Here is a 72,089-nt window from a genome sequence, read left to right as displayed (position 1 = left end):
TTTAGAACACACTCACCGGTAATCACTTTTCCATAAGCCCATGACAGCACCCGGGATTTATTCCCACCCTATATGGATAATATTAATTTCTTAAAAAATAAATAAAAAAAAAGACAAAAAATATGTATATATACATGTGTTTATATGGTCATACATAAAAATAGTGTATTCTAGGACAAGTTCTTGCGGTTAACTGGTGGTCTTGGGGCCATGCTCCTCCTTATGAGCTCTCCACGAAAGTTCCTGTTTCCTGTCCTGGATGGAGGTGGTCTCTCTCAAGGGTGCTGTCATGGGCTTATGGAAAAGTGATTACCGGTGAGTGTAATCTTAAATTTCTCCTCCTGTTTCTGTGAGGGCACACTCCACAAGGGCGGTGTCGACTTCCTGGGCGGAAAGAGCCAGCGTATCCATAGAACAGATTTGTCGGGCAGCTACCTGGTCCTCTCCGTCCACTTTTTTTTTTAAAACACTTTTATTTCGGGAAACATCAATATGCATTATACAGAGACAATATTGACACTCAATATACAAGGATATAATTTCAACCATGTTTACAGTAAGGTGTCATATCAGATATAATACAAGCGAATTTCCCTTTTTTCAAATTTTCTCCCCCCCCCTCCCACAAACCATTTATTACCCCAACTTATTGCCAAACCGTCGGTCAAGAAAAGAAATCTCCATAAAGGATGTCTACACCAAAGACATCACAATGTTTAATTTCACCGCCTCTAATCAGAAAGTATTCAACCTTAACCTGATCTAAATACCTACAAGCGCATTACTCCCCCAGCTTACCTAATGTCCCCTTTATCTGCTCTTCCAGGTACCATTTAGTATAACGGAAAGGTTTCATTACTTCTTGAATTTCAATAGGAGTCAGAATATGACTAATGTATTTCCTCCACTTTCCAAAGAAAAGTTTCGCAGATTTTTCTTTATTGTTCTCTGCTTCCAACTTCTCCATGTAAAGAATACGACTCATAATTCCTATAGCTTCGTCAAGTGTGGGGATAGAAGGAAATATCCAATGTCTCAGTATTGTTTTTTTTACAGCCAATAAAAATAAGTGGATACCTTTAACAGACGTGGAATGAGTTATTTCTCCTCTAGAATCCCAAGGAATGTAATAAAATACACAGTGTAGAGGATTTAGTTGTACCTCAACTCCCCAGACCTGCTTAATGAGTTCTAATGCTCCCTTCCATAGGGGGATTAGAGAGGGGCACTCCAGCAGCCCATGTAATAGATTAGCTTTTTGTAATTTTCACTTTGGGCACCATCTAAGATAATGTGCTGGGGCATCTCTGTATGATAAATCAAATGCATATGTTGCTTTGTGCAAAATCCTAAAGTGCATCTCCCTCCATATCTCGTTACCGGTCGCCTGCCTCACACGCTCCATTCCCTCTCTTAGCTTTGGAGCTACTGTCACATCATCAAGTTCACTTTCCCATTTCTGGAATACTTTTGCTTCTGAAGGAATCGAGTGAGTATTCTGGATTTTGCGATACAGGTCTGACAGAGCGCAGTTTTGACTTCCCATCAGAGAATCAAACCAAACTCTTCTTTCCTGATCTCCCATATTTAATGATTGAGATTGACAAAATGATCTTAATTGATTATAGGGGAGAAAGTGCGAGGGAGGCAACCGGAACTGAGACTGGATAGTTGACCATGGTAGTAATTCACTTCCTGCGGGATTAAGTAGCTGCTTCAGGAAGACAATACCTTTCTCTTTCCATAATGTAAACATTACTGACTGTCTCCCTGCTGAAAAAGCCGGAAGGGTCCATAATGGCATATATGGCGAGAGATACATAGGTAATCTGTATAATTTACGTACCCCTTTCCACGTTGCTAGAGTATCTTTTAGCAGTGTATATTTTTTCAGCGTGAGAGGAATATCTCGAAGTTTAGTGTGTAATATAGCCCCCAAATCCCATGGAGCTGATAATTCCTTCTCCAACGGGGTATTGGAGAAATTTGAGGTATCCTTCAGCCAGTCTTTAATATGTCTCCAGAGGGATGCCAAATTATAGTTCCTAATATTGGGCATTTGTAAGCCACCCTCCCATTTCAGCAGGCATAATTTCGCATAAGCAATCCTTGGTCTCCTACCACGCCAAAGAAAGCGCGAGAAGGCTTTTTGGATCCTAGCAATGTCTACATGTTTTAAGAGTAGGGGAATGGTCTGCATAGGATATAGTAACCTGGCAAAGCTAACCATTTTCAATAGGTGAGCTCTCCCAAATAGTGACAACGGCAAATTCAGCCACTTTTCTAGTTCTTCCACTATTTTTTTAATCAACGGCTCGTAGTTTAATTTGTATAGAGATAATGGACTCCTACCTACTTTAATACCCAGGTATGTCAGATATTGAGGGACCACCTCCACATCCTGAAGCTCAATTGGCGCATTACGATCTCTGGTATAACCTTTTAAAAATAGCAATTGGCTCTTATTTACGTTAACTCGGTATCCTGTCATATCCCCAAAGTACTGCAAGGAGTTTAGAACGATTCTTAATTCTGTCTCCGGGGATTTAAGAAAGAGTAGTATGTCATCTGCAAAACAGGTGAGTTTAACTTCTCTAGTCCCTACTTTAATCCCCTGAAACAAGTCTGATTGTATCAGGAATCTAACTAGGGGTTCAAGGGCCAAATTAAAAAGGGGCGGAGATAGAGGGCATCCCTGTCTCGTACCTCTGTGGAGGCGGAAAGGCGTCGACAAAAAACCAGGCAAATGGATCTGTGCCATTGGACTAGCGTATAAGGTATTAAGAAACGTCCGGAAAGGCCCTACAAAACCAAAAGCCTCCAAGGATTTTCCCAACCAATTCCAATTCACATTGTCGAAAGCCTTTTCCGCATCCACAGACAGCAGAGCAGGGCAACCAGATGGGTCTTGATTATAGAACAAATAATCCTGTATTGTTAGAACCGTTCTAATGTTTGTGACCGCCGCCCTTCCCTTAACAAACCCTACCTGATGGGGGCCTATCAAAGTTGGCATGAGTTCGGCTAACCTATTTGTCATTAGCTTTGTCATAATTTTTAAGTCCTGATTTATCAATGAGATTGGGCGATACGAGCCCATCTGAGCAATATCCTTGCCCGGCTTGGGGATAAGTTTAATGTGCGCTAGTTTTCCTGTTGACATAATGTCACCTCCTTGAAGACAGGAGTTGAATAAGTCCTGAAGGACCGGGGAGACTTCTGCAATAAGAGCTTTAAAAAACTCCGCTGGGAACCCATCTGGACCCGGTGCCTTCCCATTACTAAGAGATTTAATGGTAAATTGGACCTCTTCAATTGAGATTGGTTTATTAAGGCTATTCAAATTATCTTCCGTGAGTTTGGGGAGAGAGACTTTAGCTAACAGTTCTTCAGCTTTCGCTTGGTTGTAATCATCTTTGGAGTAAAGCACCTCAAAATATTTCCGGAAGCACTCCACAATATCCTTCGGATTTGTGTGCTTCTTTTCCACGTCATCTAATATAGATCTAATGGCAGGACTATAGCGTTGTGTGTTAATCAAATTGGCCAACATTTTACCCGCTTTATTGCCATACTTAAACAACTTAGCTGAATGATAATTCATATGCAGCTTAATTTGCTGTTCTAGCTTATGATCATAGTTGTGCTTTGCTGTTACCCATCTAACCCTGTTAATATCCGTAGGGCTCATTAGATAGGAGGTGTATGCAGTACGGACCTCGTCTGTGGCTTGTTGGAGTTTAAGCCATACCTTCTTCTTCCTAGCTGTTGCATAAGATATAATATTCCCACGAATTACTGCTTTTGCTGTATCCCAAAGTAGAGAATAATTGTCCCTATGACTAGAATTATTATCTAAAAACTCCCACCACCAGCCTTTTAATTTATCTAGAAAATCATCATCTGTCATGAGGTAGCTAGGTAGGCGCCATACCCTATCAGTACCTCTGGGAGTGGCTTCAGCAATAGTGATGCACACCGGGGCGTGGTCAGACACCACCATATCAATGATCTCCGCTATTAGAACCTTTTTTGAAAGCTGCGATGAGGTCAGGGCATAATCAATCCTAGACCACGACCGGTGTACATGAGAAAAGTGTGTGAACTCCCTTTCCACTGGATTCAGAAACCTCCATATATCTACCATGTCTGTGGATTTAATAAAAGATTCCAGGGAATATCCCCCCCCCCTCTAGTAGGCTGCGCGGGCTGATGAGTGGGCTGAGTTTGCTTTCGATCTTCCACTGGATTATGTACCGCGTTAAGGTCTCCCATGACTAATATCTGATTCCCAGCCTCTTGAGAAATCCTGCTCTCCAGATTCCTAAAAAAGGAGGCCTGACCAGCATTAGGGCCATATACATTGAATATGTCCATAGGACCTGCAGCAGTGGATATTTTGAGATGTATAATCCTACCTTCTGCATCACATTCGGTCAATACCATATCATGGCTTAGTCGTTTGTGAATTAGAACAATTACCGCTGCTTTCCTATTTCTTGATGGTGAACCCAAGACACTACCCACCCAGAGACGTTTCATACGCCAAAAGTCAGTCTCCTCCAGGTGCGTCTCCTGAAGCAGTGCAATATCTGCATTCAATTTCCTGAGGTGTTTAAGAACCATTAATCTTTTTTGCGGGGCTCTAAGGCCTTTTACATTCCAGGATACTATTTTCATAAAATGAGTAGTAACATGGATATATAGAGAGCGGCACCCGGAGGAGGCCTCCCCCAGACATGAACATCAAATGCAGCCTGTGTAAAACATCCATGGAGCATGACCGTATAAATGGCAAAAAACATTTCCCCCAACCTAATAACAATAACATATTGCTTTACATATAAAGGCTTCAACAATCCGTCAAAGGACACTTTAGACTTCTCTTTTTTCGCACTGAACTGGCGAGTACATACGGACTCTGTCTCGCCAGATTCCCACCAACATATACGCATCTTGTTAATCTCTCCATCTCTCCATTACCCATAAACATTTAGCACAGGTTTCTCTCCACTTCTGTTTATCTACCCTTCCTCATCCTGTTAAAGAACTATCACTGAGCTTCCCCACAGTGTCACTATAGGGTTAAACATCATACTACCATCAATAAGATTGGCATCAGATAAGTTCCATGAACGCAGCTTCCAATTTTTTGCCATTTTACGCTGTAGAGATCAGTCCCAGTCCTGATTAGATACTCGACTGGCAACTTCTCCGGACCCACGTGGGTAAGTATCACAAGGCCTGGGATCCAAATGGCCGCTTGAATGGCCTCCTCTGGGTGAAGAACGTCCTCTAGACGCTGAGCCTGATCTCGGACTTTCAGAAGAGTCGCCACATTCTAAGGCCTCTGTCGCTTCCCTAGGTGATAAAAACGTGTCTGTCTCTCCATTCTGCTTGAAAACACGCAGGACAGCCGGATAAACTAGTGCAAAGCGGATTTTCTTCTGCACTAGCTGTGTGCAAATCTGAGAAAAGGCTGTCCTTCTTTTAGCAACCTCCATCGAATAGTCGCCAAACAATAAAAGCTTGCTTTCCCTTACCCTGAGGGGTTGATTCAGGCGTCGGTATTTCAGCAAAATAGCTTCCTTATCTGCATAGTTAAGAAACTTGGCTATAACTGGTCTCGACCTGGACGCTTGGCCCTCAAGGCGCGGTTCTCTGGGGGGGCCTATTCTATGAGCTCTTTCAACCGTGAGTGGCATTTCAAAACCAATCGCCCTAGGAAGTTCTGAGGAGCAGAATCGCGCCAATTGATGTGCTGGAATGTCCTCAGGGAGACCTATTACTCCTCCTAGAACGGTTCTCCAGGTCCTCTACTTTGTCTTGCAGAGCCTGGTTAATGCGTACTATTTCTCTAACTTGTGTCTGGGTTCTACTCAATTCATCTTCCAGGACTCCTGTTCTTTGCTCCAGTTCCCGTATATGGGATGAATTCTGCGCAATGTCTTGCTACAGTTGCTTCATTGTCCCCGCAATAGTAGATTCTAGCGTGGCCTTAATATCAGGAGCCAGTATCTGCGCTACCGCCATCGCTATTTCTTTACTGGGGAGCTCTAATGTCACGAGGGTATCGAGAACCACGCCTGACTCTGTTATACCCGGGGTCAGGATTTAAGATAGGGCTGTTTTCCTTATGGTAGCTTTCTGGGTTTGCTTAGCAAACCCTTTTGGCTCACTCAGGGATCCGTAGCTCCTTCTCCTCAGCTGTTCCTTGTCCAGCACTCCCAGACCTCCTTATATTCCTCTCTCACACTTCTCTGGTTGCCAGAGATAGAGCTTCCTGCCTGGACATCTATTCTGACCTTCTGGAGCTGTGTTGCTGCGTTCGCTGGTAGTTAGTCCAGAACGCTACCCTCCGGATCCCTGTTGGACCTTTTTGGTTTATTGTAGTCGCCCACCTGGGTGTATGTGTTTGTCTGTTTTGTCTGTCCTCTCCCTGGTGTTTCCCTCTTAGTGATAGTGGTGTGGACTAGCGATCCCACCGGCCTGTTCACTATCCAGGGCTCATATTAGGGAAAGCCAGGGTTTAGGCACGTGATCGCCGCACGGGTGAGGAACCCATCTAGGGACGTCAGGGCAGTCAGGTGCCAGCCGCAAGGTGAGTTAGGGGTCACCACCTTTCCCTCTCCCTTGGGCAGGGCTTTCCCTGTTTTCCTCCCTGTGCGTGACGTCGGTCATTACATCTAATTCCTGAAGCTGCAGCATCTGCTGCGAGTGAGGAGGTGTTTCTCCCCCAGAATTGTCTGCCTCGGATAGCAAGGGGGGCTGTGAGGAGGAGCGGGTATTTCTCCGCTTACCTTCCGCCATCTTGTCCAGTCGCGGCTGTGCTGAATGCCGCTTCGGTAGTGGAGAGATCGTCTGCGGGGGGCCGGTACGTATTAGGTATTTGTCCATGTGTCTCCCGACTCACATTTGGAGACACCGATCCTGCTTCTGACCCCGGTACACCCCCGATATGTGGCAGGGTATGCGGAGCTCCTCCACCTCGCGTCCTCACATGTGCGTGCCGGAACCGGAAGTCTCCGTCCACTTTCTATGAACACTATAGGCTTCAGCTCAATTCTATTTCTGACCTACTCTTTGGCACAAAGGTCTTGGGCACTGTCACCCACCCTGAGGATGATCTCTGAAATCTCTCTCTAAGGTGCTGTCGTGGGGAGGGGAAAAATGATGATTACACTTACCGGTAATCTGATTTTCCTGACCCCCACAACAGCACGATTCCCTCCCTTTTGGTGTGGGGCTGTGTGTTCATGGGTGTCGCAAAAAAAAAAGTGTATACACTCACCTAAAGAATTATTAGAAACACCATACTAATACGGTGTTGGACACTCTTTTGCCTTCAGAACTGCCTTAATTCTACGTGGCATTGATTCAACAAGGTGCTGATAGCATTCTTTAGAAATGTTGGCCCATATTGATAGGATAGCATCTTGCAGTTGATGGAGATTTGAGGGATGCACATCCAGGGCACGAAGCTCCCGTTCCACCACATCCCAAAGATGCTCTATTGGGTTGAGATCTGGTGACTGTGGGAGCCATTTTAGTACAGTGAACTCATTGTCATGTTCAAGAAACATATTTGAAATGATTCGAGCTTTGTGACATGGTGCATTATCCTGCTGGAAGTAGCCATCAGAGGATGGATACATGTTCTCATTCTGTTTACGCCAAATTCGGACTCTACCATTTGAATGTCTCAACAGAAATCGAGACTCATCAAATAAGGGAACATTTTTCCAGTCTTCAACAGTCCAATTTTGGTGAGCTCGTGTAAATTGTAGCCTCTTTTTCCTATTTGTAGTGGAGATGAGTGGTACCCGGTGGGGTCTTCTCCTGTTGTAGCCCATCCGCCTCAAGGTTGTGCGTGTTGTGGCTTCACAAATGCTTTGCTGCATACCTCGGTTGTAACAAGTGGTTATTTCAGTCAACGTTGTTCTTCTATCAGCTTGAATCGATCGGCCATTCTCCTCTGACCTCTAGCATCCACAAGGCATTTTTGCCTACAGGACTGCCGCATACTGGATGTTTTTCCCTTTTCACACTATTCTTTGTAAACCCTAGAAATGGTTGTGCGTGAAAATCCCAGTAACTGAGCAGATTGTGAAATACTCAGACCGGCCCGTCTGGCACCAACAACCATGCCACGCTCAAAATTGCTTAAATCACCTTTCTTTCCCATTCTGACATTCAGTTTGGAGTTCAGGAGATTGTCTTGACCAGGACCACACCCCTAAATGCATTGAAGCAACCGCTATGTGATTGGTTGACTAGATAATTGCATTAATGAGAAATAGAACAGGTGTTCCTAATAATTCTTTAGGTGAGTGTATGTATAAGATTTAAACTAACGTAAAGGGGAGTCCCTCTCATGCTCTGGAAACTCACTGAGGTGGGAGAGTAGCTTCACCTTTTTATGCTGCAGGTTTCCTGTCCTGGGGGCGGAGCCATCTCTCTCTCTAAGGTGCTGTCGTTGAGTCAGGGAAATCCGATTACCAGTAAGTGTAATCATCTTTTTATGTATCGTCAACATATTACACTGTGTTTTACAATTACCCGGATAACATAGGACCTGTAGAATCCTCCACTGCTCCAGCACTGAGGCTCCTGTGGTCTCCTTCAGTCTTTTTAAATTACTGCAGGGACAGTATTGGTTGGAGCTCCGATAGCGGTATGTATATCACCTGACCATTAAGGCCTATGATAATCTATAGCGGTCACGTGCTGTTCATTCTGGCATTACTGATGACGTCTTTAGCCACTTAAGGACCACAGGTTTATACCACCCTAGTGACCAGGCCCTTTTTTACAAATCGGCACTTCACAATTTTAACGGTTTATTGCTCGGTCATGCAAATTGGCACCCAAATGAATTTTACCTCCTTTTCTTCTCACAAATACAGCTTTCTTTTGGTGGTATTTGATTGTTGCTGAGATTTTTCATTTTTCTGATATTAATTTAAAAAAATACAATTTTCTAAAAAAAAAGTGTATTTTTAACTTTTTCTGGTAAAATTGTTCAAATATAATTACATTTCTATACAAGTTTGTGTCAGAATTTATTGTGCTGCATGTCTTTGATAAAAATAAAAAAATCCAATAAGTGTATATTTATTGGTTTGCGCAAAAGTTAGGCGTTTACAAACTATGGTACAAAAATGTGAATTTCCGCATTTTGAAGCAGCTCTGACTTTCTGAGCACCTGCCATGTTTCTTGAGGTGCTAGAATGCCAGGATAGTATAAATACCCCCAAATGACCCCATTTTAGATAGAAGAAGCCCCAAAGTATTCGCGGAGGGGCATGGTGAGTTCATGTATGATTAAAAAAAAATTCACAAGTTAGCGGAAAATGGCACTTTCTGAGGAAAAAAAATAATATTAAAATTTCCATTTCTGCTAACTTCTGGCAAAAAAAAAAAAAATCTCCCACGGACTCACTATGCCCCTCAGTAAATACCTTGGGGTGTCTACTTTCCGAAATGGGGTCATTTGTGGGGTGTGTTTACTGTTCTGGCATTTTGGGCGGGGCTAAATTGTGAGCAACCCTGTAAAGCCTAAAGGTACTTGTTGGACTTTCGGCCCCTTTACGCACCTAGGCTGCAATAAAGTATCACACATGTGGTATCGCCGTACTCAGAAGAAGTAGGGCAATGTGTTTTGGGGTGTATTTTTACATATACCCATGCTGGGTGAGAGAAATATCTCTGTAAATTGACAACTTTGTATAAAAAAATTTAGAAAGTTGTCATTTACAGAGATATTTCTCACACACAGTATGGGTATATGTAAAAATACACCCCAAAACACATTGCCCTACTTCTTCTGACTACGGCGATACTACATGTGTGACACTTTTTTGCAGCCTAGGTGCACAAAGGGGCCCAAATTCCAATGAGTACCTTTAGGATTTCACAGGGCATTTTTACACATTTGGATTCCGTGAGGGGTATGGTGAGTTAATGTAAGATTTTATTTTTTTGTCACAACAAAAAAACTAAAAAAAAAAAAAAATTCCGCTAACTTGTGCCAAAAGAAATAAATCTTCTATGAATTCGCCATGCCCCTCAAAAGTGATCTTTATAGCACTGCAGCGATTTTATGGTGTTTTTGCAGTGATCAGAAAAAAAAAAATTCTGTCACTGCGGTGGGGAGGACTGAACGCAAGTGTGGGCACAAGATCAGGCCTGATTGGGCGAACACTTTGTTTTTTGTAGGGCCTAAGGTGACCCTAATGTACTGATATAGATCTGATTGCGATCAGTCTTGATCACTTACAGATACTATATAGTACTAGTGCTGATTAGCGACAGCGATGGCGCTAATCAGCGACTAATCAGTGACTGCGGTGCGGTGGGCTGGGCGCTAACTACCTAACAAGTAGCTAACTAACTGGCGGTAATAAGGGACCCTTACAGGGGGTGATCAGGGAGTCTATATGGGGTGATCAGGGGTTAATAAGGGGTTAATAAGTGACAGGGGGGGGAATGTAACGTGTGTGTGGTGCTTCGTGCTACTTACAGAGCTGCCTGTGTCCTCTGGTGGTCGATCCAAGCAATAGGGACCACCAGAGAAGCAGGTAGCAGGTATATCAGACGCTATTTACAAAATAGCGTCTGATATACCTATTTGATTGGTTCTTTTAAAAATCTACAGCCTGCCAGCCAATGATCAGCGCTGGCAGGCTGTAGTTAAACTTGAATACTGCGCAATCCTGTGAGCGCGCGTTCACAGGAAATCTCAGGTCTCACGAGCTGACGCCAATAGGCGTCACTGAGACCTGAGAGCGCTGCCGTCTGGACGCCTATCGGCGTTACCGTGACGGCAAGTGGTTAATTCGCTGTAAGAAGGTGTGACATACCATGAAATTGCTTTGACCTCACACATGGAGGAACAGCCTTGACTAAGCTTTTCAACTCCTGTTCCAATTTATCCAAAGAGGGAGAACACAACATCTACACTTTATCTCCTTCAATGTCACCTCCTGTTATCTCCAGTTATTTTATTTTACATGGGATTTTGTAGGATTTTACATCCTCTCATCTTCTCTCTATTCAGTTTTGTACAATATAGGACCCGCTATCTTCTATATAAGTTCCTTATCCTGATTGACCCTTCAAGGATGGATAGCGACAGGCACAAGATGGCGGAGAGTATAATAAATCTCACCCTGGAGATCCTCTTCCATCTTACTGGAGAGGTGAGCGATTTTGGTGATGTCACATTACATCATCTTATCTATGCTACTAACAGATAGACATGACTGAGAGGTGAGGGACTCTGGAGATGTATGGAGTGATATTTATTACTGTGTCTCTCCATAACCAGGACTACACAGTAGTGAAGAAGACCTCTAATGAGCGCTGTCAGGATCCTGTGTCTGAAGGATGGGGAAGAACCCTAAGCCAAATCATGGGGCCTCCGCCTCACCTCCTGCTACATGAGGAAATCAATAGAGAGAAGACACTAGAACTCACCAACAAGATGATTGAGCTGCTAACTGGAGAGGTGACATTTCTGGGACAATATACAGGAACGTTATGAAGGGATCTGGGGAATGACTGTTTCATTGTGTTGTCAGGTTCCTATAAGGTGTCAGGATGTCTCAGTCTATTTCTCCATGGAGGAGTGGGCGTATTTAGAAGGACACAAAGATCTGTACAAGGACGTCATGATGGAGGATCACCGGCCTTTCACATCACCAGGTAATAGACATGACTAAATACACACGTCCTCTCATTATCTGTATGTAAAGAATGAATTCAGTCACTGGATGTGTTCCCTACAGTTAAAGAAGAGACAAGAACACCGGAGAGATATCCGAGTCCTCTTATTCCACAGGACGGTTCAGAAGAACATCACAATGTCCCACGGGATGATCAGGTAGATGGAGATAATGTATCTTGACATGTCCCATGTGATCTGTAGAAGGCTGTGAAGATCTTGTGTTTGGTCTTGTTTTATCCACCAGTATTATATGTTTTATTCTTGTATAATGAGAAAGGTGGAGGTGACAGGATTACAGCTGACCATAGACATTACATGTTGTTGGGTTATTCTCACAATTTTCTGCCTATGGAGACTTTTAAGATTGGTTCCTCTGTGAACTGCTGCTGACCTTTTGTGGTTGCCTCAACAATTTTTGGTTCTTTAGAGATGTGGACGTGCCTAAGGCTCAAGAAAGTATATTTGTTTACATTTGACCCACTCACACGTGTTGAGACTTGAAACACAATGTATATTTACAGTTGGTCACTGGGACCATTAATTGTCTCTAGGTTGACATGTGTTGTGAAGGTGTCTAAAATTTAAAATTTATTTCTTATCCTTAAAATAATACACCAAAATGAACTATACACTTTTAAAATTATCAGCTGCGTCTGCACTATAACTAGTAATAGTCCTGAATATATCCGTGGACTCACTGGAGATCCAGCCTATTTTGAAGGCTGCTTAGCTGTAACCACACTGTAACTGCTGGACATGCAGACTCTGTATTAGTGTGCACTGTTAATATCACAGCGCCCTATTGACAGGTGGTTGCAGCGCTCCTAGTGTTAGTCATTCACTCTGTGCATATCTCTAACTAGACTTATTACTTAGCGGAACATCAGCTGGCTAAAATGTAAGTTTGTATCACTCTCTGCCCCCTGACATGTTTCGCCAAGCACCTGGCGTCTTCAGGGGTTTGGGCTGTGAACTGTGAAAGGGGGCGGATCTTGGCTTTTAATACCTCCCTATGTGCGTCATATCTCTGCTATCCAATGTGCGCTGCTTTGTCTTCATCTGTAGACGTGCATCCAATCCCGATGCGCTACCTCACAGGGTACTCTCTAAGAGGACCTCTCATTGGTGTGTCTCTACTTCCTATGTTGCGCGTCACTCTACATATCCTCCGGTCTGCAAACCTGTATTGCGCATGCCCAAGTACTTACATTGTAGACCTATTTCCCTCATTTATCTGCGCATGCGTGCTATCTGTTGTTATAGATTGTCGGCTTTCCATGACATCATTATACATTATAGACTTACAGATAAGCCGGTCCGGTGCGTCTCCATCACGCTCTCTCCTGCGCATAAAGGGGTAGGATCGGGCATAAATATTTTTCTTACCTGCGCTTGCGCCAGCTGTTAGTCTTGGTCTTGCGCATGCGTTAGAACTTCTTCTCTCAGAGGTATGATTTTTTTCCTTGCGCATATCGGAACCTGCATCATCTATGTCTGTATGTTTCTTGACTGCGTTTTCCTCCTGGTACAGATCTTTAATGGTGGAGAACAGATAGATTGCCTTACTGTGCTTACACCAAATGGTAGGCACGGCCAGTATGAATATTCCTGCGCTTGCCTTAGTTGCACGCCGCTCAGAGCTCAGCCGCGTGGGGAGCCAGGGCCGACCCGCCGCCGGCTGGACACTCGTACCGCGTGGGGAGCAGCGCCGCTCCCTGGCAATGTGCACCGGGGCAGAGGGAGCCCTTCCTTTACCGTGGGCCCTGGCCGGTTTGAATCGTGTGCCGCGTGGGGAGCCGCACAGCTCCCTGGCAGAGTGCACCAGTGCGGGGGTGCCCCCCCTCACCTAGGGGGCCGACCCCCCCCACCGGCTGGGCACCGATACCGCGTGGGGAGCCACACAGCTCCCTGGCATTGTGCGCCGGTGCGGGAGTGCCCCCCCTCACCTAGGGGGCTGGTTATTGTGACTGGAACCCGCTGGGAGACTGAGGCCTGACCGGACCTACCTGTGACCGTGAAGGCTGACCTCCCAGGCCGTGGCTGACCCGAGTGCGTAGACGTGACGCAACTTCCCGTAGATGCCCACCAAGTGCCTGTAGTCAAACCAGGAGTGCAACCGAGTCTGTGGACATGACCAACTAGCCCCTGTAGTCGTGAGGGGACCCTACATCGAGAGTAGCGGTAACGGACCATTGCCTGTAGACGTGGTAGTATTACATCACGAGTCTGTTGACGTGAGACTAATGCCTGCAGTCGTGGCAGGGCTTTATAACGAGTCTGTAGTCGTGACAGACTAATGCCTGCAGCCGTGGCAGGGCTTTATAACGAGTCTGTAGTCGTGACAGACCTGGCAACATTTTTTGATTTTTTTAAATATTTTTTTTATGCCAACTTCCCACCAAAGGCCCCGACTGTAGGCGCCACCCTGCAAGACATGCGTCAGCGCCCTGAGCATAGACAGGCCACCATACCCAGTCCCCCAAGCCCACGCAAAAGTAAAGGGGTGGCCCACGCATGCGCACCACACCTGACTCACCTGGCGGCCATGACAGCCACAAACCCCGCAGTATCGCAACGTAGCCAACCCCCTGCGGACCTGAATAAACAAGGACCGACATGTGAGTGAGCGAACCCCGGCTGAGTGACCCCTCACCCACGCAACTGCTCCCTAGCTAACAACCAGCTTGTCGCGGCTGCGCCCCGAAACCGACCCACTAACTCCCAACGTACCGTATGGGCTATGGGCGGCCAGGCTACGTGCCCGAGGCGTAGTGGCAATCCTAACGGAGACGTTGCTGACAAACCAGTGGGCTATTACTAATTATGTCGCTCTACATCTGTACCTGTAATTCCCCCTTTTCCCTTAAACACCCCTTTTATTTATGTATAATTTTTATTTTATTTTTTTTCGAACTTCCCTATCTCCCCTTTTTTTTATTATAAATTTTTTTTTATTTTTTATTTTTTTCATTTTAACAACTGACGCCTGCCCCAGTGTGCCTAGAAACTAGTGCTGAGCAAAGAGCCCAGTTCCTAGACTGCACTACCAGAATGGCCTGTAGATGTCGCCCTCTCTTAAGACCAGAACCTGCTGGAGCGCCGAAGGCCAGTAAGCCGCCCTGCGAAGCCGGTGAGCAGCGTGAACGATGCGCTGCGCGCGATGGCATGAGTGCGGGAGTGCAACTCGCCGCAGAGGAGCCACAGGTGAGGGGTGACCGAGGAGGCTGTTGCACCGTTAGCCTGGGGGACGCTGCATGTGTGAGCGGGGTGCCTGAACAGGAGCGGAAAGTGCGGTGCCGACACAGCTGCGGCTGGGGACAGACGGCAACGCTCGGCAGCATAACATAACATGAATAAACGAGACGGGTGGGCAGCCACCCGGCCCACCTATTCCCTGCAGCGATGAGCCCGATGCACCCGACCACGCAAACTAACAAAGAGACACGCAACGTCTCTGGAACGGATAGCCAACCCACGAGCCGATTCGAAAGCGTTCGAACCGACAAGTGGGGGCAGGAGAGCCAGGTTTAAATAGTTAAAGCCCTGCCTCCCCTCACACATACACGGCACTCTTAATTGCCTACCACTTACCAACAAACAAAGTTGAAAAGAAATAGAAGTATTTAGCCCCAACGAGTAGTGTTGAGCGAACTTGTGTTTTAAGTTCGGTGTCTAGGTTCGGGTTATCGAAGTATCCCGTTATGGATTCTAAATTCCGTTAATATCCGTGGTAGCGGAATCCATAACGGATACTTCGATAACCCGAACCCGAACTTTAGACGTCGAACTTAAAACACAAGTTCGCTCAACACTACTAACGAGCAAACCTGAGGTAGCAGATTCTGAGGCGAAGCCTCCCATTCGCTAGCAGAGTCGGTTCCGACCGGCCAGGAGAGACGACCCCAGCCCAACCTACTTACGTAGTATGGCGCATGCATGCTACGGTAGCAGAGAGCAAAATAACAAGCTCTATTCTGTCTCCAAGCTGCAAAGAAAGAATCCTACCACCAGAGAAGCTACTTTGCTAATGACACCCAGCGGCAGCTGTGCACCTGAGAACACACGCCTGTGAGTGAGGCTGGGGCTCGTATATGAAGAGCCTCCGCCCCCTCCCACAAATGCAGGCTGACTAATCAGCCTTACCAACATGTAATTTACAAATGTTTTACTTGTCTTTTTTTCCCCGCAGTGATGTCTTCTCCGTGGGATTTGGAAGGCAGAAAGGCGAGTTCCAAAAGGAAGCAATTATCCTGCTATAATTGTAGCGCTCTTTTGGAGGATAGCTGTCCCTACTCCAGGTGTGTGACAGCAGCCGTCCGAGGGTCCAACCTTCGAGTGAACCTACGATGCAGGACATGCATCAATGGGTGAAGAGCTATGTGGATGGGTCCATCAAAGGAGTCGTAAGCCTGCTTGATGAAATGCTTCCTGCTCAGACCCCTATGGAGTGCTCTGCTCCTGTGGAGAGACCTTCTGTGGTCTCCTTAGTTTCTTCCTCCTCGGATGAGGAGGAGCTTACTTCGTGCTTTTTTCCTCCAGAAAAGACACAAAAGTTACTCAAGTCCATCATGTCGGGGGACCATGATGTTGACCCAGAGGAGCCCTCCGATCCCACTAGTCGGGCACTTTGTGATGAGACCCTCCTCTCTGTCATGCGTACAGAGTGGAAGAAACCTGAGAGGTCCGGTTCTAATCAAGAAATTTAGAACCATGTTCCCGATGGCTAAATCCTTGGTGGAATCTTGGGGTTCCATTCCCAAGGTGGACATGGCTATTGCCCAGTTGTCCAGACGCACTCTGGTTCCAGCGGACGATGGGTCTAGTCTGCAGGATCCCCTTGACAAGAGCGTGAAGTGCACTCTGAGTAAAGGTTATACGGCAGCCACAGCTTCCGTTTCTTCAGCCATTGCTGCTACCGAGCTCTCTACGTTCCTCCGGACTCACTTGAACCAGATTCAGATGGACGTGGATCAGAAGGTGTCTCGTGGCGACATTCTGGCTGACCGTTAACCTGGCGACGGATTTCTTGGGTGATACTGCGCAGCTTCAGCTGAAATTGGAAGCCAAATCCATGGCCCTTGTGTCAGCGGCCCGTATGCCTTTGTGGCTTAAGCCTTGGGTCGCTGAAAACTCCTCTAAATATAACTTATGTGGCCTTCCCTTTGAGCCCAACCGTTTGTTCGGCTCAGAGCTAGATAAAATTATGGAAGGCCTGTTGGATAAGAAGGATAAGAGTCTTCCCCAGCAGTCTTTTCGAGGGCGGGGCAGAAAGAACCATGGTGATAGGTCTGGCCAGCAATCAAGAGCTTGAAGGGACTGGGGAGCGCAGCGAAGAGGTTCGAGGCGCTCTCGCGAAGGAGCCAAGAATGAAAGATCCACCTCCTGACTATCGGCCTCCTCGAGGCTCTTGGATGACTCCCGTTACTCCTGCCGTCCGGGGAACGGGGCTTAGGGATCTACTCTCCAGTTTTTCTGGTTCCCAAGACGTCAGGAGATCTCTGGATGATTATCGATCTGAGGTATTTCAATCGATATATAAGGAAGGTGAAGTTTCGTATGGAAACCATCAGGTCAGTGGTTCACGTTCTCAATCCTGGAGACGTGATGGCAACCCTGGACCTCAAAGATGCATATCTGCACATCCTGATTCATCCTGCTTCCAGTAGATATCTCAGAATCGCGGTCCAGGTTTCGGGTGTCGTCAGACATCTTCAGTTTGTTGCCCTTCCTTTTGGCATTTCTTCTGCCCCTCACACTTTTACCAAGGTGGTGGTTTCTGTGGTGGCGGCTTTAAGACTTCAAGGACTGACCATCATTCCTTATCTGGACGATTGGCTTTAAAAAAGCCTCTTCTCTAGCGGTCCTAATCAACCATCTTCATGTAGCAATCTCCTTTCTGTTCCGCCTGGGTTGGATTATCAACTAGCAGAAGTCGAATGTGAGCCCGTCGACTTCAGTAAGATACAGTTGCAAGAAAAAGTATGTGAACACTTTGGAATGATATGGATTTCTGCACAAATTGGTCATAAAATGTGATCTGATCTTCATCTAAGTCACAACAATAGACAATCACAGTCTGCTTAAACTAATAACACACAAAGAATTAAATGTTACCATGTTCTTATTGAACACACCATGTAAAGATTCACAGTTCAGGTGGAAAAAGTATGTGAACCCTTGGATTTAATAACTGGTTGAACCTCCTTTGGCAGCAATAACTTCAACCAAACGTTTCCTGCAGTTACAGATCAGATGTGCAACGGTCAGGAATAATTCTTGACCATTCCTCTTTACAGAACTGTTTCAGTTCAGCAATATTCTTGGGATGTCTGGTGTGAATTGCTTTCTTGAGGTCATGCCACAGCATCTCAATCGGGTTGAGGTCAGGACTTTGACTGGGCCACTCCAGAAGGTGTATTTTCTTCTGTTTTAAGCCATTCTGTTGTTGATTTACTTCTATGCTTTGGGTCGTTGTCCTGTTGCAACACCCATCTTCTGTTGAGCTTCAGCTGGTGGACAGATGGCCTTAAGTTCTCCTGCAAAATGTCTTGATAAACTTGGGAATTCATTTTTCCTTCGATGATAGCAATCCGTCCAGGCCCTGATGCAGCAAAGCAGCCCCAAACCATGATGCCCCCACCACCATACTTCACAGTTAGGATGAGGTTTTGATGTTTGTGTGCTGTGCCTCTTTTTCTCCACACATAGTGTTGTGTGTTTCTTTCAAACAACTCAACTTTGATTTCATCTGTCCACAGAATATTTTGCCAGTACTGCTGTGGAACATCCAGGTGCTCTTGTGCAAACTGTAAACGTGCAGCAATGGGTTTTTTCTGGACAGCAGTGGCTTCCTCTGTGGTATCCTCCCATGAAATCCATTCTTGTTTAGTGTTTTACGTATCGTAGATTCGCTAACAGGGATGTTAGCATATGCCAGAGACTTTTGTAGGTCTTTAGCTGACACTCTAGGATTCTTCTTCACCTCATTGAGCAGTCTGCGTTGTGCTCTTGCAGTCATCTTTACAGGACGGCCATTCCTAAGGAGAGTAGCAGCAGTGCTGAACTTTCTCCATTTATAGACAATTTGTCTTACCGTGGATTGATGAACAGCAAGGCTTTTGGGGATACTTTTTATAACCCTTTCCAGCTTTATGCAAGTCAACAATTCTTAATTATAGGTCTTCTGAGAGATCTTTTGTGCGAGGCATCATTCACATCAGGCAATGCTTCTTGTGAAAAGCAAACCCAGAACTGGTGTGTGTTTTTTATAGGGCAGGGCAGCTGTAACCGACACCTCCAATCTAATCTCATTGATTGAACTCCAGTTGGCTGACACCTCACTCCAATTAGCTCTTGTAGATGTCATTAGTCTAGGGGTTCGCATACTTTTTTTCACCTGCACTTTGAATGTTTACATGGTGTGTTCAATAAAAACATGGTAACAATTAATTATTTGTGTGTTATTGGTTTAAGCAGACTGTGATTGTCTATTGTTGTGACTTGGATGAAGATCAGATCACATTTTATGACCAATTTGTGCAGAAATCCATATCATTCCGAAGGGTTCACATACGTTTTATTACAACTGTATCTAGGCTTCATAATCGACTCCGTCGGGATGTCTCTCCAGTTGACTCCAGAAAGTAGATCCCGAATACAGAACACGGCAGAGTTCCTATCCATTCCTCAGCGAGTCCCAATTCGGACTCTCATGAAGAAGTTGGGGCTCATGTTAGCATCTGCGGAAGCAGTCCCTTGGGCTCTATGGCACCTCTGTCCTCTACAGTCAGAGGTCCTTTCCAAATGGAATGGCAGCCCCACCGGGCTAAACTGTGCTCCCTGTCTTGGCGAACTTGGTATTCCCTCAGATGGTGGTTCCATCTTTCAGGCGGGAAGTCTATGACCCAGCCAACCTGGATCATATTGACAACAGATGCATCCCAAGTAAACTGGGGCGCTCACCTAGATGACATTCCTGTCCACGGAACCTGGTCTCCTCAGGAGCGGCTTCTCTTATCCAATCTCCGCGAGATTTGAGCTATCCGACTAGCCCTCTTTCACTTCGCCCCTCAGATCTGGGACAAAGCTGTGAAAGTCCAGTCAGACAATATGACTGCGGTACTTTACATCAACAAGCAGGGAGGCACAAGATCACTTCCCCTCTCATCAGAGATCGGGGTGATTCTGGATTGGGCAGAGTCGAACCTTTCCCACTTATCTGCGATCCACATTCGGGGCTCCCTATATATAATAGCGGATCGGCTGAGCCGCGGTTTTCCAACAGTGGAGTGGTCTTTACATCTGGAGATGTTCAAGCAGATAGTCCTGTAGTGGGGGATGCCAGAGGTGGATCTTATGGCAACAAGGTTCAACGCCAAGGTTGAGAGGTAGAGATGTCGCGAACATAAAAATGTTCGTTCGGGAACGCCGAACGCGAATTTTTGCAAATGTTCGCGAACGTGCGAACCAGGGGAACTGCCTTAGACTTCAATAGGCAGGCGAATTTTAAAACCCACAGGGGCTCTTTCTGGGCACAATAGTGATGGAAAAGTTGTTTCAAGGGGACTAACACCTGGACTGTGGCATGACGGAGGGGGATCCAATGCAAAACTCTCATGGAAAATTACTTAGTTGACGCAGAGTCAGGTTTTAATCCATAAAGGGCATAAATCACCTAACATTCCTAAATTGTTTGGAATTACGTGCTTTAAAACATCCAGTGTGTGTATACGATCAGGTATGACGTTGTATCGATCAGGTAGTACAAGTGTTACGCCCGCTTCACAGTGACAGACCAAACTCCCCGTTTAACGCACCGCAAACAACCGCAAACAGTCCATTTGCACAACCGCAAACTCCCCATTTGCACAAGGTTGGATACCAAGCTAGCCATGTCCCGTTCCTTGTCCTCACTGACGTCATTGAAGGTCTCCTCCTCCACCCAGCCACGTACAACACCAAGGGTCCCCAAAAGGTGACAACAAGCCCCCTGGGACGTCTGCTGTGGTTGGTCTTCCACCTCCTCTTAGCAACCTTCCTCCTCTGACTCCTCTTCTTCAGACTCCTCTCTCTGCGTTGCCGCAGGTCCAGCAATCGACGACGACAAGGCTGCTTCTGGTTGTGATGGTGACCACAACTCTTCCTCTTCATGCTCATCTATGTCCTGATCCAGCACTCTTCGCAGGGCACGCTCCAGAAAAAACGCATATGGGATGAGGTCGATGATGTTGCCTTGGGTTTGACTGACCAGGTTTGTCACCTCCGCAAAAGGACGCATGAGCCTACAGCCATTGTGCATGAGCGTTCAGTAACGCGGCCAAAAAATACCCAGCTCCCCAGAGGCTGTCCTCCTTTTTTTAAATTAAAAAAAATCTGTTCTTAACAGTTTAATCTCTGTTTTGTCCTCTATCAGGGGCCGGTGTATGGAATAGATTTTAGGAATGGGAGATGGAAAAAGATGCTTGGTCGGTCCTCCTACTTCCAATTTGGGGCACTGCGCGTGCGCCATACAATGTACTGTGCCACCAGATATGAGTGGTGTGTTAAGTAGTACTATTCCTATCAGTTTAATCCCTGTTACGTCCTTTATCAGGGGCCGGTCTATGGAATATATTTTAGACCACCGCAAAGAGTTGTCAATAGTTGACACACTCATGACATAAATTTTATTCCTCTATGCTTCAATCTTGGTGTAGTGATGACTGTTCTCGTGCCCACGTTTGGGAGATTGCAGGCGATGTTTTTTTTTAAAAGCCTATGGTCGTGCTGAGGTAGTTCAGTGACAGTTAAGTGACCCAGAAAACAATGATTCTGCACTGTGGGCCCATTGTTGGCCTAGTAGGCTTTAATGATCACCTTAGATGATCACAAAGAAAATGTATGTTTTTTCTATGCAAAGTTATCCAGCCGATCGCTTTTGGTTTGTTCACAATGAAGCAACGATCTTATCATCTGGGGTGTGCCAACATTGCCATTGCCAACACACTCAGAGGTGGCCGCTTCATTGTGATATGCAAGCCCCTTCGCCACAACAAGGTAACGATCACGAAGGGGAATTGACACGTGTATGTGCCTTTTTGTTTTGTTTTGTTTTTGCAGCCACAGTGCAGCACCAGAGGCCAGAAAAATTAGGCATGTATACATGCCTAAAAAATTAGGTATTGTTGCAGCCGCTGCTCTGACTTTCTGCTTTCAGGCAAGTCAACCCCAAGACGGCGTGACACTGTCATATCCGGGATGTGGAATAGCCCCTGGGGAGCTGGGGGTGTGCAGTTGATGTGGAGCAAGACGCAGCAGCAGAAGAGGACTCAGCCGAGGAGGTTAGCGAAGAGGATGGAGTAGGAGGAGTAGAGGAGGTGGCAGCAGGCCTGCCTGCAAGTCGTGGCGGTGTCACCAACTCCTCTGCAGAGCCACGCATTCCATGCTTGGCAGCCGTCAGCAGGTTTACCCAATGCGCAGTGTAGGTGATATACCTGCCCTGACCATGCTTTGCAGACCAGGTATCAGTGGTCAGATGGACCCTTGCCCCAACACCGTGTGCCAGACATGCCATGACTTCCTTTTGCACAATAGAGTACAGGTTGGGGATTGCCTTTTGTGAAAATAAATTTTGGCCGGGAACCTTCCACTGCGGTGTCCCAATAGCTACAAATTTTTTGAAGGCCTCAGACTCCACCAGCTTGTATGGTAAAAGCTGGTGGGCTAAGAGTTCCGTCAAGCCAGATGTCAGACGCCGGGCAAGGGGGTGACTCTGTGACATTGGCTTCTTACGCTCAAACATGTCCTTGACAGACACCTGACTGTGGGCAGATGAGCAGGAACTGCTCAAGGCGAGAGGCGGAGTGGCGGGTGGTTGAGAGGGGTCAAGGAGGACAGCAGTGGTTGACGTGGCTGAAGATGCTGGACCAGGAGGAGGATGGTGGCTTTGAGTTTGTGTGCTGCTTGTACTCATGTGGTGATCCCATAGGCGTTTGTGATGTGAGATCATGTGCCTTCGTAAAGCAGTTGTACCTAGGTGTGTGTTGGACTTCCCACGACTCAGTTTCTTTTGGCACAGGTTTTAAATGGCATCGCTGTTATCAGAGGCAGACACACAAAAAAAATGCCACACTGCTGAGCTTTGCAATGACGGCATTCTGGTGGTGGCAACAGCATGTGTTGATTGGCGTGCTGTCCACTGTGCCACTAGCTCCTTGCGACGACCTCCCCCTGCTTCCAACTCGTCTCCTCCTCCTCTCTGTCTCCCCATCTGAACTTTCCCCCTTTTCTTCTTCTCTTCAAGCGGGCACCCACGTGACATCCACGGACACATCGTCATCATCAACCTCTTCACTTGTATCTGACAACTCAGCAAAGGAAGCAGCAGCGGGTACAACATCATCATCATCACACCGTATGTCCATATGTGTAATGCTGACTGACTGAGACATATCCCTGTCATCTACATCCTCTGGCAATAATGGTTGCACATCACTCATTTCTTCCAACTGATGTGTAAATAATTCCTCTGACAGATCAAGTGAAGCAGCTGTGGTGCTAGTGTTGGTGGTGGCGGCAGGCGGGCGAGTGGTAACTTGAGAGGTGCCCGAAGCTGAGCTGGAGGAGGATGGTGCATCAAGGTTCCGAGCGGAAGCTGTTGAAGATTGGGTGTCCTGTGTTAGCCAGTCAACTATGTCCTCGAGTTCAGGGTACGTGGCCTCTGAACACTGGGCATTATTCTAGGGCAAAAGGGAATCACAGCACCACAACCACGACGGCCCCTGTGGGGTGGCCTTAGTTGTACTATGAGTGCAAGCTACTGTGACACCAGATATGAGTGGCACTGTGCACTGGCAGTAGTTGGCAGAGCAGATGCTGTAGGCCTAACACACACGCTTGCAGAAAAGTAACTGCTATTATATTACAGTCAAAATTGTGTTTGTTTTTTAAATGCAAGCTACTGTGTGTGACACCAGAATTATGAGTGGCACTGGCAGAAGTTAGCAGAGTAGACGCTGTAGGCCTAACACACACGCTTGCAGAAAAGTAACTGCTATTATAGTACAGTCAAAATTGTGGTTTTTGTTTTTTTAAATGCAAGCTACTGTGTGTGTCACCAGATATGAGTGGTGGCACTGGGCAAGTGGGCACAGTATACGCTGTGAGCCTGACACACACGCTGGCAGGCAACTGCAATTAGATTACAGAGGATAAAAAAAAAAAAAAAGCAGACTGATGTACTAGCCCTAAAAAGGGCTTTTTGGGGTGCTGTCAGGACGCTGTCCTTACAGCAGAGGTCAGATGAGTCTTTCAGGACTGGAGTGAACACTGAATACACTGGCCTAGCTATCGATTTCCCTATTAAATCAGCAGCAGCTACATTGTCCCTCCTCTCACTAAGACTGCAGCTTCCGAATGAATCTAAAATGGATGCTATCCAGGAGGTGGGAGGGTCTGGGAGGGAGGGTATGCTGCTGATTGGTTGGAATGTGTCTGCTGACTGTGATGTAAAGGGTCAAAGTTTGCTCAATGATGATAAATAGGGGGCGGACCAAACATCGCATATGTTCGCCCGCCACGGCGAACGCAAACAAGCAATGTTCGCCGGGAACTGTTCGCCGGCGAATAGTTTGGGACATCTCTATTCAGAGGTTTTGCTCCCTTTACAGGGAGGACAACCCCCTGGCGATAGATGCTTTGTCAATATCCTGGAGGTTCAGGCTGGCTTACATCTTCCCTCCGTTTTCCATGATTCCGAGGGTATTGATGAAAATCTGTCAGGATCAGGCCTCGGTGATGGCCATCATACCGGATTGGCCGAAGATATCCTGGTTAACTCAGTTCACCCAAATGAGCCGAGGGCAATATTGGAGGCTCCCCCCTCTGCAGACCTTGGTGTCATGGGACACTCACCTCTGCTCAGATCTGCACAGGTTCAACCTGACAGCCTGGAGTTTGATCAGTCCCTTTCCAGAATAGAAGGGCTTTCAGAGTCTGTCCTGAGAACGCTGTCTCATTCAAGAGCGGACTCTACCAAGAGAGCCTACTCACGGATTATGAGGATTTTCTCATCCTGGTGTACCTCTAAGGAGGTGGCGTCTGCAGATCTGCCCCTCTCCGCCATCCTTTAGTTCCTGCAAGACGGCCTTGACAAAGACCTTGCTCCATCTACTCTGAGGGTTCAAGTTTCAGCCATCTCAGCTTGCCTCAACAGGTCTTTTTCTTAGGACCCGCTCATCAAACGGTTTCTTAAAGAAGCTGAAAGATTAAAACCTACAGTACTGAGACCCATTCCTCAATGGGATTTATCAGTAGTTCTCAAGGGGTTAGCATCTCCCCCTTTGAGCCTTTGGAGGAGGTGGATTTCAAGTTCGTCACATGGAAACTTGCTTTTCTCCTTGCAGTGACTTTGGCCAAGAGGGTCTCTGAGCTTCACGCTCTCTCAGCACACGAGCCCTATACTATCTTTCTGCAAGATCGGGTCCTTCTAAAGTTTCTCCCGTACTTTAAGCCTAAAGTTCCTTCATTCCAGAATATCAACCAGGTGATATTCCTCCCGGTTCTTTCTACACCTTCTACCTCCTCTGAAGAACCTGTTAGACATCCTCTGGACATCTTGAGATCCCTCCGGATTTATGTAGATAGATCAAAGGAGTTCAGGAAAGATAAAAATCTTCTAATCCTGTTTGCCGGTAAGTTTAAAGGCCGTAAGGCATCTAAACCATCCATCAGTCGATGGATTAAGGAGGCTATTAGGGAATCCTTTTGTTTCCCAATCTCTGGACCCTCCGGGGTTTGTGAAGGCCCATTCTACTAGGGCCGTAGCTACTTCTTTTGCCAAGAGGAGTCTTCTTCCTCTCGACATGATTTGCAAGTCTGCCTCCTCGAGCTCTGAATCAACATTCATCTCCCATTTATAGATTGGATGCCAGATCAGCTGAATACTCGGCCTTTGGGCAGAATATACTTGATTCTGCCAAACATGAGGGCCCTCCGTAGGGGTTCTTATTGCTATCTCCCCATCTGTGCTGCTGGTAGGATGTAAGGGAATCGTTAATTTCTAATGATAATTTGCTTGCCCTTAGTCCTAACAGCAGCACACAAATATCCCACCCTAGTAAGGCTAGTTCTCTTCTTGCTATAACACAGTGGGCTGGGGGTGATTCCCTCCTTTATAGGGGATACTTCATTGTTTGATTGTTTTGATTACTTGGGCTCATTAAAAATTGTTGCTACGTAAGCTTATTGCCAGCAGAGCACCCTAAATAACATTCTGCTGCAAACGCTGAGCAATTGCAAATGTTTTTTATGGTTTTATATCTGTGTTATTAAAGGCATTGCTTTTATATTAAAAGCATTTTATAGCAATAACGCTGTAAAACACATATCTTATCTATATTATCGAAAGCATGATTCAACGACATTTTTATACATTGTTATATAAGTTTTAGAGGATGTATTACTGCGTCAGACTGTGTTTCAAAAACATTTTAGTTCAAAAATGTACTTGTTGAACCATTGATATTAAATGCATTATACACTGACCAAAAATAAAAAACACAACACTTTCAGTTTTGCTCCCATTTTGCATGAGCTGAACTCAAAGATCTGAAATATTTTTTACATACAGAAAAGACCCATTACACTCAAATATTGTTCACAAATCTCTCCAAATCTGTGTTAGTGAGCACTTCCTCTCCTTTGCTGAGATAATCCATCCCACCTCACAGGTGTAGCATATCAAGGTGCTGATTAGACAGCATGAATATTGCACAGGTGTGCCTTAGACTACCCACAATAGAAGGCCACTCTAAAATATGCAGCACAATGCCACAACGTTTGAGGGAACGTGCAGTTAGCATGCTGACTGCAGGAATGTCTACCAGAGCTGTTGCCCGTGCAATAAATGTTCATTTCTCTACCATAAGCTGTCTACAAAGGCGTTTCAGAGAATTTGGCAGTACATCCAACCGGCCTCACAACCACAGACCACGTGTAACCACACCAGCCCAGAACCTCCACATCCAGCATGTTCACCTCCATGATCATCTGAGACCAGCCACCTGGACAGCTGCAGCAACAATCGGTTTGCATAACCAAAGAATTTCTGCACAAACTGTCAGAAACTGTCTCAGGGAAGCTCATCTGCATGCTCGTCGTCCTCATCAGGGTCTGCACCTGACTGCAGTTCGTCATTGTAACCGACTTGAGTGGGCAAATGCTCACATTCGATGGTGTCTGGCACGTTGGAGGGGCGTTCTGTTCACGGATGAGTCCTGGTTTTTACTGTTCAGGGCAGATGGCAGACAGCGTGTGTGGCGTCGTGTCGGTGAGCGGTGTGCTGATCCATGTTGGGGATCGAGTGGCCCATGGTGGCAGTGGGGTTATGGTATGGGCAGGCGTATGTTATGGTATGGCCAGGCGTATGTTATGGACAATGAACACAGGTGCATTTTATTGATGGCATTTTGAATGCACAGAGATACCGTGACGAGATCCTGAGACCCATTGTTGTGCCATTCATCCACGACCATCACCTCATGTTGCAGCATGATAATGCACGGCCCCATATTGCAAGAATCTGTACACAATTCCTGGAAGCTGAAAACATCCCAGTTCTTGCATGGCCAGCATACTCACTGGACATGTCACCCATTGAGCTTGTTTGGAATGCTCTGGATCGGCGTATACGACAGCGTGTTCCAGTTCCTGCCAATATTCTGCAACTTCGCACAGCTATTAAAGAGGAGTGAACCAACATTCCACAGGCCACAATCAACAACCTGATCAACTCTGTGCAACAGAGATGTATTGCACTGCGTGAGGCAAATGGTGGCCACACTAGATACTGACTAGCCACACCTGTGAGGTGGGATGGATTATCTTGGCAAAGGAGAAGTGCTCACTAACACAGATTTAGACAGATTTATACAATATTTAAGATTAATGGGTCTTTTGTGTATGTAGAAAATGTTTCAGATCTTTGAGTTCAGCTCATGCAAAATGGGAGCAAAACTGAGTGTTGTGTTTATATTTTTGGTCCGTGTACAAAGACATTTCACTACACACTGCATTATTTCCAAAGTAAATTGTTAATACCAGTGTGCAGTGTGTTTTGTAGAGGGGGGGCATTTAATTGCGCCTATTTATTTGAATTACAGAAAACACACTTGCCATTTTTCTAGTACCGTTTAATAATCTGTGTGTACCAATGTAACAGTCCTACAGGCTCACCTGAGTCAGAGGACCGCTGGCTGGAGGTAGGAGTGGAGCCCAGTGGCAAGGACCGCAGGCAGGTAGTAGGTGCAGGAAGTCTGGCAGAGGCGTAGTCGGTAGGCAGGCGGTGGGTCAGGGCAGGCGCCAGTAAACGTGGTCAGACAATCCGGATGGCAACGGTGGTAGCAGTTCAGTAGGTAGGGACAAAGCAGAAGAGTAGTCGGTAGGCAATTCCTGGTCAGCAGTGGACTTCCAGTAGTAGCAAGAGCAGCAGATGAGGAGAAGCTTGATCAAGGCTCAGGAGCTCAATAATCAGCAAGCTAGAGTGCAAGGGGCTGGACTTATATAGGGAAGTACCAGGTGTGGGGAATCAAGGGTGATGAGCAAGGCTTGGCAAGACTGAGGTTACATAATAGGTTTCAGGGAGGAATGTCAAGAGAGGACAGTAGCCTTGTAAGCAGGGCTACCGCCTGGGATGCGGCCGGTCACCGGTTCGAATCCCGACAACCAAACCCATGACTTTTCTGTAAAACAGAAGAGGGCAAAATAAAAGACCTGTGCTTTGTCCTCCTAGAGTCAGAGTGTGGGTAAAAGTAGCAGCACCAGCCAGTATTAGTAGTTGACCACAGTTCTCCCTGGCTCCTGAAAGGCACAACATTTATTATTGACGACAAAGAGCATGAGATTATGGACTGGATGGCTCACCACTGAGTCTGACATCGTACCTTGGAGCTAAAGGTCAAAACATTCCTACTGCTACTCCTCCTTGCAACCTCAGAGAAGCCTTTCAGTTGCATGCTCTCTGTCTTTGTTGCCCCCTCTTAGTGGGACACCTTTTTTTTCTAAGATGAGTCAACAAAACCCCACTTCATGCTACACAAGATAATCTCTCTGTTGATGAGTTGTGTAAGAATAGTTAGTGCTTAGACTGCCATGAGGAGGAAATTCAGGTGGAGGTGGTGGACCCCATGCATAGCTATCTTTGTGGTGGAGTCAGTGGTAGCGGCAGTGGAACACAAGGAAAATATAAAGCAGGGAATCTGTAGGAGGGCCAGTGAGCCCACTATGGCATATCTCAGTCTGATAAAAGTGGCGGAGAGGTTGAGGACTATTATGGTGTGTTGGATCATGATCATGGTGCTGTGGAGGAATTAACATCAGAGGAGGAGGCTGGTGGCAGTGACCGCAATAAAGAGCAGAGGCAACATACTACCAGAACCTCCCAAAAACCGGCCAGAGCCAGATCTGCTTCTATCATGGTCAATTTGGGATCTGGTGATGCTGCTGGTACTGTGGGCACAGGCTCAAAATGTGCTAGACTCAAAACAAGGTTGAATGCTGATAGCTGTGTGTGACAGGTGCAGCACAATGAAGTGCCTTTTGCACTGTGGCATTAGAGGAATTTGATATCTGTAACTTTTTAGTCCAATCAGACTGTCTATTACTCTGCTTCAGTATTGTTTCTTTGAGCTAATTCTTCTAGTGACGTTCTATGGAAACAGTAGGCTTAAAGGGTTTCTATCACTTGGTATGACATAATTAGCTGTCAGACACTAGTGATCCGCTAGTGTCTGCTCTGGCCAACCATCCTAATATAACAGCTTTTGGGGCAGCCGTTTTGCTAAAATAATAACTGCGGCTGTATTCGGCGCATGCGCAGTGAATGTCTGACCGCTTCCCTGCTCAGACATCTCCACTGCGCCTGTTCCTTGGAGCACTATGACGTCATCGGCGCAGGCGCAGTGGAGATGTCTGAGCAGGGAAGCGGTCAGACATTCACTGCGCATGCGCCGAATACAGCCGCGCACGGCGCATGCGCGAGAATTCGTCCACTGCGTCACACGGAGGATCGCATTCAGCAGGAGATAGGCGGGCTGGAGGGACGCGCTGGGCGGTGGCTGTGTATGAAGGTAGACGGAGCCTCTAGGTGCTAATGACGCCCACATAGCACCTAGAGGCTCATTAGCATATTTATAAAAGTTTTTTTTTTTAGCAAAACGGCTGCCCCAAAAGCTGTTATATTAGGATGGTTGGCCAGAGCAGACACTAGCGGATCGCTAGTGTCTGACAGCTAATTATGTCATACCAAGTGATAGAAACCCTTTAAAGAGCACACCAAATACTTAACCAGCTCATATCCGCCCATAGGATATAAATGTCCTATGGATGGATGTTTATCTCTGAATGGACGTTCTGGAACGTCCATTCAGAGATGGCAGCTGCACGCCAATCGTGCAGCTGCCGAACGGGGTGCCCGCTCTCAGTGACAACAGGGCAACCCAGAGGGAAGGCAGGGACAGTTCCCAGGTATCCCTGAGTTCTAGATCTCTGTATACAGTGCTCAACATACAGTTCAGGAAGCGCTATGTTGGGGCCGGGAGAGTTTAGGAGCTGTCGGGTCTTCCAGAGACCTTGATTAGCCCTGCACTGAGGCTGTACAGCGCAGTATTATTCTGTACAGCCTCTCTGGGGGCTGTATTTTCCCTGTAACCGGGGCTACTATGTCAGCCCCAGTTATAGGAGAAATCAATAGTGAAAAAAACAAAAAGTGAAGTTAAATGTCCCCCAGAGGTCCTGTATGACCTTATGGGGGATGCAAAGTTTAAAAAAAATAAAAGTTTCACATCTAAAAAATAAAAAATCCCCAATTAACCACTTAAGGACCACAGGTTTATACCTCCCTAGTGACCAGGCCCTTTTTTACAAATCGGCACTTCACAACTTTCACGGTTTATTGCTCGGTCATACAACTTACCACCCAAATTTATTTTACCTCCTTTTCTTCTCACTAATAGAGCTTTCACTTGGTGGTATTTTCATTGCTGATGACATTTTTACTTTTTTTTTTTTTTATTAATCGAAATTGACCGAAATTTTTGCAAAAAAATGACATTTTTCAGTTTCAGTTGTAAAATTTTTCAAATAAAACTACATTTCTATATAAAATTTTCTCTAAATTTATTGTTCTACATGTCTTTGATAAAAAAAATGCAATAAGTGTATATTTATTGGTTTGCGCAAAAGTTATAGCGTTTACAAACTATGGTACAAAAATGTGAATTTCCGCATTTTGAAGCAGCTCTGACTTTCTGAGCACCTGTCATGTTTCCTGAGGTTCTACAATGCCCAGACAGTAGAAACACCCCACAAATGACCCCATTTCGGAAAGTAGACACCCTAAGGTATTCGCTGATGGGCATAGTGAGTTCATAGACGTTTTTATTTTTTGTCACAAATTAGCGGAAAATGATTTTTCTTTATTTATTTTTTTCTTACAAAGTCTCATATTCCACTAACTTGTGACAAAAATTTATTTTTTTACATGAACTCACCATACCCCTCACGGAATACCTTGGGGTGTCTTCTTTCCAAAATGGGGTCAATTGTGGGGAATTTATACTGCCCTGGCATTTTAGGGGCCCTAAAGCGTGAGAAGAAGTCTGGAATCCAAATGCGTCAAAAATGCCCTGTGAAATCGTAAAGATACTCTTTGGAATTTGGGCCCCTTTGCGCACCTAGGCTGCAAAAAAGTGTCACATGTGGTATCGCCGTACTCAGAAGAAGTAGGGCAATGTGTTTTGGGGTGTATTTTTACAAACCGGATTCCAAAAAAGTTGGGACACTATACAAATCGTGAATAAAAACTGAATGCAATGACGTGGAGGTGCCAACTTCTAATATTTTATTCAGAATAGAACATAAATCACGGAACAAAAGTTTAAACTGAGAAAATGTACCATTTTAAGGGAAAAATATGTTGAATCAGATTTTCATGGTGTCAACAAATCCCCAAAAAGTTGGGACAAGGCCATTTTCACCACTGTGTGGCATCTCCCCTTCTTCTTGCAACACTCAACAGACGTCTGGGGACCGAGGAGACCAGTTTCTCAAGTTTAGAAATAGGAATGTTCTCCCATTCTTGTCTAATACAGGCCTCTAACTGTTCAATCGTCTTTAGCCTTCTTTGTTGCACCTTCCTCTTTATGATGCGCCAAATGTTCTCTATAGGTGAAAGATCTGGACTGCAGACTGGCCATTTCAGTACCCGGATCCTTCTCCTACGCAGCCATGATGTTGTGATTGATGCAGAATGTGGTCTGGCATTATCTTTTTGAAAAATGCAGGGTCTTCCCTGAAAGAGATGACGTCTGGATGGGAGCATATGTTGTTCTAGAACCTGAATATATTTTTCGGCATTGATGGTGCCTTTCCAGACATGCAAGCTGCCCATGCCACACGCACTCATGCAACCCCATACCATCAGAGATGCAGGCTTCTGAACTGAGCGTTGGTAACAACTTGGGTTGTCCTTGTCCTCTTTGGTCCGGATGACATGGCGTCCCAGATTTCCAAAAAGAACTTCGAATCGTGACTCGTCTGACCACAGAACAGTCTTCCATTTTGCCACACTCCATTTTAAATTATCCCTGGCCCAGTGAAAACGCCTGAGCTTGTGGATCTTGCTTAGAAATGGCTTCTTCTTTGCACTGTAGAGTTTCAGCTGGCAAGGGCGGATGGCACGGTGGATTTTGTTCACTGACAATGGTTTCTGGAAGTATTCCTGAGCCTATTCTGTGATTTCCTTTACAGTAGCATTCCTGTTTGTGGTGCAGTGTCGTTTAAGGGCCCGGAGATCACGGGCATCCAGTATGGTTTTACGGCCTTGACCCTTATGCACAGAGATTGTTCCAGATTCTCTGAATCTTCGGATGATGTTATGCACAGTTGATGATGATAGATGCAAAGTCTTTGCAATTTTTCGCTGGGTAACACCTTTCTGATATTGCTCCACTATCTTTCTGCGCAACATTGTGGGAATTGGTGATCCTCTACCCATCTTGGCTTCTGAGAGACACTGCCACTCTGAGAAGCTCTTTTTATACCCAATCATGTTGCCAATTGACCTAATTAATGTTAATTGGTCTTCCAGCTCTTCGTTATGCTCAAATTTACTTTTTCCAGCCTCTTATTGCTACTTGTCCCAACTTTTTTGGGATTTGTTGACACCGTGAAAATTGGAATCAACGTATTTTTCCTTTAAAATGATACATTTACTCGGATTAAACGTTTGATCTGTCATCTACGTTCTATTACAAATAAAATATTGACATTTGCCATCTCCACATCATTGCATTCAGTTTTTATTCACAATTTGTTTAGTGTCCCAACTATTTTTGAATCCGGTTTGTACATATACCCATGCTGGGTGAAAGAAATATCTCTCTAAAAGACAACTTTTCCCATTTTTTTTATACAAGGTTGTCATTTTAGAGAGATATTTCTCTCATCCAGCATGGGTATATGTAAAAATACACCCCAAAATACATTTCCCTACTTCTCCTGAGTACGGCGATACCACATGTGTGACACTTTTTTGCAGCCTAGGTGCGCAAAGGGGCCCAAATTCCAAAGAGTATGTTTACGATTTCACAGGGCATTTTTTACGCATTTGGATTCCAGACTTCTTCCCACGCTTTAGGGCCCCTAAAATGCCAGGGCAGTATAAATACCCCACATGTGACCCCATTTTGGAAAGAAGGTATTCTGTGAGGGGCATGGCGAGTTCCTAGAATATTTAGTTTTTTGGCACAAGTTAGCGGAAAATGATTATTTTTTTTTTTTTTTTTCTCTTACAAAGTCTCATATTCCACTAACTTGTGACAAAAAATAAAATTTTACATGAACTCACCATACCCCTCACGGAATACCTTGGGGTGTCTTCTTTCCAAAATGGGGTCACATGTGGGGTATTTATACTGCCCTGGCATTTTAGGGGTCCTAAAGCGTGAGAAGAAGTCTGGAATATAAATGTCTAAAAATCTTACGGATTTGGATTCCGTGAGGGGTTTGGTGAGTTCATGTGAGATTTTATTTTTTGTCACAAGTTAGTGGAATATGAGACTTTGCAAGAAAAAAATAAATAAAAAATTTCCGCTAACTTGTGCCAAAAAAAAAATAACTTCTGTGAACTAGCCATGCCCCTCAAAAGTGATCTTTATAGCGCCGCAGCGATTTTACGGTGTTTTTGCAGTGATCAGAAAAAATAATAATTTCTGTCACTGCGGTGGGGCGGACTGAACGCAAGTGTGCGCACAAGATTAGGCCTGATCGGGCGAACACTGCGTTTTTTTGTAGAGCCTATAGAACATGTCCTATTCTTGTCCGCAATTGCCGACACGAAAAGGCATTTTCTATATAGTTCTGGCAATGTGCGGATCCGCAAAATGCGGAAAGCACATTGCCGGTGTCCGTGTTTTGCGGCTCCGCGGTGTCCGTGTTTTGCGGATCCGCAAAACAAATACGGACGTCTGAATGGAGCCTTACAGGGGGGTGATCAATGACAGGGGGTGATCAGGAAGTCTATATGGGGTGATCACCCCCCTGTAAGGCTCCATTCAGACGTCCGTATGTGTTTTGCGGATCCGCGGATCCATGGATCCGCAAAACACATACGGACGTCTGAATGGAGCCTTACAGGGGGGTGATCAGGGAGTCTATATGGGGTGATCACCCCCCTGTAAGGCTCCATTCAGACGTCCGTATGCGTTTTGTAGATCCGCGGATCCGTGGATCCACGGATCCGCAAAACACATATGGACATCTGAATGGAGCCTTACAGGGGGGTGATCAATGACAGGGGGTGATCAGGGAGTCTATATGGGGTGATCAGGGGTTAATAAGGGGTTAATAAGTGACGGGGGGGTGTAGTGTAGTGGTGTTTGGTGCTACTTACAGAGCTGCCTGTGTCCTCTGGTGGTCGTTCCAAGCAAAAGGGACCACCAGAGGACCAGGTAGCAGGTATATTAGACGCTGTTAACAAAACAGCATCTGATATACCTTTCAAGGGTTAAAAAAATTGCATCTACATCCTGCCAGCGAATGATCGCCACTGGCAGGCTGTAGATCCACTCGTTTACCTTCCGATCCTGTGAACGCGTGCTCCTGTGCCGATCGGCGTTTGTGACCTGGCAGAGCCGCCGCACTGACGCCGATTGGCGATAGTGTGACGGCACATGGTTAAGTAATTAAAGAAAAATGTTAAAAATAGAAAAAGTGGCAAGACATATTTGGTATTGCCGCTGTGTCAAAAAAAGCCATTTTTGTCACCTTACATCACAAAAAGTGCAACAAGAAGTGATCAAAAAGGCATATGTCCCACAAAATGGTACCAATAAAACAGTCACCTCATCCCGCAAAAAAAAGCCCCTACATAAGAAAATCGCTCAAAAAATCAAAGAAAACTATAGCTCTCACAACATGGAGACATTAAAACATCATATTTTTTTGTTTCAAAAATAATATTGTCTAAAACTTAAATAAATAAGAAAAAGTATACATATTAGGTATTGCCACATCCGTAACAATCTGCTCTATAAAAATGTCACATGACCTAACCACTCAGGTGAACGCTGTAAAAATAAATAAAAACTGTGCTAAAACAACCAATTTTTTGGTCACCTTGCCCCATAAAGTGTAATAATGAATTATCAAAAAATCATATGTACCCAAAAATGGTACCAATAAAAACTTCAACTCTGCCTGCAAAAAAACAGCCACTGCACAAGATGATTGGCAGATAAATAAAAAAAACTATGGCGTTCAGAAAATGGAGACACTAAAAAATAATGTTTTTTTTCAAAAATGCTTTATTATGTAAAATTTAAACAAACAAACAATGACAGTAGACATATTTGATATCATTGCGTCCGTAACAACCTGCTCTATAAAAATATCACATTATCTACCCTGTCAGATGAATGTTGTAAAAAAATTAATAAAAATAAACCGTGCCAAAACAGCAATTTTTTTGTTACCTGGCCTCACAAAAAACGTAATATAGAGCAATTAAAAATCATATTTAACCCAAAATAGTACCAATAAAACTGGTACCTTATCCCCTAGTTTCCAAAATGGGGTTAATTTTGGGGAGTTTCTACTGTAAGGGTGCATCAGGGGGGCTTCAAATAAGAAATGGCTTCTAAAAACCAGTTCTTCAGTCTTCCGAAAACCTTACGGCGCTCCTTTTCTTCTGCGCCCTGCCGTGTGCTGTGTTATTGAGCTTACCTTACAGGCTAGTTTCACACTAGCGGCAGGGGACTCCGGCAGGCTGTTCCTGTGGGTGAGCAGCCTGTTGGATCCGTCCTGCCACTAGTTCAGGTGAACCCTTAGACTGCCGCTCCGTCCCCATTGACCATAATGGGGTGGAGTTCCAGAGGCAGCACTACAGCGCACGTCGAGAGGCAGCTGGAATATTTAAAAATCACGATGCTCGGCACATCGTGGTGTTCGGCCGAATACCGTGTGTGCTCGAGCGCGATGCTTGAGTCTCCTCCTCACACATTTGTTGGCTGCTACACAGCCAATAAACGTGCAGGTAAGTACTGCAATTCACTGTAATGCCGTAGCCATGTTGGCTGCTGGAATTATAGTGATTGGCTGGCCGGAACGCGTCATTGGTTGCTATATAGCTCCCGATGACACGTGTTTGGCTCAGTATTAGTCAGTGAGAGCTGGAGAGCAGAAGGGAGAGAGAGTGTAAAGATTGTTTTTTTTACTTGTTATAGACCCAAAAGTACTTTTAAGGACAATTGTGTGTGGCAGGCATTCACCTGACAGAAAAGAACAAGTAATTATGTGGCTGGAGGTAGATTAGACGGTCAATGGATATCAATTTTACTGCAGGCCAGTACAAATACAGGTCAAATACATATGTTTAAAATAACTAAAAATATTAAATTGGATTAAAAGCATGGCTAACAAAATCCCCCCTCTTGAAAAAAAAAAACTAACGATAATAGTTGAAATTCGATAACACGTGGTCGTCACTGGTGTTGAATTCCTCCGAGGCCCCAAACATTAGGCATTCACCGGACAGAAAAAAACAAGTAAATATGTGGCTGGAGGTAGATTACACGGTCATTGGATATCAATATTACTACAGGCCCCAAAAATTATTCATTCACTGTACAGAAAAGAATAAGTAATTATGTGGCTGGAGGAGAAGAGGCAGGCCTGCATGCATTCAATGGTGGTAACACCAAATCCACATGGGTGCCACGGATTGAATGCTTGACAGCCGTCAGAAGGTTCACCCAGTGGGCAGTAAAAGTTATGTACTTTCCCTGCCCGTGTTTGCTAGACAACCTGTCTGTGGTCAGATGTATCTTGGCACCGACACTGTGTGCCAGAGGTACATTCACTTGCTGCTGAACATGGCCATATAGCTCTGGGATGCTCTTCTGGGAGAAATATTTTCTTCCGGGACCTTCCATTGCGGTGTGCCAATGGCCACAAATTTTCTAAAGGCATTTGAGGTTCACCAGTTTATATGGCAATAGTTGGCGGGCTAGCAGTTCTGACAAACCGGCGGTCAGCCGTTGGGCAAGAGGGTTATCCGACGTCATCAACTTTTTACCCTTAAACATTTGGGCCACGGAAGCCTGCCTTTTGCCAGATGAACGCGATGCTGGCATGGTGGAAGGTGGAGTGGAGGACAAATGAGAGGAGAAGGAGAAGAGGCAGGACGTGGAGCGCCGGGAGTGTGGCTTTGTGGGTTCTGACGGTGTTGCTCCCACTGAGCTCTGTGATAGGAGGCCAGGTGCCTTCTTAAGGCGGTCGTCCCTAGGTGAGTGTTGGGCTTACCGCGACTTATGCGTTGACAGCACAGATGCTGCAGATGGCAACACCATTGTCACCAGCTGACACGTTAAAAAAAGCCCACACTGCGGAGCCATGTGCCGGTGCCCTGGGAGCGCCAGATGTGACCGTGCATGGTGGATGGCTCGCTCCAGATACATTTGCAGTCTGCTTTTTGCCTCCTGTGCACTGCGAGTTCTGCCCGCTTCTCCTCCTTATCTGCTGCTCCGTCTCTTCCTCTGAACTCCCCTCCTCTTCCACTCTTGTGGGCACCCACATGACCTCCATCGACACGTCATAATTGTGACCTTCACCACCACTGACAGTAGAGATCTCGGAGTAGGCAGCAACAGCGGGGACCACCCTCCTTGGGCTGATCTGGGTACTATCGTCAGACCGCTGGGTGGCGGCCGTTGCTACCTCCTCTTCCTCATCCGATGCCAAGAATGGCTGTGCATAGGTAAGGTTTCGGAATGGAGGGGAAAATAATTCCACTGACTCGAGTGGAGGGGCTATGGTGGTGGTGTATTTGGGTGTAATAAAGGGTGTATTGGAGTGCCGGTTCCTTGTAATTTTTGAAAGCCCTTTCCCTTAATACATAGGCTTTATGAGTGTAGGAGTCCCACTACCTGAACAATTGTACAGCAATGTGAATGAGGCCCTCCTATATGGGATATACAGGTTGTATCGGAGTGCCTCTTCCTTGTAATTTTTGGCAGCACTTGCACTTTTTTCATACAAGTAAATATTGTGGGGATTCGCTCTGGTAGGCAGGTTAGCGGATGCTATATAGAGGCAATGGACCAGGTTTTAAATCAATCTTCAGTGTTTATTCACACACATAACATAACCGAACAGTCCCTTTTCAGGCTTCGTGCTTGTTCACACACAGAAAAAACTAAATAACATTTACCTGGTATCCTGGGTGTCAGTTCACACCTGGCTGAATGCTCAGCCTCAGAAAGTCCACTTGCAGGCTGTAAGGCAGCCTGCTCGCCTGACACATGACCTTCAGACCTCAGCGCAGAGAGCTCCCAAAACCACAGCGTCTCCACAGCTTCACTGTGAAGTGGAAGATAATCCCCTCAGCTGAGACTGCTGGCTGGGTTTTTATCCCAGCCAAAACCAGGCCTGGAGTGTGGGGAGACGCCACCCACCCTGCACTTTGGCTGCTCCCAATAAGAGCCGGCCCGGATTGGCTTTACAGCCTAACTAACAAATGGTGACACTTAAAATGCCGACTCTTACCTCACCGAGGCCAGGAATCTCGGTGACACATACCTTCCGTCATCGACGGACCCTTGCGTCTTCCTACAATATACAGGAAAGAATGTTTCCTAACAATTTTTCCTCTAAAATCGATATCATCTTCGGTTTGGTGTGTATTATTGTCAGTCTGTAAAAGTGGCGTACTACTCGGACAACGTCGCTCCCAGCAGCGACCTGGGAGTCCAAGATGCATCAAGACATCCTCCCCATGCTGTTACCACTGAAATTGTTTTGGGTTTCCATAAATTTCTGACCTTTTACTATAAACTAGACACCCTCCCCTCTTCAGAGCAGGGGGTGCCTGGTTTAATGCTCGGGTTCTCCCATTGACTTCCATTGTGCTCTATTGTGCTTGTCTAGAAATAGAGATCTCTTCTCTTATAAACAAAAAAGTGCTCCATCCAGTCCCAGTAGATCAATACAGAAAAGGTTTCTATTCTCCAGTATTTCTAGTACAAAAACCAAGCGGAGCCTTCCGTTTGATAATAAATTTAAAATCTCTGAACAGATTTATAGTTTACAAAAAAATTCAAGATAGAAACAATAAAATCCACCATCATCTTACTGCCTCAGGATTGTTTTATGGTGACTTTGGACCTTCAGGACGTTTACTATCATGTTCCGATATGCCAAAGTAATCAGAAATATTTAAGAATCTCTGTCTTTCTAGGGGATCGGTTATGCCATTTCAAGTTCGGAGATCTCCCATTCGGACTCTCTTCGGCTCCAAGAATACTTCCCCCCCATAACGTGTGCAAGTCATGTCAGAGGTCACAAAATACCTAGACCTAAAGGGGATTCTGATTATACCATATTTAGACGATTTCGCTTCACCCTCAGAGGAAATTCTACAATCCCACCTCTCTAGTGCAAACATGCTTTGGCACCCTGGGGTGGATTATAAACTTGAAGAAATCAGACCTATCTCCAGACCGAAGATAGCTCTTCCTGGGAGTACTCTTAAATTCTCATATTCTAATGTCCTTTTTACCCCTAGAAAAACGATCTACTTCAAAAAGTAACTCTGTTCTGCAGCCAAAGGACTTCCTCCATCAGAAACATTATGACCATCCTAGGCCTTCTAACAGCTACAATCCTCTCGGTCAGATGGGCACAGTCACACAAGGATCCTTCAAGCTTTCCTCTTATCCTCTTGGGACGGCACAAATTCCACCCTAGAAAAGCGCATTGTCATTCCAAATTCCGTAAAGAAGTCCTTACTGTGGTGGAGAGTAGACAAGAACTTGCAGACAGGAGTCTATTGGTGTCAGGAAAAACAGATGATCGTGACAACAGATGCCAGCGGTTCAGGATGGGGAGGTCATTCAGAAGGAAGAGTAGTTCAGGGCAGATGGGGAGAAGATATGTTGCATGCTTCCTCCAATCTGAAAGAACTTTTTAGCCAACTACAGATTCATTGTCTCCCTTCATACTACTTCATCTTCAAAACACATAAAAGTGTTATCAGACAACACCACTGCAGTTGCCTACCTAAACAAGTAGGGAGGAACCAGGAGTCGTTCCCTAGGGGCAGTGTCTCAGGACATTTTTCATTGGGCAGAAAAGAATCTCTTTTCCTTAACAGTAGTCCATGTTAAAGGAGAGAACAGTGTAATAGCCGACTTCCTCAGCCGCTGGACTTCGAAAGAAGGAGAATGGTCCCTGAATCTTCTTGGTTCCCCCTGTTGCTCAGGTTATTTGCAGGAATATTCTGGACCTTTCCATCAACCCCAGACCTTCTTCACTAAGGACCAATATTTCATCCCAAGGTAAATCAACTCAACTTGACGGCCTGGCGGGTGAACACCTCGACCTGAAGAAAAGGGGTTGAGGAATGCTGTAATTTCTAAGATGCTCTTGAGCCGGAAGCCTATAAAGTCTAGAATTTATTTAAGAACATGCAACGCTTTTTTGTCCTTTTCAAATAATTGCTTTCGCCAGACATTCCTCAGGTTCTAAGTTTTTTGCAGGCAGGATTGGATAAAGACTTCACAGAAATACCATTAATTCTAAAACATAACTTTTAATAAGTCATTAATAAAAGCCAATGGACCCTTATATTACAGAAAGAAAATATAAATCAAAAAACCTAAATGTGGAAATAATATTCCACTAGCCTACGTTTGCAGGATGGCAGACAAGTGTTTCCTAGGGCTAGAATCAGGGACATTGCCCCAATAGCCTATTAAACACTTGTCTGCCATCCTGCAAACATATGCTAGTGGAATATAATTTCCACATTTAGGTTTTTTGATTTATTTCTTGATTTATATTTTCTTTCTGTACTATAAGGGCCCATTGGCTTTTATTAATGACTTATTAAAAGTTATGTTTTAGAATTAATGGTATTTCTGTGAAGTCTATTCTAATCGACCATATTCTACTATATTCCCGTGAACAGGGCAAGTTTTAGCTGGCCAGCTACACTCTGTGCGAGTATCTCTTTTCTGGCAGTCTGTCTCTACAGTGGTGGAAGACAAAAGCTTTGCCATGTGCAAGATCTGCAGGATTAAAATAAGCCATGGACATTCAAACATAGGCACCACGGCTCTATTGAGCCATATAAAGCAGCATCAACTTTCACTGTGGGAAAACAGAAGTAGCAACAGCTACTAGTCTCCTTCTCATGGTATCCTTTGCAGCAGCCAGGCAGCATCTACGTCCAGTACAATGTTCTCTCAACTGATGGAGAATGTAGGCTGCTTATTGCTATTATCGCAGTGTGGCAGGGTGCACACCATATTGGAAATCGGGAGCAGGAACAGTTTTTTTTTTGGTTAGCCTGCATGTTTGGGTTGGCCTGGTTCCCACACCAGGCACGTATCTGCCTCTTGAACCCTCTCCTCCTTGGACATCCTCCTGTCCAAAACAGAAGCAGGGCAGAGAATCACTACCCCCCTCCCCCCCTTCTTCCTATTATGTGTATAGTGAAGCATTGCCATGCTGTTTGGCAAAAGTACCCACACAGCAAATAACTTTCAAAAGTGCATTAAGCAGGAAATATCCCACTGGCTGCTAACACATGCCCCTACATGGTTGGCACGATAAATCTAGTTGTGCAATGTTTTCTGAAAAAAAAAAGAGAATTTAGCCATTCTTATTAGGCAAGGACTTGCTGCAACAGAATAGTCTGCCGTGACACACCTTGGTACATGACATTTCAACTCGCTCGAATTACACTTTGCAGATGCTAGAGCTTCTATACAAGCAGTGTAAACCACTGGATGATTTTGCACCAGGCCACCTCAGCAGGGAGCACGTGTTGTTTCGAGGTCAGGCAGTGGCAGCTCATCAGAGACGCCTGTTGCACACTGAAGTCCTTTTGAAGAGGCCACAAAATTTGACAACAGGGACAACTGCGGCATAAACAGTGTTATCCCCCTGATATTTTTCTAAGAGCAGATGTTAATGCTGAAACAAGGGATGATGGAAGAAGGGTTTCATGATGGCAGACGGCTTTGTGACACCAAACCAGATGAATTTGTCCCCTGCCCGCATAAAAAACTTTTATCAAAATAAATGAGGCATGAGTCTGTGATGATTTTCACAGTTCTTCGACTGAGGCTAATGATTAGATTTGCCCTTTCCGACAGTGCCCAAGCCACTGTCTGCCTGCCTACCATCATGTTCAGTAATGTATGGCTGCAGCTGCCATCGTACCACTGTCTGCCTACCTTCATGGTCTATATTGTATGGCTGCCTACCTTGTTCTTTACTGTATTGCTGCTGCCACCGCTGCAGCAGCTATTCTGTTATGCTAATCCCCTGTTGCTACTCCCATTATCCCTACTACCACTACCATTGTCGCTACACAGCTGTCACTACCACTACTACCCCTAAACAATCGCTCGCACATCTACAGCCTTGTCTGTTCTATTACTGCTGCCTCTATTACTGTGGCCACAAGCCACTATTACCCTACAGTTTTAAATTCACACTGTACAGATGCTGCTCCCAATTAAAAGAAATACATTTTCACTTGCACAGCCACAAGTCACTTTTTCTTCTAAAACTAACATGTGTGGACAAACAGTGGCAGGTATCTTCCCCAGTTGAGGCATAATTTTTGGATGCTTGGTCCCAACAAGCCACAGTTTTTTTTGTTTGTTTGTTCCCCCCCCCCCAAATAACGTGTGCATTTAAACACCATCTACCCCAATAAGCTTTCTGGTATGAAAAAGCATAACAAACACGTTTTAAACACTTTGGAGGGATTTATCAAACTGGTGAAAAGAAACTAGATTGGAAAATGAAAGATGGAAGTTGATTGGTTGCTATGGGCAACCAAAGGAGCTCTGAAAAATGAAAGGTGGAATCTGATTGGTTGCTATGGGCAACTAAGCTAGTTTCCTTTACAGCAGTTTTGATGAATCTCCCCCTTTGTTTGCTAACGCCATCAAATATGCATTTACTCATAACTATATATGTCAGTGTCACTCTGATGTTATTTTCTATTGCTGTTATTGCGTTAAAGAGTTTAAATATGGGGAGGGGGGAGAATAAAAAATTTTTAAAAATAAAAAAAAAAAAAACAAAAAGCGATAAAATCTAGGTCCTAGGAGACTAGAGGGATATTATACACTAATTTTCAATTCCGCACCAAATTCATTCAGGTCCGCACCAAGCTTTTTGAAAAATTTGTGGATACTAAGTGAATTTTAGGAAGTTTGCTTATCTCTGCTTCAGAGTTATGAAACTCTCCTGAGTCACGCTAATGGTCCATTCTATCTGGGTGTACTAAATCTCCAGTGTAGTTCTATGAGATACAACCTCACACTGCTTTCCTCTCGCACCTTGTAAGAGCTTTCAGAAAGAAACCCATCACAAGTAGGAGACAGGGAACACAGGCTGAAGCTGTATCACATAGGAATATACTACTGCTACAGTTTGAGTTAGGAGACATCAATTCTAACATTAGCTGCCCTTAGGTAAGTGTAGTGTGATGTCATTCTGCACACTTTTGGGGTCATTTATGATTAGATGCTAGGGAGGCTCGTCCCCATCGTGGCCTGTTATTGGCTGCTCCTCAATGTTTTGATCCACGCTACAGGGAGATGTGGCCATGCGGGTATCAGAAGTGACGCAAGTTTCGTGGAGCGGGGTAAGTATAATCTATATGAGGGGCCCAGGTATTGGGGTGCATGTTTTATAATTTGGATAGCAACTCTAAGAATATTTCTGCCTTTGCTCTATTGAACTTTTCCTCACCCTGACCAGTTTCCCTGTCAAAACAGTTGAAAAAACACTCCCAAAGCATGATACTGCTGCTACTATGCTCTACTGTAGGGATGGTATTGGGCAAGTGATAATTAGTACCTGGTTTCCTCCAGAAATGAAGCTAGGAATTGAGGCCAAAAAGGTCCTCAATTCATTTGATCAGAGAATCTTGTTTTTCACAGTCTGAGAGTCTTTTCAGGTGCTTTATTTGAAAACTCCAGACGGGCTTTCATGTGTCTTTTACTAAAGAGAGGCTTCTTTCTGGCCACTGTTCCATAAAGCCCAGATTGGTGGAGTGCTGCAGTGATGGCTGACCTTCTGGAATTTTCTCTCATCTGCACACAGAATATGTAGACATCAGCTAAAGTGACCATTGCGTTCTTGGTCACCTCTCTTACCAAGGTATTTCTCTCCTGATTACTTTGTTTCGTGGGGTGGCCAGCTCTAAGAATCCTGGTTGTTCCAAACGTATTTTATTTAAGAATTGTGGAAGACACTGTGGTCTTGGGAACTTTTAGTGTAGCAACTTTTTTTGTCCATTTCTCCAGATCTGGGCATCCACACAATCCTGCCTCTGAGTTACCGTGTACAGGCAGGTCTTTCCTCCATACTTTTTTGTTTTATGCTCTGCTATGCATTGTCAGCTGGGAGACATTATATAGGTAGGGTTGTGTGTTTTCAAGTCATGTCTAGTCAACTGAATTTACCACAGATGGACTCCGGTCAAGATGCAGAAACATCTTAAAGATGATCAAAAGAAACGGGAGGTCCCCAAAGCTAAATTTCAAATGTCATAGCAATGGTCTGAATACTTATGTCCATGTGGAATTTTAGTTTTTCCTTTTTTTTTTGTACATTTTTGTGTCTAGTTGTCTAGTAAATAAGTAGTTCTCATCTCTCCTGTGTTCTCTCCTGTCCTTATACTATAAACAGTGATAAGCAGGGTGTTCTAATGGTGACAGATAATCAGTTCTGATTTCTCTTGTGGTCTCTTATACTATAGACAGTGATAAGCAGGGTGTTCTAGTGGTGATAGAGAATCAGTTCTCATCTCTCCTGTATTTTCCCCGTCTCTTATACTTAATATCCTCTTGCTACCCCAAGGCCCTTAGTTACAATGCCGGAATGGTGCTGCACATGCTCAGTAGTGACGACCTTAGGAGAAAGTTCACTACTGGTCATGGCTGCAGTCATCTCAGAACTGTAGACAGAACAAGAAGACAGCATTAAATGAGTTGTTCGGGAATAAGTAACCTTTCACAGGTGCCCGCAGCCTCTGCTGTGGAAAGATTCATACTTGCCTGCTACCCTCAGCTCTGATTATGCGTGCTGGCTTTTGTGTGTCCATCTTCCAGTAAATGTTGCTTACCTCCTTCATAGAATGGGCATGGTCACCTGCTTTACTGCAGCCAATGACTGGCTTCAGTGGTGATGTGTTTCTTGTGAACAGAATCCAGTAGCAGCTTGATTACTTACATAACAGTGAAAAAAAGCCCAATTTTACCATTTTACTACAGTACATTTTTTTTATCACTAAATTATTGCACATGTTTGAAGGCATCAGAACCTTTGCTTACTGGCTCCACAGCCCTGAGATGGCCAGCACGGGAACAGGTACATAAACAATTTATGTTATATATAGTGTTGAGCTAAGCAAAACATAAGACGCAGAATTCGATCCGAAGTTTAGAAAAACTATGATTTGCAACAAAGCCGAATTTCCTCGCGCTTTATGGTAATGAAACAGGTTTTCATTAAATGGCGGCTGCATATGTTACAAAGCAAAAGTTAAAAGCCTGGGAACACGAGAATTATACGAAACTTTTTTTTATCATCAGCTTGCTTTAATATTCTCTTATATATCCTGGGCAGCGCGGATCCTTTCTTTTATATTGTAGGTGTAATTTATTACCTTGTACATAACTGCAGTGGAGCGAAATTTATCATCGCTAAACCATTCTGTTAGCGATACAGTTGGTATACAATATGGCCAACAGACAGCTGTCTGGGCCCTCCAAAGGAACAGGCAGTGTCAAAATTGTTGCTGTAGCCAGCACAATTAACAGCAGAAGAAGGTGTGGTGTTGGCAGCATCCACAGCAACAGGCCAGAGCTGCCACTGTCAACTGAGCCACACCAGGGAGAAACTTCTTGGCATCATCAATAAAGAAATTGAACACTGGCGGTCTCATTGCCACCTGGAGATAGGAACCATGGTTATTGATAACGGGAAGAACATGTCTTGTCTGTGCTGCATCAGTGAGGGTGGACACATGCTCCCTGCATGGTGCACGTCTTCAATCTCATAACTCGGTTCATCAAGTCTTCTGCTTAACTGCAAGGGCGGTTTAAAATGTCCTGGAATCTGTGCATGCACTTCAGCCACTCTTACATTGCAAAACACACCCTCCATGAGCTGCAAAGGCAAAATGTTCTTCCCCAACATTGCCTGATTTAGACCCACTCCTTTTTTTTTTTTTGGGCTGATCAAATACTGACGCAAAGTACTGACCATGTAAACGAGGCCATTAAAGTTCTTCATTCCTTGTTTAAAAAAACGATTTTAAATGTAAATGCCCCCACTCTGGCATGGGGCCACTGTTGCTGCTGCCACCCTTCCCACTCTGTCATGGGGCCACTACTATCACTGCCGCTGCTGCTTCCCTCCCAACACTGTCATGGGACGACTACTTGAATCTTGGTGCACTGCACAGTTACGTACAGGGTGATAAATTACATCTAATGGTAACAGTGACCTGTAATACTGATGCATAGTAATTCGACAACTAACAAGGGATTAAAAAGCACCGCCACAGCATGGATTAAAAGAACCTTTTTTTTCACCAATATTTTATTGGCGCTGTCTACATTTTTTTATTTTGTTTGACTAAGAAGCCATTTGGACACAGCTCCTGCAGGGGCTCACATCGTTTTTTTGCTTTACTGAAGGGTGCTGTATGCATTACTTTTTGTTTAACAGAAGGGATTAGCTTTGAATCTTGGTGCACACTTTTACTATAATATAACAAAAACAAACACAGGTGCACTCTGCGATCTTACTAACCCTTGTACTGATGTGAAATTGAGAATTAGCCAACATATCCTGCTTGGAGGACATGTTTGCGCCCGAGCACCCCCTGTATAGATGCACCACTGCATATGGGGTTGAGCACTTCCTGCTTTTTAATACCACGCCAATTTGTAGTTTGCACACTGTTACTGCCAATGTTGCTGACTACTTGACTCTTGATGCACTGCACAATTAAGTCCACGGCGATAAATTAGACAAGACGGTAACATTGACCTGAAATACTGACGCACAGTAAATCTACAGCTAACAGATGGGATTAACTAAGAATCTTGGTGCACCTCACACTGATGTACACGGTGATCAACTCTCCCTGAAGTTTATCTTCCAAGCCTCCACACTGAGATTGGGCCACCAAGTGAGAAGAATATGATTAGGCAGAGTGGCCTGGGTATACCGGATTTATAGTTATTCGTGATGAAGTAATTCACATGGAATAGAATTTCTTGGCAGACTTCAGCGAAGCTGCCAAATCAAATTTTTCAAAATTTTGCTTATCTCTAGTCATATACACACACAACTTAATGTTACTGATGGAATATAAGGGCTGCTCCACCTGCCTTGAAAACTTCTGGTTGGCAGGAGACCTGCAGATATTTGGGTCAGATAAGTCCTGTTATTTGGTCACTTCTGTCATCATTTTAATTACTGATCTTTTCTGGTCATAAAAACCTTCCACTCGACTTCTCCAACCGTCTGATTCTACAATATTTCTTTCACAGCTTGTGAATCCGGGTGAAGATCTGAACAATATTAATCCTACAGAGACATATGTGAGGGGCGATGAGCAGAGCATAGAGGACATTCCTACAGATAACCGCCCAGGTGAGTAGTAACCAGTAAGTAAAGAGGTCTCACAGATTCTACTCCTTCACTGGATACTACAGTTTTATGTTACATTTTTAGGTTCTCTTTTCTGTCAGTTTTTTAAGCATTATATTCACTGATTCAGATTAAATTTAAATTAAATATGGATGTAAATGTGGTAGCATATAGGTGAAATATACATTTAGTATATGTATTGTAACCATTTATGTAGACACTGTTTTCCACTCTAAGCTTGGGACGCGATGTCCAATTTCACTAGCAGTGCAGAAGAGATGTCTACTACTACTACCGTAGGACACACAATGTTGAACAGTGCTGACGTCTCTGCCTAGCTGCATAGCGATGTGCCGGAGTGATACAGTTCAATTCAAGCAGGGGCGATTCAAAAGGCTCCTGGGCCTGGTGTAAGAGTTCAGTTTGGGCCCCCCTTCCTTCAGTGCTGTGTGGCCAGAGGGCAGGGAATCGCATAACCTTCGTGCTGCGTGAGGCAAAAAATGAACCCTCCCCCACCTAACCTCTTCCCTCACCTAACCTCTTCCCTCCAGCCAGAGGTGTAACTTTACTAGTATGCACTTTCTATAATATCAATGTCTTCTTATGTGGCACAAGGGTCTTTATCTCCCGCTCGATCTGCAACAAGCATGTACTGCCTGGTGATGGAGCTAAATTCCTTTCCTTGATTCTTCCTATGTATTGCTAGTGGCTACTGTATTTGATTCTCATCCTAACCACACTACTGCCTTGTCTTTTTGAATTGTATACCAGGAACCTATTGTCCTTCGGTCTTTTGATCATTGGCCACGTTTCAGAACATGCTCTTGTCCTTTTGGCATGTTGCATTTTGACCGAGCTCCTAGTGATGAGCCTTGGCCCAGTTGCTGACCATAATACAACTGCATCAACACTACTGTCATCAGTCTGTTCAGATTGAAACTTGAGGATCTTCCATCAGAAATGTCCTTACCCCAGACCCACACATCACAATTTGAGATGAATGACCTTTTAAAAATTTGATTCGGGTGATACAAAGAACTTCGCAAAGAAATTCAATTTGTTCTGAATTGGTCATGAATTGCGGTAAATCTGGTATACCCAAGGCGCTCTGCCTAATCCTATTCATCTCACTTAGCGGCCCAATCTCAGTGTGAAGGGAGTGAGACCAAGAGTTCTACACATTTTCATAATCAGTAATGTAATTTACTTTTAAGAATTTATCTGAACCCTTTTTAAAAATGTCCACTGTTCCTGCTGTGACCACGTCCAGAGGCGTTCTTACAGTAAAGAATCATTGACTCTTCTGGAGACTGAACTTTTTCTTCTCCAGCATGTGTGGCAAAAAAAAAAAAAGAGAAATGGTTCTCATAGGATAGTGTGAAATTTAAAAAGATGATGAAGGCCAGAAACTGCCAATAATTGAGATCACCTTTTAGTGTTGTGCATATGTAGGCACAAAACTTGTGAGGGCAAAGGGTCGGTGCTGCCGGTATATCTCAATCCTTCTGGGTGGAGTGGCCGGTTCTCCAGAGGAGTGATATAGAACACAATAGGTGGATGTGTACTGCGATTGTGCACAAAGAATGATACCTCTTGGCGCAAAAACCACGACCTCAAGGGAGGTATATAGATAATTTTTTTTATTAATTGGTGATAAGCGACAACGCGTTTCGGAGTCAATATACTCCTTTCTCGAGTCTGTATAATCCATGCTTGTGCAGATGACACGGCTTCTCATGTGTGTGAGAATGCGCGCCTACAAGAGCCAGAGGGAGAGAGGTGGGGCCTTAGATGGACAGTTAGTGGCTGTCAATCTAAGGCCTTCTGCACAAGCACGGATTATACAGACTTGAGAAAGGAGTATATTGACTCTGAAACGCGTTGTCGCTTATCACCAATTAATAAAAAAAATTATCTATATACCTCCCTTGAGGTCGTGGTTTTTGCGCCAAGAGGTATCATACTTTGTGCACAATCACAGTACCCTATTGTGTTTTTCTTCTCCAGTCGGAGGCAGTGCCCCCTTGTCTTTTGAGGGCATTTCACATGGAACAGTTTTTCACCAGATTTTTTATTTATTTTTTGTACAGTCCATTTATATATTTGTATAGGTTAATCATGTCTCCCCTTAGACGTCTCTGCTCAAGACTAAATAAATGTAATTCTTTAAATCATTTTTAATAACTACGACCCTCCATGCCCCTTATCAGTTTAGTCACTTTCCTTTATACTCCTTTGTAGCTCTAGAGCCTCCTTCCTATGGACTGGTGCCCAGAACTGATCTGCATATTCCAGATAAGGCCGCACCAACCCTTTGTAAAATGTTAATATTACATCCCTGTCCCGCGAGTCCATGCCTCGTTTAATGCATGACAATATCCTGGTAGCCTTGGAAGCAGCTGATTGACATTGTATGCTGTTATTTAAAGGGCTTCTGTCACCCCACTAAACAGTTTATTTTTTATTTTTTTACTTATAATGCCTATAATGCGATTTATGCATACATACTGTAATTAATCATTTTCGTTCAGCAGATTCTGTTAAAAACCGACTTTTAAAATATGCAAATTACCTTGCTACCAGCAAGTAGCCGCCCTACTTGATGGTAGCAAGGTAATTTGCATATTTTAAAAGTACGTTTTTAACAGAATCTGCTGAACGAAAATGATTAATTGCAGTATGTATGCATAAATCGCATTATAGGCATTATAAGTAACCAAGAAAAAAAAAAACTGTTTAGTGGGGTTACAGAAGCCCTTTAATCTACCATCTACAAGGACACCCAAATCCTTCTCTATAAGTGACTCTCCCAGTGTTACATCCCCTAGGACATATGATGCACGAAGATCATTCCTACCAAGATGCAGAACTTTACATTTATCCATATTGAACCTCATTTGCTAAGTTGATGCCCAATCGCTCAGAGTGTTCAAGTCAGCTTGTAGTTTATGGACATCTTCCTTAGACTGCACAGTACTACATAGCTTAGTGTTATCTGTAAAAATATAAATGGTGCTATTAATCCCATCCTCAATATCATGAATAAATAAATTAAATAATAGAGGACCCAGCACTGAACCTTGGGGTACACGACTTATAACCTGGGACCATTCCGATTTACTCTGAAGATGATTTGTGTGAGAACAGTAAACAGGAGTGGCGTTGTTGTGCCCATGATCATAATTGTGCTTTAGATATCACCTGGGAGCCAAATTGGGTTGGTGAGGAAGAGATTTCATCAGAGGATAATGGTGGTGGTTGCGGCAACAACATTAAAACGGCCATACTACCAGAAAATGGATGGGAAAATTGTATTTCTTACCCGCCTTGTCAATGAAGGCATCAGGTTTTCCTGACCCAAGTCAATAACTCTGCATATTATCAATAGGAATTATATCTCAAGAAGAAAACAAAACATGTTGAGGAGCTCCACAATGGTCAGTGATGGCTTACTGTGCTTCCTACCGTCCATTCTATTCTCATTCCTCCCTCGGAGTCCAGCTGCTGTGTCTGTCATCCATTATAGCCCAGGTCTCATTCCCCAGCCTGCATTCTCCCCATCAGCAGGTGTAATACAGAGATGTCATTGCACCTGCTGGGCTGAGTGGGAGAACATACAGGCCAGAGATAATCCACTGCCATATGCACTCTACTCAGCTCAGCAGTAGGGATGATGTCATCACATCACGTCTGCTGCTGGAAAGATCATGATGTGCTCCATTCATCAGGAATGGCGCTAAATATTACTTTTATATTTTATTCAAACTACATGGGCTTCATTACTTTAGGAGGGCACAATGTGGCTTTAATGCTATGTACACCTTTGGAGACTTTTTTTATTATTGCATTGTACTCCTTTTGAGCTAAAAATAATTTTCATTTGGTCTTTTTTAAACATATGTACTCCTTTTTTCTGTACAGAGCTGACATGCTGTAGTGGCAGCCTGTGGATTTTCTCTTTTCTGTCATTTAGGGAGCAGAAGGACTCCTTATCTCTGCTTTCTGCCCTTAAAAACAACCATTATAGCTCAGTTTTTATTTTGCTGATAAGAATGTGGCTTAGATAAATGTTTATGACCTCTCAGTAGTTTAGAGATTACAGTTAGCACAAAGTAATTTAGAAAGACTCCTGTACTCCACTTGAGTTTCAGTATAAAGCTTTTATTTTGTGCGGTTCCAGTCAAAGAACGTTTTCGGCTGAAAAGCCTTCTTCAGTACAACCGGATTGTGGCCGCATATAGTGCAAAGCTGAAAAAAGGATCAGGTTCCCTCAGTGGGTGGCAGAATGCTGCTTTTCATGTGGGCTCTATGACCCTGTTTGGCACGCAGTCCGGGAGGCTTAGGCCTTACTTGACCGCGTCGACACTTAATTGAAAGCTTTGAAGAGTCTCTTGTATTTTGTGGCTGTGCGATTCTTCCTATTACCGCAAATTCTTTATATCTCTGTGTTCACCATACGCGTTTTGGAACCTTACTGGTTTCTTCCTCAGTGGTCAAACAGTCATATGAATAACGAGGGACAAAGTCCATTTTTATATTGTGTTGCCTTGATCTATAAAAAACCTGTATCGTATTGTGCGTTGCGTGAAAATCGCAGCATGCTCCTCTTTGTGCGTTTTTCACGTAACGCAGGCCCCATTGAAATGAATGAGGTTGCGTTAAAATTACAAGCATCCCCAAGCAAATGCGGATGCGGTGCGATTTTCATGCACAGTTGCTAGGTGACGGTCGGGATGGGGACCCGATCATTATTATTTCCCCTTATAACATGGTTATAAGGGAAAATAATAGCATTCTGAATACAGAATGAATAGTAAAATAGGGCTGGAGGGGTTAAAAAAAAAAAAAATAATAATAATTTAACTCAACTTAATGCACTTGTTCGCGCATCCCTCATCTTTTCTGTCTTTATCTTTGAGCAATAGGACCTTTTGATGACGTCACTAAGCTCATCACATGATCCATTACCATGGTGATGGATCATGTGATGGACCATGTGATGAACGCAGTGGCGTCATCAAAGGTCCTATTGCTCACAGATGAAGACAGAAGAGATGCGGGCTGCGTGAACAAGTGGATTAAGGTGAGTTAAATTATTTTTTATTTTTTTTAACCCCTCCAGCCTTATTGTACTATGCATTCTGCATTCAGAATGCTATTATTTTCCCTTATAACCATGTTATAAGGGGAAATAATACAATATACACTACAACTAACCCAAACCTGAACTTCTGTGAAGAAGTTCGGGTCTGGGTACCACAATCGGTTTTTTTATCACGCGCGTGCAAAACACATTGCACCCGCGCGATAAAAAACTAAACATCGGAACGCAATCGCAGTCAAAACTGACTGCCATTGCGTACCTACTCGTGCGGGTTTGCCGCAATGCACCAGGACACATCCGGACACGCCCGTGTGAAAGAGGCCTAAGACTACCGCTAGACATTTAGCTTATTACAAGAAAATAACAGGATATCTTGTAAATATTTATAGTATTGCTGTGGAATACAACATCGTCCCAAATATTGCGTGAGCTCCACACAAGGAACTAAGAGAGGGACCATGATTGTACATTATTTAAATTCAAGTACTATATGAGTAATTTATTTTATTGGCCAAATTTATTTTATGTGTGAAGGTTTAAGGTTTTGTGTGAAATAATGGATTAGACAATAATAGAGATAAATGGTATAAATTTTTTATATACTGTATATGTTGTCCTTTTTTGGTATAAAGCCAGCCAATAATTGAATATTTTCATTATTTCAGCTAGGTGGTATAGCAGGCTGAGCTATATTCCGGTGACCTCCCTCAATTGCATTGTTTTTATTCTTGGCAGATGACTGTATGAGGAACTTAGAGAAACATCTTATATCTTCAGATTTTGAAGTATCTGATCATGGTATCACACGTGATACATATGAAGAACATACCAATATCCAAGACATACCTTTATCCATTCACGGCAAAAATGTATCACTTGATCCTTTCAAACAGGTCCAATCTTCTGATTCATCACAGACTGTAACACAAAATAAAAGTCACAGAAGAGGTGTTAAACATCAAACCGGTCACATAAAAAAGGAGCCAATTTCATGTTCAGAATGTGAGAAATGTTTTAACCAGAAATCAGATCTTATTAGACATCAGAGAATCCACACAGGGGAGATGCCGTTTTGTTGTTCAGAATGTGGGAAATATTTTAACCAGAAATCAGATCTCATTAGACATCAGAGAATTCACACAGGGGAGATGCCATTTTCATGTTTAGAATGCGGGAAATGTTTTAACCAGAAATCAGATCTTATTAGACATCAGAGAATTCACACAGGGGAGATGCCATTTTCATGTTTAGAATGCGGGAAATGTTTTAACCAGAAATCAGATCTTATTAGACATCAGAGAATTCACACAGGCGAGATGCCGTTTTGTTGTTCAGAATGTGGGAAATGTTTTAAGCATAAATCGTATCTGGTTGTACATCAGAGAGTTCACACAGGGGTGAAACCGTATTCGTGTTCAGAATGTAGAAAATGTTTTAGATATAAATCAGAACTTGTCACACATCAGAGAACTCACACAGGGGAAAATCCATTTTCTTGTTCAGAATGTGGGAAATGTTTAAGGCAGAAATCCGATCTTATTATTCATCAGAGAATTCACACAGGGAAGAGGCCATTTTCATGTTCAGAATGCGGGAAATGTTTTAACCGTAAAAATGTTTTTGTCAGACATCAGAAAAATCACACAGGGGAGAAGCAATTTTCATGTTCAGAATGCAGTAAATGTTTTAACCAGAAATCAGATCTTAATGTACATCAGAGAATTCACACAGGAGAGAAGGCATTTTCGTGTTCAGAATGTGGGGAATGTTTTAGGCATAAATCAGCTTTGGTTGTACATCAGGGAATTCACACAGGGGTGAATCCATTTTCATGTTCAGAATGTGGGAAATGTTTCAAGCATAAATCAGCTCTTCTTAGACATGAGAGAATTCACACCGGGGACAAACCATTTTCATGTTCAGAATGTGGGAAATGTTATAGCCAGAGATCAGATCTTATTGTACATCAGAAAATTCACACAGGGGAGAAGCCATTTTCATGTTTAGAATGTGGGAAATGTTTTAACTATAAATCGGCTTTTGTTACACATCAGAGAATTCACACCGGGGACAAGCCATTTTCATGTTTAGAATGTAAGAAATGTTTTTATCAGATATCACATCTTGTTATCCATCAGAGAATTCACACTGGAGAGAAGCCATTTTCCTGCTCAGACTGTGGGAAATGTTTTATCCAGAAATCAGATCTAATTGTACATCAGAGAACTCACACAGGAGAGAAGGCATTTTCATGTTCAGAATGCGGGAAATGTTTTAAGCATAAATCATCTCTGGTTGTACATCAGGGAATTCACACAGGAGTATATGCATTTTCATGTTCAGAATGCGGGAAATGTTTTAACCAGAAATCGGCTTTTGTTACACATCAGAGAATTCACACAGGGGAAATGCCATATTTATGTTCAGAATGTGGGAAATGTTTTAAGAAGAAATCAGCTCTGGTTGTACATCAGAGAATTCACACAGGGGAGAAGCCATTTTTATGTTCAGAATGTGGAAAATGTTTTAACCAGAAATCGGCTTTTGTTACACATCAGAGAATTCACACCGGGGAAAAGCCATATTTATGTTCAGAATGTGGGAAATGTTTTAAGAAGAAATCAGCTCTGGTTGTACATCAAAGAATTCACACAAGAGAGAAGCAATTTTTATGTTCAGAATGTGGGAAATGTTTTAGGAAGACATCAGCCCTGGTTAAACATAAAAAAACTCACAAAGAAGAGAAGACATCTTCATGCTTAGCTTGTTAGTGACTGCAATTACGTGTTTTAATGGTGGTCACTAACTGGCTTTATTCCAAAACATACTCCTTTTTACAGGGAGGTAAAATATCACCTACCAGGGCTAGCTAAGGGTTTGGAGCAATGATCAGGGCCACTGTAAAGGTCCCCAAACATACATGGTCTACTGTATTAAATGAATACCGATCAACTGACAGATCCATTTAAAAGTAAAAGTAAGTTTTCTTAGATACATACATTTTCTCTAAAGAAAAATGTTTGGTGAGAAGAAATAAAAAAATAAAAATAAAATAAATAAAGTTTCTTAAAGGCACCACCCTGCCTGTGATTGGTATGGGGGGCCCCTCCATTCCTATAAAACTGTAAATACAAGGGCCTTTGGGAAAGTCCAAATAAAAAGAGCTGGATTCCCACAAGAGCTGGTGTCCAGACATGTGGAAAAATGGGCGACAATCACACTTGTAAATGGCCAGTTACTTGCAGTCAAGTGGAATGACAGAAAGGATGTCTGCAGGCTAAACACTGAGCATGAGGACAGCACAGGGGTAGTAATAGAGAGAGGTGCCACCACTGGTAACAGTAAGCCTGTCTGAGTGACAGTGGCGGCTCTAGCTTTCAAATTTTGTGGGGGCACACTGGGGGCCAGGACAAAAGTAGGGGGGGCAGCTATAACAACGATACATTTACACAAGTATGCTTAGAAATGCTGCAATACTTCACCCAATACCTAAAACTGCAATAGGGAAGAAAAACCTTAATCACTCAGATTTCAACATGTCCTAGCTGCCTGGGGATCTGTGGATGACACTTATGGAGGGGGATCTGTGGATGACACATACCGTTTATATCATCTTATGCTATGTGTCATCCACAGATCCACCCCATATCAGTGTCATACCGGGATCCCTCTCCCTATAAGGCCCTATTCACACATCCAAAATTTGCGTAACGGAATTGCGGACCCATTCATTTCTAAAGGGCAGCACGACGTTCTGCCGGATACGGAAATGCGGACCCGCACTTCCGGGTCCGCAATTCCGTTCCCGAAAAAAAATGTGGACCCGCACATTGCCGCTGTTACGGACGTCCGAATGGAGCCTAACAGTGTCATCCACAGAGTGGCACAGATCGGCACAGATCCCCCCCCCCCATAACCGTGTCATCTACAGATCCCCCTCCCTATAACAGTGTAATCTACAGATTCCCCCCCCGTAACAGTGTCATGACATCCACAGACCCCCGATCCCCCTCCCTATAACACTATAAGAGTATCATCCACAGATCCCTCCCCCCTATAACAGTGTAATGCCCTTCTCACTGTTTACCGCCGGCCCACTGACTGACGTCACGACTAGTATCAACTAGCCTGGAGCTTAGCCGCGCCCACGCTAGTTGATACTAGTCGTAACGCGTGACATCACTGGGCCGGCAGTAAACAGTGAGAAGGCCGTGGCGTTACTGGAGCGCCGGTGCCTTCTCAAGCAGCTAATTGGCGGGGGTTCCGGGTGTCTGACCCGGGACCCCCACCGATCAGAAGCTGATGATCTATCCAGAGTATAGATCATCAGTTAAATTAAAGTGCAGAACCCCTTTAACTTTTAAATCAGGAAGATTCAGGGGCAGCCGCCAGCCAGCTCTCCTCTCAGACTCAATCAGAGTCAGATCTAATCTCTCTAGTTAGAATAGAAAGAGACTTAGTTAGTCCACTCAGTCACTAGTCACTACTTGTAAGTTGTACTGTAAGTACTGCCGTATGTTATTATACTTTATTTTTGAAACAAAAAATAAAAAGAGAAACAGAAAGAATATCTTACTTATCTGCTGTGATCTTTGCTAATATACTACCCGGGGTGGGAACCCTATACACAGCAGCAACCGACTGTTTGCAAAAACAAATTTTTGTTTAAAAATACTACTTGTAAGTTGTACCATATTATTATTATTAAGTGAACCTGCTACACACCGTCACCACTAGGTCAGGCTCAGTCAGTCTCAGTCCAGTCTGTTTGGTATCTGTAGGTTAGGGTAGGGTAGGGTATGGCCACGCCACGCCACACACTGTCTGTCTCACAGTCTCTAGTCTGGGCCTGGCTGGCTTAAGCAAGTTAGACTACAGGCAGTGGGCGGGCTGCTCACGGTGACATCACGCGCCTGGCCCAGGCTGCCTGCGCCGCCTAGGAGGAGGAGCAGGAGCGCCGCCCGCACTGCTGCCAGTAGTTGAATGAATCAGAATCGGCTAGTCTCGACTATCGGCGCGCTGATTTATGCACAGCACTGCCACTGAGGGGTGGGGCTGGGGACGCGGCGCGGCGGCGGTGGGTGGAGACTAGAGAGTGAGACCGCAACGGCACCGAGTCCGAGACTCAGTCAGACCAGATCATCAGATGTGAAGAAGATGTCCGGTAGGGCTGCCTAGTGCCTACGCAGTGCGCAGCAGCGCAGCACAGACCAACTAGTACCAAAATGAATGGGGGACATTTTAGTTGGGGGGCACAGCTTGATGTAGGGGGCGCCCCCTCTGGCCCCCCCCTGGCGACGCCACTGCTGAGTGACACATCGTAAATCTATGGGAGTAGTGTATCTTTCAACCATACCTGGTGAAGTACAAAACCAGGGCGTTATATATATATATATATATATATATATATATATATATATATATATATATATAAAAAGGACGTATATATGTGTGTATGTATGTTTGCGATCACTCAAAAACACAACCATCAATTTCAACAAAACTTGGTATAGACATACCTTGCTACCTGGAAAAAAATCTTGTGGGGGTCTCAGCTCTCTTGGAAGTACCGTTTCTGAGATATTCCCCAAAAATTACCTGCATTAGACAATACAAGCCTGCAAGCCTTTCTCTTCATATCCCAACTGCCATACACACGGTCACATGTCCCTTGTCAGCCAATAGAAGCTCGGAGGCCCTTACTCTCCACACACACAGCTTTATTCCAGGTTTCCATAACAATCCAGCCAACCCAAGTTGCATGACACATAGGGCACAACTACACTGCTATATGCATCCATCTTGGATGTATATTTTTGCGACTGTCGTGTCGCAGTCGCAACATGTTGCATGTCGCAGTGCGACACCATACCCTATCATTATACAAATTGTTGAGACAAAATGTCGCACAACACATTTCGTTGTGTAGCCCTAGCATTCAAGGGGCAGGGCACTGTGGAGGTCACTGTTAAGGGGTAGTGCCCCTGAGAAGGTCAATGTCAAGGGAGTGAGATGCTGTGAAGCTCAAAGTTTAAGGGGAGGGGCTTCTGTAGATGTCCCATTGTAAAGAGGCAGGGCACTGTGGGGGGGGGTCAGTGTTAAGGAGTGAGGGGCAGTGGAGAAACACCAAAACATTAAATGAAATAGATTAAATATCCCCGTTCTAAGCCAGGTTCTTCTGCTAGTAAAAGGATAACAATCTACCTATTTCAGCCCCAGTCTGTGCTACCCCTATAAGTATTTGTAACATTAAAAAGAAATGGGCATTACATCAAATATGGGCTTGTTTGGAAACCGTCCGCTCTGGTCTTACTGGGCACATTTCATTGGTAATGTGCAAGTCTCCCAAAAAGTGACCCAGGCTAGGATTGCCTAATTACGTATAAGCAATTACTCGGCCTCCTAAAGGAATATCATCTAAATCTGTACAAGTGGGGTCCCTGCCACCCCTGTATTTGTAGAAGTCATGTGGTTCACTCATCTCAAATGAATTTACCAGTGTGTGATTCCTTGATTATTTTTTATTGTATGCTCACCAGCTCTGTATTGTTTAGTTTTATTTGGTTTTTAATTGGATGTCTTACACCTGACAATACTTCTAGAAGTAATGACAATACATTTTTGAAGGGCTGGGGGGGGGGGGGGGGGGGGGAATAGTCCTCTTCTGTTCCCTTAGATTCTTTTGGACACTGCCCCTTAATATATTCTGTAGGTGATTGCTTATTTTGTGCACATAGTCGTCTACCATGCCAGGCAGGGGCCTGCTATTGTGGGGTAACTACTCAGAGGTAGATATACGAGTATTTCAATTTGGAGACTTCAAATTTTATTTTTCCCCTACATATCTTAGTTTTGGAGCCAATGGCTCCTACGTTTAGTTTTTTGCTTTTTTGTTTTAAAACCGAAACACGTTTTGAACAAAATAAAAACTGTCTTTAAAATATTTGTGAAATAATTTTAAATGTTTTCATCTGCTTTGCATTAAAGGGAACCTGTCATCAACTTTATGCTGACCTCACTGAGGGCAGTATAAATTAGCAACAGAAATGCTGATTTCAGCGGTGTGTCACTAATGAGCTAAAATTAAGTGGTTGTCGAGAACCAGCATCATAATCATTGCAGCACAGGTCTTGAAAAGAGTCAAATCTATCTGAGAAGCGTCATGGTTATTCATAATCTCCTGCACTCTCACCCATCTGATGATGATTGGCAGTTCTCTCCTAGAGAGAAATGGAGAAAACTAGGTAGAAGACTGTCAATCATCAGCAGGTGGGCAGGGAGAGCAGGAATTCATGAATAACCATGACTCTTCTCAGGTGGCCGTGACTCTTTTCCAGGCCCAGTCTGCAATGATTGTGACGTTGGTTCTCTGCAACCACTTACTTTTAACTTTTAAATGACAGACCGCTGAAATCAACTCACCTGACTCTACTTTATTCTGCCATTAGTATGGACAGCATAAAGTTGATGACAGGTTACCTTTAAATAGGTTCTCCAGGATTTTCATATTGATGACTTATCCTCAGGATGGGTCATCAATGTGAGATCAGCGGGGATCCATTTCTCAGCCCCCCTGCCAACCTGCTGTTTTAGGAAACCACAATGCTCACTAGAGTTCTGGTGAGCACCACACCCTCCACACAAGACCTTAGTGCTTACAAAGCACTATGGTCTCCTCATACAGCTGACTGTGGGGGTGCTGGGATTTGGAACGCCAATGATCTCATACTGATGACTTACCCTTAGGATAGCCCATTATTAACAAAATCCCAGAGAACCTCTTTAATTCCTTAAAACATGGGATCAAAATACTCATGACACCCTCTAATAAATACGAGGGTGTGGTTTGGAAAAAATCTTTGGTATTATTTTGATATACACTCACCTAAAGAATTATTAGGAACACCTGTTCTATTTCTCATTAATGCGATTATCTAGTCAACTAATCACATGGCAGTTGCTTCAATGCATGTAGGGTTGTGGTCCTGGTCAAGACAATCTCCTGAACTCCAAACTGAATGTCAGAATGGGAAAGAAAGGTGATTTAAGCAATTTTGAGCGTGGCATGGTTGTTGGTGCCAGACGGGCCGGTCTGAGTATTTCACAATCTGCTCAGTTACTGGGATTTTCACGCACAACCATTTCTAGGGTTTACAAAGAATGGTGTGAAAAGGGAAAAACATCCAGTATGCGGCAGTCCTGTGGGCGAAAATGCCTTGTTGATGCTAGAGGTCAGAGGAGAATGGGAGCAACGTTGACTGAAATAACCACTTGTTACAACCGAGGTATGCAGCAAAGCATTTGTGAAGCCACAACACGCACAACCTTGAGGCGGATGGGCTACAACAGCAGAAGACCCCACCGGGTACCACTCATCTTCACTACAAATAGGAAAAAGAGGCTACAATTTGCACGAGCTCATCAAAATTGGACTGTTGAAGACTGGAAAAATGGTTTCTTGAACATGACAATGAGTTCACTGTACTAAAATGGCCCCCACAGTCACCAGATCTCTACCCAATAGAGCATCTTTGGGATGTGGTGGAACGGGAGCTTTGTGCCCTGGATGTGCATCCCTCAAATCTCCATCAACTGCAAGATGCTATCCTATCAATATGGGCCAACATTTCTAAAGAATGCTATCAGCACCTTGTTGAATCAATGCCACGTAGAATTAAGGCAGTTCTGAAGGCAAAAGGGGGTCCAACACCGTATTAGTATGGTGTTCCTAATAATTCTTTAGGCGAGTGTATAAGCCTCTGCAAACCTTTTTATTAATGTTAAAATTGTAAGTCTCCTAAATTGCCCAAAAATGTAAACTTTTTTTTGTTGCTAAAATAAATTAAGCACATGAAAATATATCGTATTTTTCACCTTATAAAACTAACTCTTTTTCCCAACCAAAGTGGGGAGAAAATGTCAGTGCATCTTATGGGGCTAATACTAATGAGCACTTACATTATGAAGATCACCCTTCTATGTGATGTCAGCCTACGTGAATTCTGTCATCCTTGGTCTTCCCTGACTACGACGGCATACTCCAGTCTTGGACTGGCACTCGGGTCAATTCCTACGTTGGGGATCCTCTTGTCAGTCCACCTGCTTATCCTAAGTCTCAACAGCTTTCTTGTCTCCAGTACATGAAGATCTGTCTGCGCTTCCCCTGCAATATGCCAGCTTTGTGGACGTCTTTAGCAAGACAGAGGCTGAGACTCCTCAATGATCCCATGTTTGTCCGATACACCTCCTGCCCGGTGTTACTCCTCCTTGAGGTCGAGTCTATCCATTTTCACTCCCTGATACCCAAGCAATGTCTGATTATATCAAGGAGAATCTCAGAAGGGGGTTTATCTGGAAATCTACGTCACCAGCTGGTGTTGGGTTCTTCTTTGTACAGAAGAAATGTCACGTGCCGGGGATCCCGCGAAGGAACTCTGAGACATCAGGCGAGCAGGAACACCAGAACAGAAAATGGATAATGGAACTTTATTAAAGAGAACAAGCTGATTACAGGAAGAGAGGCCCTCAAAGTACACACAAGGAACAACGGGTGTGAACCCACTGCGCCACTGACTGGCGAGATTAAGAAGGGGCGTATGTAAGCAATACCCGGACTTCACTAGAGCCTCGGATGGTGAGGGTAAGTCTTGAACAGACGGTAGTTGCCAGGGGCTACTCCAGAACAACACGTAGTCAGTGGCATCTGGTCCAGCAGAACCAGGAGATACCTACAAAAGGTACCAATAGTACTAAAGTCCTCAGACAGACAGGCAGAGAAATACCAGCAACAAGTATAGCAGAGACGGAAGCAGTTACCTGTGCCGCAAGCAATGGGAGCTAAGTGGCCCTAGGCAGAGCTGCACACAGAAGGCATACACAGACACGGAAATTCGCCTCCGGGGAAACTAGGAACCCCCTTCTGGAGGCACTGCCAAACCGACATGAACAAAAAATCCTAAACGAGATCGAAGAGGCGGCAAACCAAAATGAGGTGGTTATTATGGGGGACTTCAACTACCCAGATACAGACTTGGAAACTGAAACTTTTAAATCTCATAAAGGAAACCAAAGACAATTACCTTTCCCAATTGGTTCAGAACCCGACTAGAGGGATGGCCATACTGGATTTGGTATTAACCAATAGACCTGACAGAACAACAGATTTGGGGGTTGGTGGACACCTGGGAAATAGTGACCATAAAGTAATAACCTTCCAATTATCATTCAAAAGAGTGGTTCCTGGAGGGATACACCAAATGGAAAAAGATTTAGGAAAACTAGAGGAATGGTCAAAAATCTGACAACTAAAATTTTATATTGATAAGTGCAAGATAATGCACCGGGGGCGTAAAAACCCAAGAGCAGAATATAAAATCAGTGATACAGTCCTAACCTCAGTATCTGAGGAAAGGGATTTAGGGGTCATTATTTCAGAAGACTTAAAGCTATGCAGACAATGTCATAGAGCAGCAGGAAATGCTAGCAGAATGCTTGGGTGTATAGGGAGAGGCATTACCAGTAGAAAGAGGGAGGTGCTCATGCCGCTACAGAGCACTAGTGAGACCTCATTTGAAGTATTGTGCGCAGTACTGGAGACCATATCTCCAGAAGGATATTGATACTTTGGAGAGAGTTCAGAGAAAAGCTACTAAACTAGTACATGGATTGCAGGATAAAACTTACCAGGAAAGATTAAATGACCTTAACATGTATAGCTTGGAAGAAAGACGAGACAGAGGGGATATGATAGAAACTTTTAAATACATAAAGGGAATTATCAAGGTAAATGAGGAGAGAATATTTAAAAGAAGAAAAACTGCTACAAGAGGACATAGTTTTAAATTAGAGGGGCAAAGGTTTAACCACCTCCGGACCGCCTAACGCAGGATCGCGTTCCGGAGGTGGCAGCGCTGCGCAGAGTCACGCATTTACGCGTCATCTCGCGAGACGCGAGATTTCCTGTGAACGCGCGCACACAGGCGCGCGCTCACAGGAACGGAAGGTAAGAGAGTTGATCTCCAGCCTGCCAGCGGCGATCGTTCGCTGGCAGGCTGGAGATGTGTTTTTTTTAACCCCTAACAGGTATATTAGACGCTGTTTTGATAACAGCGTCTAATATACCTGCTACCTGGTCCTCTGGTGGTCCCCTTTGTTTGGATCGACCACCAGAGGACACAGGTAGCTCAGTAAAGTAGCACCAAGCACCACTACACTACACTACACCCCCCCCCCCCCCCCGTCACTTATTAACCCCTTATTAGCCCCTGATCACCCCTGATCACCCCATATAGACTCCCTGATCACCCCCCTGTCATTGATTAACCCCCTGTCATTGATCAACCCCCTGTAAAGCTCCATTCAGATGTCCGCATGATTTCTACGGATGCACTGATAGATGGATCGGATCCGCAAAACGCATACGGACGTCTGAATGAAGCCTTACAGGGGCGTGATCAATGACTGTGGTGATCACCCCATATAGACTCCCTGATCACCCCCCTGTCATCGATTACACCCCTGTCATTGATCAACCCCCTGTAAAGCTCCATTCAGATGTCCGCATGATTTTTACGGATCCACTGATAGATGGATCGGATCCGCAAAACGCATACGGACGTCTGAATGAAGCCTTACAGGGGCGTGATCAATGACTGTGGTTATCACCCCATATAGACTCCGTGATCACCCCCCTGTCATTGATCACCCCCCCTTGTCATTGATCACCCCCCCCCCTGTCATGCTGCATTCAGATGTCCGTATGATTTTTACGGATCCACGGATACATGGATCGGATCCGCAAAGCACATACAGACATCTGAATGGAGCCTTACAGGGGGGTGATCAATGACAGGGGGGTGATCACCCCATATAGACTCTCTGATCACCCCCCTGTCATTGATCACCACCCCTGTCATTGATCACCCCCCCCCCCCCCTGTCATTGATCACCCTCTGTAAGGCTCCATTCAGACATTTTTTTGGCCCAAGTTAGCGGAATTTTTTTTTTTTTTTCTTACAAAGTCTCATATTCCACTAACTTGTGTCAAAAAATAAAATCTCACATGAACTCACCATACCCCTCACGGAATCCAAATGCGTAAAATTTTTTAGACATTTATATTCCAGACTTCTTCTCACGCTTTAGGGCCCCTAGAATGCCAGGGCAGTATAAATACCCCACATGTGACCCCATTTCGGAAATAAGACACCCCCAGGTATTCCGTGAGGGGCATATTGAGTCCATGAAAGATTGAAATTTTTGTCCCAAGTTAGCGGAAAGGGAGACTTTGTGAGAAAAAAATAAAAAATATCAATTTCCGCTAACTTGTGCCAAAAAAAAAAAATTTCTATGAACTCGCCATGCCCCTCATTGAATACCTTGGGGTGTCTTCTTTCCAAAATGGGGTCACATGTGGGGTATTTATACTGCCCTGGCATTCTAGGGGCCCCAAAGCGTGAGATGAAATCTGGTATCCAAATGTCTAAAAATACCCTCCTAAAAGGAATTTGGGCACCTTTGCGCATCTAGGCTGCAAAAAAGTGTCACACATCTGGTATCGCCGTACTCAGGAGAAGTTGGGGAATGTGTTTTGGGGTGTCATTTTACATATACCCATGCTGGGTGAGATAAATATCTTGGTCAAATGCCAACTTTGTATAAAAAAAAATGGGAAAAGTTGTCTTTTGCCAAGATATTTCTCTCACCCAGCATGGGTATATGTAAAATGACACCCCAAAACACATTCCCCAACTTCTCCTGAGTACGGAGATACCAGATGTGTGACACTTTTTTGCAGCCTAGGTGGGCAAAGGGGCCCATATTCCAAAGAGCACCTTTCGGATTTCACAGGTCATTTACCTACTTACCACACATTAGGGCCCCTGGAAAATGCCAGGGCAGTATAACTACCCCACAAGTGACCCCATTTTGGAAAGAAGACACCCCAAGGTATTTCGTGAGGGGCATGGCGAGTTCCTAGAATTTTTTTTTTTTTGTCACAAGTTAGTGGAAAATGATGATTTTTTTAAAAAAAAATTTCATACAAAGTCTCATATTCCACTAACTTGTGACAAAAAATAAAAACTTACATGAACTCACTATGCCCATCAGCGAATACCTTGGGGTCTCTTCTTTCCAAAATGGGGTCACTTGTGGGGTAGTTATACTGCCCTGGCATTCTAGGGGCCCAAATGTGTGGTAAGGAGTTTGAAATCAAATTCTGTAAAAAATGACCAGTGAAATCCGAAAGGTGCTCTTTGGAATATGGGCCCCTTTGCCCACCTAGGCTGCAAAAAAGTGTCACACATCTGGTATCTCCGTACTCAGGAGAAGTTGGGGAATGTGTTTTGGGGTGTCATTTTACATATACCCATGCTGGGTGAGAGAAATATCTTGGCAAAAGACAACTTTTCCCATTTTTTTTATACAAAGTTGGCATTTGACCAAGATATTTCTCTCACCCAGCATGGGTATATGTAAAAAGACACCCCAAAACACATTCCTTAACTTCTCCTGAATACAGAGATACCAGATGTGTGACACTTTTTTGCAGCCTAGGTGGGCAAAGGGGCCCATATTCCAAAGAGCACCTTTCGGATTTCACTGGTCATTTTTTACAGAATTTGATTTCAAACTCCTTACCACACATTTGGGCCCCTAGAATGCCAGGGCAGTATAACTACCCCACAAGTGACCCCATTTTGGAAAGAAGAGACCCCAAGGTATTTCGTGATGGGCATAGTGAGTTTATAGAACTTTTTATTTTTTGTCACAAGTTAGTGGAATATGAGACTTTGTAAGAAAAAAAAAAAAATCATCATTTTCCGCTAACTTGCGACAAAAAATAAAAAGTTCTATGAACTCACTATGCCCATCAGCGAATACCTTAGGGTGTGTACTTTCCGAAATGGGGTCTTTTGTGGGGTGTTTGTACTGTCTGGCCATTGTAGAACCTCAGGAAACATGACAGGTGCTCAGAAAGTCAGAGCTGCTTCAAAAAGCGGAAATTCACATTTTTGTACCATAGTTTGTAAACGCTATAACTTTTACCCAAACCATTTTTTTTTTACCCAAACATTTTTTTTTTATCAAAGACATGTAGAACAATAAATTTAGAGCAAAATTTATATATGGATCTCGTTTTTTTTTGCAAAATTTTACAACTGAAAGTGAAAAATGTCATTTTTTTGCAAAAAAATCGTTAAATTTCGATTAATAACAAAAAAAGTAAAAATGTCAGCAGCAATGAAATACCACCAAATGAAAGCTCTATTAGTGAGAAGAAAAGGAGGTAAAATTCATTTGGGTGGTAAGTTGCATGACCGAGCAATAAACGGTGAAAGTAGTGTAGGTCAGAAGTGTAAAAAGTGGCCTGGTCTTTCAGGGTGTTTAAGCACTGGGGGCTGAGGTGGTTAAAAGTAATATCAGGAAGTATTACTTTACTGAGAGAGTAGTGGATGCATGCAGGACCGGTGCAAGGATTTTTGCCAACGCAAGCAAAACTACATTTTGGCGCCCCCCTCCTCCATGGCACAGACTCCAACATTGTCCCTCATCATGTCAGTGTGATGATGAGGGACTATGTTGGAGTCTGTGCCATGGAGGGGGGGGGGGGGGGGTGACATGATGATGGACAATGTTGGAGTCTGTGCCATGGAGAGGGGGTGACATGATGTCACCACCCCATGGCACAGACTCCAACATTGTCCGTCATCATGTCACCCCCCCCCCCCATGGCACAGACTCCAACATTGTCCCTCATCATTTCACCACCCCCTTCCATTGCACAGACTCCAACATTGTCTCTCATCATGTCACAACCCCCCTTCTTTTCTTCCCCTCCAGGCTCAATGGCACAGACATTTTGTCCTCCATCATTTCTCCCCCTCTGGTAAAGTCTCCCCCCCCCAATCATCATTTATTAATGCAGGCAGAGGCAGCTGCAGAGGCTGATCATTCTCCTACCTACCATAGGGTCCTCAGCTCTGCAGTCAGTTGCTGTCAACTCTCCAGTCGGCCCAACTCCAGCTCAGTCTGTACTCGGCCGGCCAGGTGAGGCAGCTTTTAGAGGCCAGCTCACACAGCAGCTCCGCCTCCAGACAGTTCCTTGCTGCTGCTGCCATCCGCCGCGGCGCCACTGGCCAGTCACGCCTCCCTGCCCTGACCATGTGACTGTGCTGCTCAGGGCCGCACGCACCGCACGGCACACCCAGTCGCACTGCAGCCGCTCGAAAAACAATAGGTGATTATGATAATTTTTAATTTAATTAAGAAAACAAAGGTGCGTCGGGTGCGCCCTAAGGCAGACGCTTGGTCTGCCTTATAATAGTGCCGGCCCTGGATGCATGGAATAGCCTTCCTGCAGAAGTGGTAGCTGCAAATACAGTGAAGGAGTTTAAGCATGCATGGGATAGGCATAAGGCCATCCTTAATATAAGATAGGGCCAAGGGCTATTCATAGTATTCAGTATATTGGGCAGACTAGATGGGCCAAATGGTTCTTATCTGCCGACACATGTTTCTACATGAGACCCTCGCATAAGGACATTACATGAGACCCCCATATCAGGACATTACATGAGACCTTCATATCAGACCCTCATCAGACCTTCTTCAGACCACATATCAGCCCTCCATTTCAGACCCCCATCAGACCTCAGATCAGACCTTAAAATAAAAAACTTCTCTTACCTCTCCCGTGCCGCGGTCCACTCCGGGCCCGGCGGTCTCTTTAGAAGTAGCGCTCCCCTGTCTTCTCTGGCTGGTGCTGCACAGCCACCTGACTTTGTGCAGCGTCAGGTCATAGTGTGCGCACTACATCCTGACGCTGAATGAGGTCAAGACAGTGCGCCCGCAGTCCCAGGAAGGAAGACCAGGGAGAGTGAGTACAGGAAGTGCTTGCAGCGCTTCACTCCCCTCTCCCATCACCTAATCTATACTAGTGAGCGCTCACTAGTATTCGCTTTATAAGATGCACAACCATTTTCCGCCCACTTTTGGGGGGGGGGGAGTGCGTCTTATAAAGCGAAAAATACGGTACTTACCCCGCTCCCGATGCTGCTCCTGGTCCCTGCACTTCTGCTTCTTCCTGTACACGGATGAAAACATCCAGTGTCGGGGAGGGAACAGCCAATGGCAGACGGGGACGATCCTCCCTAGCATTGCGGGTGACGCTAGGGAGGCTCGTCCCCGTCTGCCATTGGCTGCACCCCCCGACACCGGATGTTCTCATAGGCCATCCTTCATATAAGATAGGGCCAAGGGCTATTCATAGTATTCAGTATATTGGGCAGACTAGATGGGCCAAATGTTTCTTATCTGCCGACACATTCTAGGTTTCTTCAGGAAGGAACAAAAATACCAAACTTCAAAAAAGCTAAATTTAGCCAACTAAGAGAGGCCATAGGCCTAACTAACTGGGACAAAGTCCTCAAAAATAAAAATACAGCCACAAAATGGGATATTTTTAAAAGCATCCTAAAATCGAAGTGTGAGAGGTACATACCTTATGGGAATAAAAGGTTAAGGAACAAGAAAAAAAACTATGTGGATAAATAGAACAGTAAAGAAAACAATAAATGAAAAAAGAAAGCATTTAAATTACTAAAACAGGAGGGTCGCGGGGAAGCACTGAAAAACTATGAGGAGAAAAATAGAATATGTAAAAAACAAATAAAAGCAGCCAACTAGAGACCGAGAGATTAATTGCCAAAGAGAGTAAAACTAACCCTTAAATTTTTTTCAATTAAATGGTAAAAAGCATAAATCTGTGTCACTATGTGCTCTGTGCGTGGTTCCAGGAGGCGGGGACGGCCAAGGCGCGCCCGCGTCATCAGCGCACCCGGCGTCGCCCGTTCCTGTGGGAACCACACACTCTGCGCTTGGCTGTATGGCTTGCATTGAAACTCAGGAGTCATGTGATGCTTGCCACATCACATGACTCCACTAGTGCACTATTTAAACAGGCAATTTGCTGGCCACATATTGCCTGTTATTGAGGTCCTTCCTGCATGATACTCACCTGGTTTGTGTGTTCCTGCTTGGCTTCTGATTTTCCGTCCGTCTCATCCTCTGGTGTTGGCGTGCTCTCCTGGTTTGATTTCGGCTTGACCTGACGATTCTCTGCTTGCTCCTCCGGTACCTTTTCTGCTCTCTTGGTGTTGACGCGGCTTGTTTGAACTTTCTGTTTATGTGTGGTTTGTCTTCCCTGCACTATCCTAGCTAAGGGTTTGTTGACCAGTTGTCCCTTGTCGCTAGGACTTGCAAGGCAAGTAGGCAGGGACAGGGGTGAGGGTGGAGTTCAGTGGTCACTACCCCAACCCCCTGTGTGTGTAAAAGAATAACAGGCCCACATTACCACTGTTATCATGAACCCTTTGGTTACCCTGATGGAGCATGTTTCTAATCTGACTCAGATGGTTCATGAATTAGGGGAGAAACTCCATTTACATGAGTCAGGACAGAGTGCCTCCACTCTGCATGTATCTAGTCATCATATGGAGCCTCAGATTAAGCTTCCTGAACCGTTCTCAGGTGACCATAGAAAGTTTCTGTCTTTCAAAGAGAGTTGTAAACTTTATTTCAGATTACGCCCCTTGTCATCCGGTTCTGAGAGCCAGCACGTGGGCATTGTAATCTCCCATCTCCAGGGAGATCCCCAGGATTGGGCTTTTTCCTTGCCTGCTGACGCTGATTGTGTTACCGTTGTTACTGATCTCAAAAATCTGATCAGTAACAACGGTTGAATCCCCGGCCAACCCAGATGGGCATTGTTTTTCACACGCTTTAATTTCTCCATCACTTTCAGGCCAGGAAGTAAGAATGTTAGGGCAGATGCCCTATACCGGAGTTTCTGAGCGTTCCAGCCCATCGCCTGAAACCATATTGCCAGCTAGTGTCTTTTTAGCAGCAGTGTCCCAAGATCTTAGGGCTCTTATTAAGGCAGAACAACATCTGGCCACGGCACTCACACCAACAGATAAGTTGTTTGTTCCTGAACAGTTCAGTCTCCGGCTGTTGGGTGAGTGTCATGACTCTGTTTTGTGTGGACATCCTGGTATCAAGAATACTAAAGAGCTGGTATCTAGGTCTTATTGGTGGCCCACCCTGTTCAAGGATATCAAGTCCTATGTGTCGGCCTGTGAGGTGTGTGCCAGGTCCAAAACCACTAGGACTCGTCCTGCTGGTGAACTGCGACCCCTACCCATTCTTAGTAGACCCTGGTCCCATATTTCTATGGACTTCATCATGGATCTGCCACCTGCTAAGGGTAAAACCGTGGTTTGGGTAGTGGTCGACAGATTCAGTAAGATGGTACATTTTGTTCCCCTTGCTAAACTTCCGAATGCTAAGACTCTGGCCTCTATATTTGTGGAACAAATTGTACGTTTGCACGGTGTACCCGAGAACATTGTGTCTGATAGGGGTGTCCAGTTTGTGTTGATATTTTGGAGAGCCTTCTGTCAGAGGTGCCAAATCTCATTGTCCTTCTTGTCTGGCTAAAATTCCTGAGAGTAACAGGCAGACAGAGCGACTTAATCAGTCTGTGGAACAATTTCTCAGGTCATATGTCTCTGATGATCAACAGTTGTGGGTTAAATACCTTCCTTTGGCAGAATTTGCAAATAACAACCATGTTAATTCCTCCGCTGGTGTCTCTCCATTCTTTTGTAACTACGGTTTCCATCCTCGTTTTCATTCTGGGTCACCTGTCTCCTCATCTAACCCTGAGGCAGATAAGGTCTCATCTGAACTGTGCACAGTTTGGGCCCGGGTTCAGTCAAACCTAGAGAAGGCTCAAAATAATCCAAAAATGAAAGCTAATAAGAGACATTCTAGGGGGATGGATTTTCAGGTTGGGGATCAGGTGTGGCTGTCCTCTCAAGAATGTGCCTCTCAAGATGGCCTCCAAAAAGTTTGCACCTCGTTTTATAGGTCCATACGAGATTACGGAGGTAATCAATCCAGTGTCGTTCAGATTAAAGTTACCTGATTCATTCCACATCCATGATGTCTTCCATAAATCTCTGCTAA

The 72,089-nt window shown here is 44.5% G+C and overlaps 1 protein-coding gene across 1 annotated transcript; it reads left to right on the top strand.

The window, feature by feature from the left end:
• Positions 1 to 17,004: 17,004 nt before the first annotated feature.
• Positions 17,005 to 56,417, top strand: LOC121005760 (zinc finger protein OZF-like). Its single transcript, XM_040438528.1, has 4 exons — positions 17,005 to 17,247; positions 40,521 to 40,596; positions 47,897 to 47,956; positions 54,711 to 56,417. Exons 1-4 carry the CDS (start codon positions 17,005 to 17,007, stop codon positions 55,826 to 55,828), a joined length of 1,497 nt encoding a protein of 498 aa, XP_040294462.1. The 3' UTR covers positions 55,829 to 56,417.
• Positions 56,418 to 72,089: the final 15,672 nt, after the last annotated feature.

The sequence above is a fragment of the Bufo bufo genome, chromosome 6 (assembly GCF_905171765.1).
Source record: "Bufo bufo chromosome 6, aBufBuf1.1, whole genome shotgun sequence".
NCBI lineage: Eukaryota > Metazoa > Chordata > Amphibia > Anura > Bufonidae > Bufo > Bufo bufo.
Note: the sequence above shows the minus strand (reverse complement) of the source record. Positions and strands in the feature narration are given on the sequence as shown.

Excerpts from the sequence above, each read along its gene's own strand:
- LOC121005760 (XM_040438528.1), top strand. The coding sequence starts at position 17,005 with ATGGTGATAGGTCTGGCCAGCAATCAAGAGCTTGAAGGGACTGGGGAG. Across the intron at positions 40,597-47,896 it reads GACCAATATTTCATCCCAAG|AGACATATGTGAGGGGCGAT; the intron begins GTAAATCAACTC and ends TTAATCCTACAG. Across the intron at positions 47,957-54,710 it reads TCCTACAGATAACCGCCCAG|AGCAATTTTCATGTTCAGAA; the intron begins GTGAGTAGTAAC and ends ACACAGGGGAGA.